Source organism: Papaver somniferum, chromosome 2 (genome assembly GCF_003573695.1).
Source record: "Papaver somniferum cultivar HN1 chromosome 2, ASM357369v1, whole genome shotgun sequence".
Taxonomy (NCBI): domain Eukaryota; kingdom Viridiplantae; phylum Streptophyta; class Magnoliopsida; order Ranunculales; family Papaveraceae; genus Papaver; species Papaver somniferum.
The window spans coordinates 190,625,574-190,697,662 of NC_039359.1; the positions used below are offsets into that span (position 1 = coordinate 190,625,574).

The window sequence follows — 72,089 nt, forward strand, 5'->3', positions numbered from 1 at the left end:
TTTGAACTTCGTATATAAGACATCGACATAATCATATATATGCTATTGTGATTATGTATGGGTATGGATGAAGATTTCGTCTTAGGAAACAATGTTTTACATTCGTTTAAAGGAAGTACATTCATAAACTTGTTTTGTAATCGAAAGGGAAATCTCTAGGCTTATTGGTATTGTTATTCATTGCAAATCTTTGGATTACCAATATGTGTGTTTAGTATAACCGCTCATAACTTGTTTATGTATTTTGTAAAACTAATCACAATATATGACTTATATATCGGTATGACTTTTATTAGTGAAACCAATCTTAAGTAATCACCTGAGATGGTATGATCGATATTTGTAATTGGTGTGATCAATTCTAGTCATTGGGAAACCGATCCTAGTACTTGGTGTGACAGATCACAAGTGAATGTGTAATCGATCCTTGTAGTAGGTTAACAAGTCTTAGTTAATTGGTGTAACCGATCCTATGACCTGTGCAACCTATCACAAGTAATACCATGAGAATGTGGTAACCGATCCTGGTACTTAGTTAACAAAGTTTTGGAAACTAATGTGACCAATCCTAGTAGCCACATGGAGGTAGAATCGAAACTTGTTTTTGGTAGAACCGTTAAACCCATAATTAGTGATTTGATACTTTATCAATCACATAGTTCTTGGAAATCAGATAAACCAATTCTAAACTTGTTTGAAAGTGTGGCAAATCGGTTCCAAGATTATGAATATGAAAAAGGATTTAGAAAGTTGAGATGTCGACATACTTTGAACATGTGCAGTAATTCTTATCTATTATTATTCAAAGATATTCCTTAATAACTAAAGGAAAATCCCAAATCGAAATAAATTGAGAATCTTTTAATTAAGGCTTTTAGTTTTATATGCTTTTAATTTCCAGCAATTAATTGCATATCTTTAGAAAATAAAAATTGGTAATGTGCATTTACTAATTGGAGATTTTCTACTGAGATTTCGGTCAATATTTGGAGAGAGCATTTCCAGGAATTATGAAAACCGATTTGGGCGTCTGTTGCATATATTTGAGAATATTCGGTTTTGGAAATTCCTTGGTATCTAAACTTCCTTGGTCTATAAATATTGAAGTTTTCATTTCGAGCAAACTCATCCTCAGAGCCAGCAAAACTACCTAATTGTGTTGTTACTGGTGGAGCCATATATTCGGAGAGGAAAGTACCCTAATTAGGAGAAATCTCTTACGACCGCTCGTTTTAAAGACTTCTTTGGGATTGGGAAGCTCTACGAGTACCGTTGGTGGGAAACTAGATAATTGCAGTTTATTATTAGTTTTCACTTGCTTTGATTGACTAACTGTTGTTGAAATTTGATTGCACTTAGTTTGTTTATGCTTGAGAATTTTCTCTTCTGATATAAGATTCACTCAAACTAGATCGAAGTATCGACGAAGATCTTTAGACTGTTTGTAGATCTAAAGACATCTTGTGATAATCCATCATTAATAGACTCCTTTCTGTGTGTGATTGATCACAAGAGATTCAAGTTGTTTGTGTGCAGGTGTTTATTGAAGATCTAAGAAGATTTGAAGACAAAGAAGATTTCTGATTTGAGTTCATAATCTTTCGTGCGCACAAAACTTGATCGGCTGGGGATCCAACTATAATCGGTTTATATCTTGATAGATTGGATTGATTAGTTGTGTAGATCGACATCAGTATTTAGTATCTTGATCAGATTCTATCATTGATTGCATAGTCTAAACAATTACTTTGGTAGTTGTTGAATAGATTGATCTAAGAACCCGACAAAGGAGTTTATTGGGATAAACGGAAGATCCTTTTGTCAAACTCATATCACGTTGTTTGAACAGAGTTGTTACCGAGCAGATTTTTTGTTCCTTTACTATTTGGAATATGAACCAAAGGAATTGTTCCACGTGCGTGACTTATTGCAAGTTGGAGGTGCGGGGATACTGAGGGAACTAGGTGAACTATAAGTTTAGTTGCTTGGTCTCAACTATACGAAGTTGGTTTAGATTTTGTATAGCGTATTAATTCTGAGAGTATTCAATTCTGGACAAGGTCCCGGGGTTTTTCTGCATTTTCGGTTTCCTCGTTAACAAAATCTTGCCGTGTCTTTTACTTTTCTATTTCCGAAATTATAATTGGTTTTATTATAATTAGAAGTAAAATACACAAGCGTTAATTCATATTTACTTGATAGAAATTCTATAGTGTTTGGTTAATTCCTAAACTATTATCAAGTAATCATACTTCGTTGTTGTATTGTCTCGATCTTTTATCCATAGACGACCACACAAAGCGTGAACCGATTAGTTGTATTGTCTCGACTCAGTCCATAGACAATCACTTTCGGAAAAAGTACTTATAGGTGGAATTTTTTTAGATTGAGGTATATTTGGGTACTCTCGTTTTTTCAATATCCTCCATAATGCTTGGTCTTAAGGTTAGCAGGAGCCTATAGTACCAACGTGGTAAGGTTAAGGTTAGATATAATCAGACCATGGCATAAAGAGAATCTCTCGTGCTCTTAAGGTTAGATTAAGTGGTTAGGATAATGTTATATATAGTTGGGCCATAGAATAATCTCTACCATCCAAAAATGAGAAGGAATCTCGACGACTTTTTGACCTAGATGCATATATCCCCTTCTTCCTTAGATTATAAGTGATACATCTTATTGGATTATTCATTTTCGAGTTATATATTATGAATATACATAAAATCATAATTAGTACCAATAATTCTCCGGCTTTATATATGAACAATATTGATACGTTCATGGGTCATCATTCCTTTGCAGTTAATATCGATGTTGTCAGGTAGTAGTCACCTTGAAAGTAGGAGGGATCAAATACACGACTATGGGAGATGATAAAGATGATTGTGATACGATGGAAAAGTATTTAACCCAGTGTCACAGAGATATGATGTCAATGGATAAATCCTCATTCATGTTCATGGTGTCTTCTAACTTAATACGGTGGAGTATGTACGTCACAGTGCATGTTTTAGGTGAAATTCAGGTAAGTTTTTACCATTAATTGTCTTCATAGTCACACATACATACTCTTCCTAAACAAATAGAAGATTTCGGTTAAGTCCGTTGTCAGAAAATTTCAGCTATAAGTCATCTTGGGACAAACTTCGTAGAATCTTCATCTGATCTCTAATTGAGATGATTAACCCCAATTCTTGAAGCCAGGATAATCTATGTTATGCAAAAAGACTCACTCGATTTGGAGTTCATATGGCTAGTCAAACATGCATGCATATTTATTATAAGGAATCCCTTGCAAATATTTTGAAGTTTTCAGATTTTATAGTCTTCCGAGTAAGAGCCATATATGTTAGCTCGTTTTTCGGATTGATGTTCCCTTTTAGTATGACATAGTAGAGACATAGGGTAACATTTTTCGTCTATAAAGTACGGAAAATGGGTCATTTGTCCAAATATTTTTAAATCACCGTTTAAATGGACGAGTAAAAAATAGTTTGGGTGAAATGGCCAAAAAAAAATAGTAAGGATGAAACTGGTTTCATCCTATCTTAAATTTAAAAAATAGCAAGGATAAAACTGGATACATCCTGTGTAAATTAAAAATAAGAAAAAATATTTGAAAATGGACACGATGAAACTGGTTACATCCTGCCTATTTTTACATTTTTGTCCATTTAAACAGTATCAAAATCTAACTGTCCATTTCACCCAGAAATTGTTGATTTTGGTCTTTTTAACCAATTTTGTGTATAAAGTAATCCCAAATTATTCACCCCTTTGTTGTCAGTTCCTTGAGTATTCGGACTGCAATGATGATGGAATAGTAGAGCTGGTGCTGGAACTCGCGCTAGAGAGAACGTAGGAGATAAGTATCCAGAGCTGAAGAAAGCCACGGAAAAAGTATTCAACAATGGGAAAGGCGTCAGTGTAAATTCCCCAGTGCTGGCAAGCCATCACCGGGACGGTGGTGCTAGAGAATCCCGTTTGGAAATTTCTGTTTGAACAATTTCTAGATGTCATGAAAACTTCATATGATGTACGATTTTAAAGATTGATTCCAGTTCTCAACGGGGAAAAACTCGTGCAGAAATTGTTATCGGGAAAAACTATGGACTTTTCAGATTATGTGTAATTCTCTGCAATGACCATATATTCTAAACGGTAACTCGAAACGACTAACATTTTGGGAAAAAGACTGTTAGAACATTGATTAATCGAACTCGCGAGTTTTGCTATTTCAAGCTTGTTGTCAATGTTAGATGCAAAACCATATCTTGGTTTCTAGTCTACTAATGTCAAGTCTCGGGTTAAGATTAGAGTATTATAGTTGAGTATCAGACATCACTGAATAACCCTCGAATATTGAATACTGAAGATCAAACAAAATAATTTGGAGAACTTCATCGATAAGTGAAGACTGAATTATTCTATTTACTCATAATATTACTATTTTATCTATATGGGACTATGTCGTATGGCTTCTAGTAGATTTAATATTGCAAATAAGAAGTTTTGAGTCAAGCTTGTCTTGTTAAACATCTCGAAGTATGATTCAAGAAATGGCTGTTCATAAGTCCTTAGCAACCTTAGTTCAAAACAATTTATTGTTCAAGTACTATTTTGTTTCAAAAGGATCATTTAGAAGCTACCCAAACAATGATATTTTATATCTATGGCGATTGAGAATATTTCAAATCATAAAAAGGGGGTTTCAGGACTAGTGACATCTGGACATAAGGTAGGTACACATACCCAGTATGCGTACCCTAGACATCTGAGTTCTGGAGCATGGGTAGATACGCATACCAAGTATGTGTACCCTGAGATTCTGAATTCGTGAATTGACGGAGGTACGCATATCAGTACACGTGCCCCAAGGGCCTGAGTTCGTGAAAATAGGCTTATTTGTAATAGGCAGAATGGTATAAAAATTCTTCGCTTAGGTTGAAGAAACTCTTAGGCTGTAAAGGGCATTATCTAAGGGAGTCAATTGCGTAGAGCCTTTCAAGGTTCAAGAAGCGTAAGAAGCATGACTGTAGCTGAATTGCTTGGAGGGTGATTTTTTCCTCAATTACATTTCAGTTCGAATTCGGATATTAGGATAGTATCTGTAGCAGCGTAATACATTTTGGTGTTCAAATTTGGACTAGGTCTCGGGGTTTTTTCTACATGTGCATTTTTCCTTGTTAACAAAACTTCTGGTGTCTTATGCTTTTCTTTTTCCGCATTATATTATTTTATCTTTGTAATAAGAATAGCACAAGTAGTATGTAATTAATATTAATGGATAGGTCCATACTAATTGTAGTCAGTTACGAAACTCGTTCTTGTCGAATTTGTATCTTGAAAGATAGATTACAAGTTTCATAATTGGAAAAATTCGGATCCTCTTTATTTGGATACGAATAGATTGATGTTGGATATTTATTTTTGAGATCGTCCGAGTACTCTTCTTTACAATTAGGTTCACGAACTTTATTGTCTTAATTATATCTACTTGCAATTGTATTAGGTTTTGTCTATACAGGTTGCTGAACGAAAAACTTGATGGTGTACTTGGTACCTTTTCCTTTTCAAAGACATATGTTAACATTTATTATGAAGGATGCATCTCCCCATTCCTTACCCCTTGATGTCAATTTTCCGAGTTTGCAGACTATGATAGAAGGCGACAACGGCGGACAGGCTGATGAAGGGCGTTGCGGATGCTAGGAAGCGATCACTGGGAGTTATCATTGGGGATCCATCACTGGTCAGCTATCGATGGGGTAAAAGAATCAGTTTCGCTACAAAACTTTTTATTCCGGAGGCCATAATGACTTTAAGCGATATCTGCTTTAAGTGCTTTGCCCAAACTTTTGAAGACAATAGACTAAGCTATCTTCTCCAGAAATAATTTCCGAATTTGGAGTTGGTTTGATTGGTAAAAGGTGGCTGAGAACACGATCTCAGAATCCAAATATTTTTCGGCTATAACATACTTTGGTGTCTTGGCCATACATATATCGTACAATATAATCCAGAATCACACACCTTTTTGTTATGTTATAGCATAGATATAAGGCCTAGTTAGTAAATTCACGTACGATTTGAGAATCATTTATTGTAGCTCAGATATAGGGCCTAGTTTATACAAATACAGTTGAAGAACTTGTGAGGAAGCATGGATCTAAATTCGTTGTGTTTTCTATTATATGCTTAGACATGCCTATTAATATAACTAAAATAAGGGTAGATTATGAGATGTTATTATTGAGAGGAAGCAAAAAGAACTTGCATCACATAATATAAGATTTATTTCTAAGGCCGGTTAAGTCACATTGATAAGAAGTTCCAAAAACCCTCTAATTGATTGTACTTCCCATCTACAACTGTCAGTTTCAGTGGAGCAAAACTGAATATGATTACGAGGAAACTCTTACAAGGAGAGGATGTAAAAAGAAGAAAGTCATCTGGGTTTCAGGGAAGAAAACTTATAGACTATAGAAGTAAGGTAGTTTGAGTGTATGAAACTTAAAACTTTCTAATAAGTCCTTGATGGCAAAGAGGCATCGTAAGTATTCTAAGGTAAATCAATCATTGTGGAACAAAATCATTGGTGAGAAAATTAGATTTTTTTTTGTAGCACACCTAATTCGGCAACGGTGGACAGAGCGGGACATAAGTAATGATATATCTAAAACTAACACCAAGGCCTTTTCAGCATTACAGGCTTCAGAGTTGACCTCTTGTAATATTCTCATATAACTTGTTCCCTTTATCGTGTACTCTTGTCTCTAAATATCGCATATTTATTCCATCCATAACCCATTTTCTTCTGAATAAGTTCCAATAATATGATTAAAAAAAATAAGCTAGTGCATTTGGCACAACACAAACCAAATATCGCAGTGACATGGCCATTTACTGGTTGTCTCCTGCTTTATGAAAAAAGGCGATAATGTTATGTATTAATTTGTTAATTAACCAACAATTGTCCTCCCTGATAGTTTCTTAAGAAAATATATATTTAGGGATAAACCGAGTAAGTGAGTATTTTAGCCTAGAAATGATAAAATTTTATGTAGTTATCCAATTTTTTGGGAGATAAATTAAAAATATTTTAGATTACTAAATCCAATTTACTTTAAAAATATTTTACCAGTTGTTCAGTTTAGTTTATTGATGACACCTTTTGAAGCAAAAAGAAGAATACGAATAAACGTCTAAATTTCTAGGATACCATTTTAAATAGTTGCACTAGCTTTTAGTAACATAATTGTTCCCCAAGAAAAAAATTCTGGCCCCGTCACTGAAAATATTGCATTCATACATTGTGATACACTGATATACGCTATAAAAATGTTAGTAGTCATTCGCTAGTGAAATGCATACGATGATATCCTTTTTATACGTTTACATCCATACTACTTATTTTGGATGCTTTAAAAAAACAATCGGGGGGTTTTCACTTAAATGTCTTTAATTATAAAAGAACATTAAAAATAATATGAGGTTAAATTAGTCAATAGAACCTTCAGAGTGAAAGAAATATATGTTTTTTTTTTATATTATACTAGGTGTTACTTCATAATGTTGCAGATGCGACAAATTAGTGCTCTTATTTCTACTAAAGTAACAAGTAATATAATGGAAATCAATTTTGTTCCCACAAAGAAAAAGAAGGTTTTAGTTGTTGAAAGTGTCACACAAATGGGATTTTGTGAGGGTTTAGAAGTAAACTTAATAACAAAGCAATTAAAAGTTAAGTTGTGAGCAACAAGGAGATATATGGTCGAAGATTCCTTCTTCATTACTAAACCGTCAATGAATTAATATACTCATCTATAATTTATCAAACACAGACTATCACTAACCGTATGATAATAACTAGCGTAGTGTTATCCTCAAAATTCTTTTAGTCACCGGATATCAAAGCGTTCGAGTATTAGATTCTATGTGTCTGAACCTCCAAAAAGTAGCACTCTAAGTGTCATTTGGTTTTTATGACTTTAGATCAATCCTGGTAGTTAAATTATTTGCACAAGGTTCACTTTCTAGTGTTGTTTTTACACACGATTACTCCAGAGGATCCCTCTACAAGGACGATAAACATATTTTTGTACCTGAATTGTTCTCAATTTTCGGTATTGACAGTGTTCGATTTTGTACTTATTATGATATTTTATGTGTTTGTAGGTATTTCTGGAGAAATAAAATTTTATGAAAAAATTGGATCGAAAAGTGATGTTTGCACCCCCGGAAACATTACTAAATGCACTTGGATAAATTGATAAAGGCACCCCATGACATGTGCTAAAAGGGCACTCATGTTGGATAGGGGGACTCCACTTTCTTCTCCGCGTAAAAATATTTTTGGCTGGAATTTTCTTCTCGTCTGCAGAATTTTCTGGAACGAATTTGGGAGAGAATTAATCGAATTTTTTGTTCGATTTGGATTTGGAATGGCATGTTAAATCGAAACAGGCTTGGTAATGTGATTTTATTCAAAGAAAAAAGAGTTTTCAACGTGATTTCCTAAAACAGGGTAGGAGAATATATCGGGTTTATGGGTTTAAATATGGAATCTCATGGAGTAAAAGTAGGGGTATTCTGTTACATTTGGTGCTATCGAGTCTTAGGAGTTTGGATTGACTCTGTTAGAGCATCTCCAATAGTGGTTGTTAAAAATCCTACGTGGAATTTTTATTAAGACCCTTGTTTAGAAGGATTTACATATAAATAAAATATAGGACCCGTAACTAATAAACTATCTCCAACAGTATAGAGGTTTAACCCTTAAAAAATCTTACGCGATGAAATCTTAACCGTTTAATCGTATTTTAATTAATTATTAAAAATCAAAAATATGAAATGGAGGTCATTGTGAAGGTCTAAATAAGAATTTCTTTAAAACCTTCAAAATTAATATTTCATCCCTCCTGTTTTTTAAGATCTATTTTTGGATATGGATTTGTTTTAAATGAAGGTTTAAAATCCTACGTGTCATTAAAAAATAAATCTTCCACCTTCTATTGGAGATGCTCTTAGAACGTGAGAAAATAATGGAAGAGAAGGAAAGTCCCAGACTTTAGGTGAAAGAAAAGTAAGATATTTTCTGGAATTTGGAGGTGTTGGTGAAGTATATAAAGGTTGCTGGGAGTCACAAAAATAATTATCCATAGTCAAAAAAGATCTGAACTAGCAGGAAGAACCGACAACTCTGAATTGTCGTTTTGAAGAGCACAAAGAACATACAATCCATAACCGTCATTTTTCTCTAGAGCTTGTAACAATAGGCTTGCAACTTTTATTTCGAATCTGGAACACTTCCGTTGTAACAGTGAATCTGCTATGCCAATACAGCATTACGAATTCTCTGCTTTATTCTTTTTTCTCCTTTTCTTTACACTTTTGAGCTATGAATATACATATTTTTAGCAAGTGTATAACATGAGGAGCTAAACCCCATTGCTGAGGCGACAAAGAAAGCTATTTTTCCAATAAAAAGTGGTATACTCTTATTTATTTAATTTTTGTAATTCTTTTATGATTATTTGCTTGGTTAAAAATTGATTTAATGATCTTTGTTAAGCAATTTTTATTTCTTTTGATCGTGCATGCTTAGCCTAGGGTTTTTGATTCTTTCTTTACAGTTGTTGTTCCGAAAATCTACTTGTTGCAATATTTTAGAATCAAATTGAATGTATGAATTGCATAATTATAATTATTGAATTAAATCACTTTGAAAATTGGTAAATAGTGGAATCTTATCCTCTGTATTCTTTTAATCTTGATTTCATTTTTGTCTGAGTTTTTGTATTTTTAGGGTTACAATTTAACTCTGAAATCAACCTTCACAAGTTCGAGTAACGAATCTTTTATTACCACTTTTCTACAACAATTAAAATCACATCAAAGATCTTACATTTTCTACCTATGTAATGAGTTATTCAACAATTACGGATATTGTAAGTTCTGCTAGCTTTAGTTATATTAATAAAAAGATCAACTTAGTTGGACACTGTCAGTCAAGCATAAATATTCATATTATTAAAAGCAAAGGATAATCATGTGAAGAACTCAAAAGATATTCATATATTAGATCAAACCAAGTTTAGAACTTAGAATTCCCACCCAATCAAGTATATGTTTATTTACTCATGGATGTAGAAACACCCATGTATTTTGGTGTAAAATTGGATTGTTGTGAAAAGAGTAAGAATAAGGTAAGATGATGAGTGTGTGAGAAACGATCTGAACCCTAAAATAAATGTAGTATTGATCTATATAATTTAGGCCTAAACCAAAAAATGGTCATTACAGTCTTGCTTCGGTCACAAATGGAGGAGAACGGTGGTCTTAGAAAGAGAAACAGAAAAAGTATTGAGACCAATGAGGTTATGTGTTTATACTAAGATGTGTTAGACTACTACGAAGAGAAATTATTTTTTTTTGTGTTAGAACCCGAGATAAAAAATCTGTAAAAATCAAAAGTCAATTATTTTTCGTAAGTCTGGGATGTTGATGAACAGGTTGAGTAGCCTATTTATAGTAGTACTGGAATACATTGATCTCGTAAGTGGCGGTAGTTGTAGAGGAGTGGAATAGTAGACAAGTAAAAATCGTGGTGAAGTCATGTCCACTCTGTAAGGGAGGCTTGCGGTTATATATCCACTACTCCATTTACTCGTTAAACTGTTAACACGATTTCCTTACTTTCCCGTCGTGAGTGTATTGCTACACCACACTTGTTATAGGCTGTCAGACCAAAACCCTAATGGATATCTCCTGAAGTGACATAATTGATGTCTCGAGTAGATCCAAGTGTCTATACTATTAGGCTTATTTACTTGTCGACATATTATTTAATTGGTCCATAAATTGACCTAGATAGAATGATGAACATCGTTCCTAGCATATTGGCGGGTCTACCATACCTCTTAGTAGTGAGTTTGGCATGCTTCGTAGAGACTCATTAATTTTAGTGAGCGAAGCATACATTGTTTGCTGAGATAAGTCAGTGGTGCTTAGTATACCATAGACATAAAGAGTATGAAAAAATTTGGTATTCGTAGTATTGTTATACTACAATGTCAGCTGGGATATCAAAAAAATTTGGGTCGTCATGTTTGGTTGGTAGACATAGGTCTAATGAGCTTATCGGGTCTAGCGAAGACCGATTAGCTATATATATACTAGGGATTATGGCACGGGAATAATTTTTATTTACAATGCATTTTTCGATGTTTCGTTATTATATGTAATACTTAATATTTGTCGGGTTTCCCTCTTTATCAAAAGTGAAGAAAAAACGATTGATATTTCCAATCTTCGGTTTAAAAATCCTTTTTTCATGTACCCATATTTGTAGTATATTTGACACTTTAACATATTCACAAATATGTTGGAGTTGTATCCTCAAGGCATGAATTTATCATAATTAATTTTCACACTCTCTTTTCCAAAACAAAAAACACTGTTATGTGTTTTATAGTTAATAAAGGTATCTTATGGATCATCTGAAATGATACTGGACTTCTGAATTTCCCTTATTTTAGTAATCGTGCAAAACCAAAAAATTGAACTATGTTAGTTATTAAAAATTTACGTCGTCTGAGTTCATTCGTCCTGGATAGTTAGGTAGCCCTTAAAAATGTCCAGATCCTTGTTGACTTCTTTTCCTTTAAGAATGTCCAAAAAGATTAAAACCAGTATGGACTCAACAATAAATATCATATTAATTCTATGTTCTTACGAATCCAATAACACAATCATATTTCTGGTACTTCAAAACTCCTATACTTTCTAAGATCTTGACCTTCCAAATGTGAGGCTATTCACTACATAAAAATGACGAAACCATGGTTAGCTAGTCAATCAAATGGTTAACCACTTAATCGTATAACAGTAGAATATGTTATCCATCATTGAATAAAATGACGTTAAAGCATTTAGTAAGGAATATTTTTGTGTGAAATGCCTTATAGAATCTCTTGGATGCAATAATTCTTACAATTAAATTTTGTTAGATCTTAACTTTTATTGACTATAATATTATGACTTATCAATTGACATTGCGTTTGCTACCTGAAATTTTAAAATCATATAAGTGTGCGCAAGAAAACCTCTTCACAAGGTAGGAAAATATCGATGCCAAATTATAGCGGTATGCATATGTATATTATCAATATCTTCTTTGCACTATATTATAGCAGTAAACATGTGTGCAAAAGAAATATATGTTCGATCATTTATAGTAGTTTGTTTTAAAACCACGGTATCGTTTTCACGGATCCACAGAAGTCTAAAATTCCAAAAATCCATAACAACAAATTAAAAATAAAATATTTAGCAATGTGATCAAAGTTTGAGAATATAATGAATAATCGTAACTCATTCAAGGATAACAATTGGTAATAGGATAGAGACTAAGAATGAAGGTTAGCTTGTGAGTATAATATAAAAAGAAAGAAAAATTATGAGCCAGATTATATCAGGGTATGTTTGACCAATCCATGTAAATTAAAAGGTGAGTATAAAACTAAACTATTTTTAAGCATCTAATTTATTACAGAGTAGAATGAAGAAATGGACATTTTTAAACATAAGAATATTAAAAGTTTTTTTTTTTTTTTTGTAAAAGTTATGTTTTGGATGGAACGACTTAAATTAGTATCATACGTTTGATATCGAGGAGGAAATTGGTAGAATAAACACCAAAAAATTATTTATCTGAAGATGATGAGTCCCATATCCGATTGGTAAGACTAAAGAATAAAGCATCTGAAAGTGCTATTGTTTTCGCTGCTGCTTTCCCTACGTTGAACGCTTTTAGGAATGCGGGAACATTGACAGAGCACGAATGAAATGAATGATTTTTAAAATATACAACTCATTATAATTTATATAAGGAACAATGTACGTAGGTGGTTAACCGTAAGATGAGTTGCTCATTCGGTATAAGATATATGATTTATAATTCTCAATATTCATTTCCACCAGCATTAAGGAACTTTGTTTGGAGTAATATGAAAATGAAGATGAAAACACAATAAGGAGAAAATAATCAGAATCACAAATGCAAGAGAGTATAACTAAAAAATAATAAGCAAAACGATTAGACTAAAAAAAGAAGTTTAAAAGGGTTCCAATTTTTCAAAGTTTAACGCACACAAAAAATATGAAATAGATAACCACGAAAAATACATGTTCGCGAAAGTGAATTACATGAAAATAACACAATCCATTGAAGAATTGAAAAACATCCCACCGTCTCCCAATTGTGCTTGTCGAAATCCTGGTGGAACATCCAAGATAAAATCATACCATGTTTGATGAAATTACCATCATTTTCCTTTTTAATCATTTGTTCTTATTGAGATTCAAAGCCATATAAAAATAAGAAAAGTAAATAAATCATGACCTGGGAGCAAGCAAAAAAATAACATTTATTTAAGACAACGCAACTAACTCGATTTGGAGAAACATAAAAAGATTAATCATACCTGCTATAATGGTTGAAGGACTATATGAGTGCATCGACTGCCATTCTTTCTACTGAGACAGCTTCTGCCACCACTGTCCATAACACCATAACATTTTTGCCATCTCCAATTCTCACCAATTCCACCAAAACCACCACTATGGCCACTTAAAATGGTATGATCAGACTCAAAACTTTTTTTAAATGGGTTCCAATTTTTCAAAGTTTAACAAACACAAAAAAAATAAAATAAAAAAAATAATAAGATAGATAACCATGGAAAATACATGTTCGGGAAAGTGAGCTTCATAAAATTAATATAATCGTTTGAATAATTAAGAGAAATCCATTTGTCTCCCAATTGTGCTTGTCGAAAGCCCAGTGGAACATCCAAAATAAAATTATACCATGTTCGATGAAATAACCATAATTTTCCATCGTTTTTTCTGATTGAGATTCAAAACCATATAAAAATAAGTAAAGTAAATAAATCATGACCTGAGAGCAAGAAACAAAAATAATATTGGTTTAAGACTATGCAACTAACTCGATTTGGAGAAACAAAATTTTTTTAATCATACCTGCTATTATGGTTGAAGGACTATATGAGTGCATCCACCACCACTCTTTCTACTGAGACAACTTCCGCCACCACTGTCCATAAACACTGTAACATTATTGCCATCTCCACTGCTCACCAACTCCACCAAAACCACCACTATGGCCATTTATATAATTGTTAGCAAATCTAAGTATTAGTTAATAAAAATATACTTATATAACTATTAATAAAGTAAATTATTTTTAACTATTTTTAATATGACATTTATTATGACATAATAAAATATTTATTGTAAATTTTGGCCGTCAGATGCATTTCTAATCCCAATCGCAACCATTAATTATGAGAAACAACCATTAATAGTTTCTATTGATATAAATTTTAGTAAAATAATTTATTATATTAATCAAGGAAAAATGTGATGGCTCGGGTTTTGGTCCTTTACATCAGAGATTAGCTACCTTGACCATCAAGGATGGTGGCTTGGGCATCTATACTATGGCATACACCCGCACCTACTGTTACCTTGCTTCTCAAAGTCAGACGATTTCAGTGCAAAAGGTGATCCTTGGTAACTTATCCTCAACAAAAAAAGGTTATGCTTATCAGTTGGCTCTTCAGAACTTCATTCAGGTATGTGGACTACCTTCTTATTATTGCTTCGATGATACTCCCCCCCCCTCCTCCATGCATTCCCTGGCAGTTACTTATTTTGATGCAATTAAGAAGCAGATCCCAAACCAATTTTCTATGACTGCAAGAGATTTCATTTTGTGGCAGTGTAACCAAGTTAAGCATGCACAAGATTATTTATTAGTTGTACCTATTAGTGGGCTTAATCAATGCCTCGGGCCGAGACAGTTTAGAGTTGTCCTTTGCTACCGCGTGGGTATCCCATTATTTGTTGAGAATGGTTTATGCTCAAGTTGTAACAAATCTATGAATATTTTTGGAGATCACGCGCTTCATTGTGCTAAGGATGTTGGAATTAAGTTTCGACATGACTCTGTACGTGATGTAACCGCTGACATTTGTTACAAAGCTAGTGTGCCTGAGCGCAAGGAAGTTTCTCTTGGGTTTCTGTCAGATGATGACAAAGACTTATGGCCTGCTGATATCCTCATTCATAACTGGGAAAAAGATCAAGATGTTTGCATGGGGGTCTCTCCTTTCACGGGTGAAGGTACTCGCTTTATCGTTCCTGTCAAAGCTATCTATAGTGCTATTTCTCGAAAACACACTAAATACTTGGACAAATGTATATCACATGGTCATGGCCTGGGTGTTCTAGATTTCTCTACCCTAGGGGAACTTGGAGAGGATACTTTATGTTTTTTCAAGCGTCTGAAGAATTGTTTAGTTAGTAATGATGCTAGTAGAGGTTTTAGTAGTTTTATTTTTCATAGATTAGGTATTGCTATTCAAAAGGGAGTTGTAACCCAGCTTGTTGCTAGGTTGCCAACCAAAAGTTTGTAATTTTTCATTTAATTGTTTCTTTCTTATAGTAATAATAATAATTATATCTTTATTTGATTTCCTATGAAACCATATTAATTAAGGGAAATAAAAATTTAATAAAATCATTCATCATAAGCAATTAATGAGAAATCAATTAATAAAACACTAATAATAAGCAATTAATGATACACCAATTAATAAAATGCTAATAGTAACATTTAAGTTGAACAAGTCACAACCGTAGATTTATCTTTTTCCTGGAGAAATCCTGACCACTCTTTATCTAGACTAACTAAGCCAAACTGTGCTATGTATTCTAGATATATATACACACATGTAAATATATATATGAAATTCATGTAAATAATAAGTATTAATTAGAATAAAATTTTAATGTCAATAATAGTTGTTAAAATTTAGTCTCCATCAACCTATGTCAAAAATGGTTTGAGCAACAAAGTAGAGATATTGAAATATAAAACCTAGGTAGCAGGACCTAAGTGGGGAGAGGTAGGTGAACCTGAACAGGAAATCCAAATTAAAGTTTAGGGAGCAAGACCAAATAAAATAAGTAGAAAGACCTATTTAAATTAGGTAGTGGGACCTATTCAAATTATATGATAAGACATAATTTGAAATGTGCGCATATACGTATTTAAAATTAGGTAGTGTTGATGCGTATCGTAACCACAACAAATTAATTAATATTTTTCTCATTAATTAACAATTAATATAGCGACAGTAAGGATCGTTCCCACGAGTAGCAAGAGGTTTTAGTTGTCTTATAATGTCACAAAAAAGGGGGGTTTTAGATTTTATAAAGTAAAAGAATAAACAAAGCAATTAAAAAGATAAAGTTGAAATCAATAAGAGAGATTAGATCAGGGAATCCTTCTTCCTTGCAAAACAATGATTCAAGTTATGTTCTTTTCCACTTTTTATTAGTCACAGATTATCACCAACCGTAGGTAAAGCAGCTAGCTCAGTACTAAACCCCTAAATTCCTAGTATCACCAGATACGGAAGTTCTCGACCACTGGATTCTATCCACCAAACCACCTAGTAGTAGCTCACTCAAGATGTAATTTAGTTAAACGCATTAAGATTTATGAATTTATTAGGTTTATATTAGTAGTTAGACTCTTAGCTCAAGGTCTATTTGATAACGTTGTTCCACACACAATTGCTCAATGTAATCCCTCCGCAAGGTCTCGTGTTTGCTACTTATGTAAAGAGTCAAGAAACGATTACTTATCCCTAACTTTCACTAGCTTTAGATCAATTAACAAATCAATTTAGTATGCATCCTAAACGACCTATCAATCAACCATGAATGTATAAAAATTCCTATTAGTAAAAACAAACGATAATCATGTGAAAACTTCAAAGTAGATTTAAAACAAAACTCAAAACATATCAAGAAATAGGAATTCATCCTCAATCAATAAAATTAGCTACTCATGCTAAGAAGTTCACACAAATAATAAAGAAAAGAGAAGTGTTGTGTGTGTAAAAGGTGTGTAAAAACTGTGTAGAGAACTTCTCTATTTATAGGCTTCAATTTCCTAGGAATCCTCTTAGGAATAGAATCCGCATTCCATAATAAAACCACTTTCCCTTTGTATCTCAACTTCCAAATCCAAGTCTTTCTCAAATCTTCCATCTTCTCTTTCCAAATCCAAGCCCAATTATTCAAACCCATGAGTCTAGATGAGTCTATAAAATTCTTCATTAAATGAGTCGCCTATGAAATGACAATATTGCCCATTTCGCACAAATTGGGTGATTTCTTCTTCTTTTCCTCCGTGCGACTCCAAAATACCTAATAACTCAAAAACATGCGTAAAATACATAATTTACAAGAAAAATAGCAGAGAAAGCATAAACAATAGATAATAAATAGAATGTATTCTACACCCTATCAAATTCCCCCACACTTAGACTTTGCTAGTCCTCGAGCAAATCAAACTAAAACTTACAATTTCAAAGCGTTCCAGCGTCCCAAGCATCCAAAGAGTTATGAGGACATAGAGTTTATGCATGCTAGTAATAAGAAGTTAGAAATACTAAAGAACATATTCTCATTCTTAAATGTTGAGTGAGAAATAACCACATTATAATGAGAGAACGCATGTTTGAGAGCGATCAATAAGCATTTCGCCTCGACTTCTGCCTCACCAAAAAGGATTTTATAAAATTGCACTCAAAGGACGTACTTTTATGGTTCTCACATGTGTGTAGGTAGGAATGAAGAGAGAATTCCTGCAACACGTTGAATTGTGGGAAGGACAACTTCCGAAATATTTTAAAAACCCACATCTTTTAACGTTTTGAAAAACCATTTTTCTGACGATCTCTAAGAAAGGAAATCAACCACTATTATCGAGGATGAGATTACTTACTCACCTTCACATCCGATTGCAATGATGATAACACCACTCTCACAACATCCAATAGAAACGTCTTCCGCTCCTCGTTTTTATCTTCTTTGTCTTCGTCTTTGGTTTCAGCTATTGATGATAAATTCTCGAACTTCGTAGATCCTTGATAATTTGTAACCTTTTTCCTTAAAATCCTTGTTGCTTGAAACTTCTTTATAAATTTTTCTTCCCCACGGCTTATTAAATAAATAAGAACCAAAAATTTCTCTTGTCATCATTTTTTTTTTCATTTTTTTTATATATGTATATATTTTTATTTTAATTTTATTTTAGAGACAAGAGAGATAAAATACAAAATAAAGTGAAAATAAAAACAAACCATGGTCGTGGGAAAAGTACTTTACCGCTTGATTCTTCACAACTTGTATTGTCTCGAAATCATAAACTTCAATAATCCTGACCTTTTTCTTTTCTTTGCTCTTGTAAATAAGTCTTCAACTTGGATATAAAATTACGCTCCTTATATGTAAGTCTTCAACATGTATATATGAAAATCCGCTCATTATATGTTGCTTTACTTGGATATGAAATTTAGTCTTTTCTTGTTCCATTGCTTGTAAACCTTGAACGTTTTCAACTTTCCTTGTAGATTTTTATGTCGCTCCCTTGTTGATGATGATGGTGTTTCTATGGATCCGTTGTTGTCGAGAGAGAGAATGGTGCTAACTGCAAATCGAACTACAAGAAGGAGGCTTTCATCTATAGACGTCACCCTCATGATTGACAAAATTAACACTCAAGAGATCAAAGAGTAGTGCTTCTATTAGTGGGAGGTTGGGTAGCTCACCATTCTACCCTGAATTAACGTACGGTGACACACACTCAAAATAAAGCTCTTTAGTTATTTATAAAGAAATCTGTTCGGTGCCTCGCATGATATAAATAGGGTAGTCTCCACTAATGATTGATCAGCAACTCTAATAATGCATTTCTCCGTGCTCCTAATCTGCATCACCGACATGATTAAATCCATTATTTAACACTCTAACAAGCAAGAAATCCGAAAATAGTTCCCTAACCCTTCCAAGTTCAGTTGTGTCGTTCAGAATTCTCTATGTAAACATACTTAGAAGTATGCTAGTGACTCTAAAATCTCTAAAAGTTGGAGGTTGTATGCAAATTTTTTTTATTTTTTATTTTTTTTAAATATGCTTAACCACCCCCCCACACTTAAACCTTACATTGTCCTCAATGTAATTGAATCATCCAAGTAAAGTCAAGGTGGGAAATCCTAGTATGATATGGAACAAGAAAAAATAAATAAACAAAACAAAAAGAAAATAAAAAGTAAAAGTAAAAGGATAAGAAATACAAAACCTATGGGTTGCCTCCCATTTAACGCTTGTTTTAAAGTCGACGGCCCGACTTGGTTTCTTGTAAGATTCACTCCCCACATACTAACAGTCTGAAAATTTGGGGATCCACCCACAGTACCTGTTTTGCAAACAATAACTCCATACAAATGTTAGCACAAGAAAATAATAATAATGTTATCGCTCGATAGAAATTTCCCCCACACTTAGTCTTGTCCACACTCGGAAGTGCATAAAGAACATAGAATTTGGGAACATCCATGTATTCCTCTTGGCAAAACTACATAGTGTTAGCATCAAGTGTTTCCAATGGTGGATATCTAGAAACAAAATCATCCAAAAATACTTTCGAAGCACATACATTCAAACCAATAAGAGGTAAAGGAGAAGAATCAATATGAAAAGAGTTTGAAAAACCTTGCACAATTTCTTGTATTACGGAATCAATCTTCATCTTTAAAAAATTCAAGTGAATTACTTACCTCTTGTATATCGTGGTCCTCTATCAAATCTTGCAACCATTCTTCGTCGTTTTCTACCTTAACCAAAGTCTCGGCATCATTAAAATCATTGGCAAGTTCAATTGGGTCTTCCACAAAATCAATGAATTTGGTTTCATCCTCTAGCATCATCTCTTCAACATTCTCATAATCGGAATCGGGCCATTCACTAAAATGATTTTCATCGGTATAAATTGTAAGATCTTGTGAGGGTATTACACCGTTTAGAACAATAGGTAAGTCACACCCAATCTCCTCTTTTTGAATAAGTGAAGGATCGTTATTATGATCCGGAGTTGGAATAACTTCCTCATTGTTGCAACGCTCATACACTACCGCGGACTCATTTCTTTCCCTAAGGAATTTTTTAAAAGCACTAATTGCATCTTCCTCAAGCTCTACCTTTTGAATAGGTGATTGATCATTATTAAGATCAAGGCTCGAGTAGGCTGCACTAGCGTCATCAAAAGTCTCCAAAGGTTGGTCCTTTTCAAGACAATCATCTTCACTTTCAGACTCACCATAATAAGAATCTTCATCGGTTTCATAACCTTTATCCAGACGTCGTTAAGTTCCATATGAATGGTCCTACTAATTTCTGCGACAAGCTCCTCCGAGGTTCCATCATCTTCCAACTTGTATAATTTCTGTGCAAGTTTCTTGACGTTCACACGCTTACCACCGTTGGCTACAATAGGTTCTTTTTCTCATGACTCTTCCCTTTGAATGGGTGAATGATCATAACTACGATCAGAGTCGGATAAGAAAAAGTGTTGCAGAAATTGGTTTGTGCGACGTTCTTTTTATCACGGTCAAGTTGGTCTAGTATTTTTCGCATATCTTGCAATTCTTTCATAATCTTCGTACAATTCGAATGAAGCCATTTAGAAGTAGACTTATCCCACCTTGGTGCTTGACTTACATACCTACTACAAGGTTGTTGATATGTATGAGAATATCCATAAGCTTTTGTAGGAAATTGATCATAGCCAAAAGATTGGTTTTGATTGTATCCTAAAGATGGTTGGAAGTTTCCATAATGTTGAGGTTGAAACCGTATTGATTGTTGTAATATGCTTGCTCTTGTCCACCGTACATGGAAAACTGGTACCTGAAATAAAAAATCTAGAAAACAAAGTTAAAAACAAAAATAAAACGAAAATAAAAACAACTAAAGCTGCTCCGATGCTCCCCGGCAGCGGTGCCAAAAGTTGATGCGTGTCGTAACCACAACAAATTAATTAATATTTTTCTCACTAATTAACAAGTAATATAGCGATAGTAAGGATCGTTCCCACGAGGAGCAAGAGGTTTTAGTTGTCGTATAATGTCACAAACAAAGGGGGGTTTTAGATTTTATAAAGTAAAAGAATAAACAAAGCAATTAAAAAGATAAAGTTGAAATCAATAAGAGAGATTAGATCAGCGAATCCTTCTTCGTTGCAAAAAAATGATTCAAGTTATGTTCTTTTCCACTTTTTATTAGTCACAGATTATCACCAACCGTAGGTAAAGCAGCTAGCTCAGTGCTAAACCCCTAAATCCCTAGTATCACCAGATACGAAAGTTCTCGACTACCGGATTCTATTCACCAAACCACCTAGTACTAGCTCACTCAAGATGTAATTTAGTTAAACGCATTAAGATTTATGAATTTATTAGGTTTATATTAGTATTTAGACTCTTAGCTCAAGGTCTACTTGCTAAAGTTGTTTCCACACACAATTTCTCAACGTAATCCCTCCGCAAGGTCTCGTATTTGCTACTTAGGTAAAGAGTCAAGAAACGATTACTTATCCCCTAACTTTTACTAGCTTTAGATCAATTAAAAAATCAATTTAGTATGCATCCTAAACGACTTATCAATCAACCATGAATGTATAAACATTCCTATTAGTAAAAACAAACGATAATCATGTGAAAACTTCAAAGTAGATTTAAAACAAAACTCAAAACATATCAAGAAGTAGGAATTCATCCTCAATCAATAAAATTAGCTACTCATGCTAAGAAGTTCACACAAAGAATAAAGAAAAGAGAAGTGTTGTGTGTGTAAAAGGTGTGTAAAAATTGTGTAGAGAACTTCTCTATTTATAGGCTTCAATTTCCTAGAAATCCTCTTAGGAATAAAATCCTCATTCCATAATAACACCACTTTCCCTTTGTATCTCAACTTCCAAATCCAAGTCTTTCTCAAATCTTCCATCTTCTCTTTCCAAATCCAATCCCAATTATTCAAACCCATAAGTCTAGATGAGTCTAGAAAATTTCTTCATTAAATGAGTCGCCTGTGAAATGACAATATTGCCCATTTCGCACAAATTGGGTGATTTCTTCTTCTTTTCCTCCGTGCGACTCCAAAATACCTAATAACTCAAAAACATGCGTAAAATACATAATTTACAAGAAAAATAGCAGAAAAAGCATAAACGATAGATAATAAATAGGATGTATTCTACACCCTATCAAGTGTAAACGGGTAAAACGGTTTACTGAGAAAAGAGTAAAGTGGTGGAGTAAGCAGATGCTAGATGAATCAAATCATCTAAACCCTTAAACAGATACACTATGCGAGAGTGCTTTGAGTTCAAGAGATCAATCTATAAGACTCTTCCTTAAACCAAGAAAGGGTTGCTCCATATTCAATTCAGTCATAATGGAAGGAAAATGGCCAATATGTTGGGAGGGAAGCTGAGAAGTGTTGATATCAATGGATTAAATCGCGGATGTGTTAAACTGAAGATGAGGAAACTCTATGTAGTAGAGGAAACTATACTACATAGTATTTATGATATCGATGTCATCTGACTGATAGGTTGAGGAAACTATATATGTAGTAGAGGTAGCTAACACATTGATCTCTTGTAAGTGCATGGTGAAGTTGCAAAGAACTGGAAGAATGGAAAAGTGGATCTCATGGTGAAACCAGTTCCGCTTTGTTAGGAAGACTTGGTGCTTTTCAGACCACTGCCGATTCACTCTTTTAACTGCCAGTGTGACTTACTCACTTTCTCATCGTGGGTGCATTGCTGCGTCGCACGTGTTGTAGGTCACCAGACCAAAACCCTGGTGAATATCCCCATGTGACATTATTGGTGTCTCGAGCATGGTTAAATCAATTTTATATATGTGTATTTATTTGGTCAATTGTTAACCTAGATGCTAATCTTAGCATAACTATGAGTCTAGCATGTTTATTGATGATGATCCTTGAGACTTGTCATATTGATGAATGAATCAAAAATGTATGCTGAGATAAGCAATGATGCTTCGTTTACCATAGTGCTAGTTGAGGCAGCAATGATACTTAGACGATCTGGATCGATAGGCATAGGTCTGTTGAGATTACTGAATAGAGCATAAACCAATCTGATAAAATTTCAAGAATTTGACTGGAAGTGGTTCGAGCAGCAAGATAGAGAAATTAAAATATTAAGAAGGACCAAAATTCTAATATTAGCAATAATTATGAAATATTTAATATCGATCTATCATATCGAAAGTGGTTCGAGCAGCAAGATAGAAAAATTATACTCCCTATGTTTCTGGAAAAGTGTTACTTTAACTTTTTCATTTTATCCTAAAAATAGGCCAAATTGAAAAAGTGAAAGTAACACTTTTTCAGAAATGTAGGGAGTAATATTAACGATGATAGCTAGACCAATATTGCTAGTCGTGGAAATATTGCTAGACAGAGTAATTAAATATTGCTATTTGGATGAATATTATTATTCGAGCAATATTTCTAGTCAGAGAAATATTAAATATTACTAGAAAGAGCAATTAATATATTGATAAAAAACATTGGTAGCAAGACCAATGTAAAATAATTAATTTAAACTATTGGTAGCTGGACCAATATAAAATGATTGGTGTTTAGACCTAGTTACAATTATGCTTCTCAGAACATCAGGTCTAATATGGTATAAGAAACAAAAAGTGATAAGAGGAGGACTAGTCGTGCAAGAGGGACCGACCAAGACGGTGGATGAGTGACCAACCAAGGTGGATGAGTGACCGTCCATCATGGTGACATGTGGTGCATGGGTCATTTCTAATTATTTTTTATTTTGTTGGTCTTCAGAGCATATTTTGGTATATTTTAGAAGAGTTTGCACTTGACTGAAAGACCTAATTTTGGTATGAAAAAGAAATAGGATTTTTTCTGTAAAGACGGAAGTTTAGAAATAATAAAATAATAGTATTTTAATATATTATGTGGTATAGAGTGAAAAAGTGGGGGTATAACAACCACACCCAATATTTCGCTTAGCAATCTGTATGGACAAACTCCAATATACTTTCTAGAGAATCAACTAGACAGTCAGACTCAATCTAGATAAAAGTATATCAAAGAGTTAATATCTTAATATCTCGATTTGATTTATACTCAAGCAAATAGAAATCTGCGAGTCTCTATCAAACACTAGAGAGATAACTTGGATGGTACCAAAGACCAATATCCAAGTGTCAATCAATTTAAATCAACAACCAAAGGTTGGATATTCTAATTGGTTGAACCTACGCACAACCTGTGATTTTTCAATTATAAAGATAAACAATAAAATGCGGAAATAGAAATAACACAAACACCAGAATTTTGCTAACAAGGAAACCGCAAATGCAGAAAAACCCCGGGACCTAGTCCAGATTGAACACACACTGTATTAAGCCGCTACAGACACTAGCCTACTTCAAACTAACTTCGGTCTGGACTGTAGTTGAACCCCAATAAATCTCACGCTGATCCAAGGTACAGTTGTGCTCCTTACGTCTCTGATCCCAGCAGGATACGACGCACTTGATTCCCTTAGCTGATCTCACCCACAACTAAGAGTTTATACGACCCAAAGTCGAAGACTTTAATAAACAAATCTGTATCACACAGAAAAGGACGGCGTTTAATCCCGCTCACCATAAAAGATTAAACCTTGCTTATATAAAGTGATCCGCGAATCTGTTAAACTCAGGCGAAAAATCGGTCCGACTCAGCCCATTAAATTCTTCGATCTACACAATTTGCTTTATTAATTCAGATTTTTCAGTTGTTTTTCGATTCATTAACAATGATTGGTGTTAATAATTCCATCTTTACTTATCATTAAATCCAATAAATATGTCTGAATCAAGAGGGAATGCATCAGGTGAGTTTTCGGGATCTACTGCAAAATCTGTTGAAATTTTAAAACCTAATGATCTTAATCATAGCTCTTATGAATTTGATACCTTCATTCCGGATGAGGACATCGATGAAAGCTTAGAGGAATGGAAATATAGTCTAATTGGGTGATTAGAGCTAGTTAAGCTCAAATTTGGGGTTGTTGAATCATCGTTGAGAAGGCAATGGAAAACTTCAGGTAAGTTTCAACTAATTCCAATTGGAAAAGGTTACTTCATTATTAAGCTTGAGAATGAATTGGATATGAACTTTATTTGGAATATATATTTGGAAGTTGAATCACAAGATATTAAACTAAGAAAATGGGAACCGAATTTCAATCCTGAAACTCAGAAAACTTCTATGGCTTATGATTGGGTCCAACTTCCTGGGCTAACCATAGAATATTGAAAGGAGAAGATTCTGATGAATATTGGAAAGTCATTGGGTAGACCAGTTAAAGTAGATGAGACAACTTTTAATAAGGAAGCAGGATACTATGCAAATATCCTGGTGGAAATGGATCTTGCAAAAGAAATTCCTAGAAAAATCTGTGTTAAATCTAAGTATGTCACATTTGATCAAGCAGTAAATATTCCTAATAGGCCAAAGTTTTGTTATCACTGCAAGATAGTAGGTCATTACACAACATAATGTAGGAATAAAAGAAGGGAGTAGGAATCATCATCTAGTGAAGTTGTGAAGCAACCTAAGCAAGCTTGGAGAGTAATGACTAAAAATAAGACAACTCCTCAAGTGGGTTTTGATATCTGTAATCGTGTTATGCCAGTGGAACCAAGCTCTATCTCTGGTGAACCAACTACTCCAGTTATACAAGTGGTAGAACCATCACAAACATATCTAATAACTCAGGTAAATTTCAAGTGTTACAGGAATTGATGATGATGAAATTTTTAATTCAAATATTGAGTTCCCATCTCTTTCAGTGGAGAAGCTACTAAGGGCAGATGTTGGTGCTCCTGCCATTAATAATACTAGCACAATTATTCCTCCAATTGGTAGACAAGCTTCAAGTAAAAATGTTCCTAAAGTTAAGCAAAAGGAAATACAAGGTATCACATTTACTACAAGAAAACAAGCTGCAAATTTGGTGATCAATGGTGGAAAAAGAGAGTTATTGAGAAGAAATTCTTCTCAACCTCAATCTTCTAAATGAAAGCAGTCTTCCGGAATCTCAGAGGCATGAGAAGAATAAGGGCCAGAGATAAACTTAGGAGTTTAGTAAAATATTTTAATCCTTCTTTAGTTATTCTTGTAGAACCAAAAGTGCACTATTCTTCAGATTTCTGCAAAAAGTTGAAGTTATCAAGAATGCATTATGAAGCAATTCACAATTCAAGAAATGGTAATAAAGGTAATATATGGATTATGTGGAGTTCTTCAATTCAGAAACCAAAAATAATACTCTCATCTGCATAATCAATAACAGTGGAAGTAGGAGATTCTTTAATAACTGGTATTCATGCTGCATCTTTAACAATAAATAGAAGAAGTTTATGGAATGATTTGGTTATAATCAGTACTTTAGATAAGCCATGGTTGGTAATGGGGGATTTAAATACTATTATGAGAGAACCCTGAAGCCTATGCTTATATCAATGTTGGAATTTAACAATTGTCTTCGTAGATGTGGTCTGATCCTAGCACCTAAAAATGGATTGCAGTTCTCATGGTGTAATAATAGAGCTGGTAAAAAGAGAATTGCTTGCAATCTAGAAAGAGTTGTTTTTAATGATAAATGGTTAGAAAAGTTCTCAAGTTGGGGGTACAAAGTTGGTAGTAGAGGTATTTCGGATCATAGTATTCTATATGGAGGCTCTGTTGACATACCAAAGCCTAAGAATACTCCATTTAGAGCATTGAAAGTTTGGAAAACTCATCCTAAATTTTTGAATATAATTACTCAGTCTTGGGAGAAACGTCTTGAAGGAAATCCTATTTTGTTTTTATGAGTAAAATGAAAAGACTAAAAATTGACTTGAAGGAATGGAACTGGGATGTATTTGGTGATGTTAATAAGAAGCTGAAGCATATTGAAGAGGAAGTAATGAGAGCTAGTATTGCATCAGATACCGATCCTTCAGATACCACCTTATTGAATAATCTAGTTATTGTAAGGGGTAAACAAGAAGTTTTACTTCAGCAACAAAGAGAGATTGTGCATCAAAAGTCAAGAGTGAGCTGGTTAAAATATGGTGCATCTAATTCAAGATATTTTCAAATCCAGATGAAACTAAGTGTTTATGGGTGAAAACTGTTTCTACTGGTTTTGGTAAATTTGGGTGTGTGTGGATGAGAAACGAATCTAAACCCTAAACAAATGCACTGCACGGGAGTGCTTTTGATTTGAGAGATCAATTTATACAATTCTGGCCTAAACCAAGAAATGGATGTTCCATACTTGCTTCGGTCACAAAGTGAAGGATATGGGGTTGATCTTAGGGAGGGAAGCGAAGAAGGTGTTGAGATTATGAAGGTGTTGGCTGTTTATGACTTGTATCAGAATGATGAACGGGCTTGCACAATGAAAGCTATCGGTTATGGTGTTTTCTGGATACTGATGACAACACTTGGTTTTTCTGTGTTTGTTCGTGTTGTTTGGAAATAGGCGAAGGACTTATTTATACAAGTCATTGAGTGCAAACCCTCATCTCGTAGGAAGTGGAGGAAGTTGAGTGATGGAGTAGTGGGGTCGTGTAGGTGATTTCACGATCACGTCTTAGCCCACTTCCCTCATCATATTAACCGTCCATGCCTCCTGACACATTCTTATATATGGGAACGTTGCACGTCGCGCGCTGTAAACCGTCAGACAATTACCCCAGTAAGTATCCCCCAGTTTGTGACATGTTTGATGTCTCGAGTAAGTGGGTTGAGTTGTGGGACCCGCAGTAAATAACACATGATGCTATTAGGTTAAATAACTAAGTTATTTAAGAAATCGATATTCATAAAATATCGTGTATATTCTATGCATGTAATGCATCGAATATAATCAATATGTATGAAGCATCACTATTTTAAAGCTTAATGGAGTAATTCGCGGATTAAGCGTCTTAAAATAGCAACATGTTCAGACATCTTCAAGGGATCGTTTGAAGGCCGCATGGGCGGGCCATCCCTTGGACGATCACTCCTTGAGGTAGAGTGATGGACGGTGATCACCAAGGTGCCTCATTGGTTGTTTAACTCTTAACCTAGGCTGTCTGACCAATCTGGAAAAGTTGGACGGACGAGATGATCTACGACACATATTTTCGACCGTTGATGGATTTTTAGGGTTTTAAAGAGGTGTGCAAAGATCACTCTTTATCTTGACCGAAATCAAGCATAGACAACGTTTTTGGTGGGACCGATCAGGCATGCGTGTAGACGGCCTTCCAATGTGCATGTCCACACCAATTTGTCTCATGAAGGATTGATCTAGGCCACTCAAGTTGACTGGAAAAGATTAGTGGCCATGATCGATTTGCGATAGAAATCTATTGTCGCAAAGGATTTGGAAGCCGCATGACAGGCCACTTTTGGGCGTGCGTTTTGAGGCGCTCGGCCATGGTTGGCCTAGGACGGTCGGTAGCATGCATAGGTGGTCCCACGGTGATCACGTTGATACTCTTGGTACCTCTTAAGTCTATATCTACACCCTCCATCCAAGCTGGCGAAGATGGATGGTCGTGATCAAACTGCGACATATATGCCATGCCGCAAACCCTAATTAGGGTTTTGGGACGGTCACGTGTGCGTGACTTTAGCTAAGTGGTTTGGCAGGCTATGCTCCTCCTTTGAGGAGACTGACCGTGTGGGGCTCACGTTGGGCCGACGGTGAACATATGTGTACTTGTCTGATGGTCCTAGGCGCGATCTAAGCTATCCAAACATGCCGACGAAGTTGGATGGTTGTTATCAATTTAAGACGCTAGTGGAATTTCCACGACTCTTTAAGCATCACGCCAGCCTCACTTCAAATAAGCGTTTACAGCTCTATGGCCAGGCCGTGAAAGAGTCGATCAGGTTGGTGAGGAGTGGGTCTGCCAATGTGTGCATTAGCGCCTCACTGATCATTCGCGGTATGATCTAAGCCATCCAACTAGGCTAGTGAAGTTGGACGGTCGTGATTATTTTAGACTGCCTTGAACAGTCTAAGCTCGTCGATCTTCTTCCAAAGCAGCACAACCACCCTATTTTAGGGATGGCGTTTGACGTGCTGGGTGGCGTTCGTGTGATGTTCGTCCAGCTAGGGCATAAGCGGGTCCGCCGGTGGTCATCACAATGATCACCTACTCCTGCTAGGGTTTGATTAGGTTGGTTAAATCATGTGGCCAACTTGTGTGGTCATGATCGTTTATGAGATTGATTTGGATAGTCCATATTTTCCTTAAGGAAATTAAATGCGTTCGATCGAGCTCAAAGCATATCGATTCGAAATTCTCTTTGTCAAAGAATGATGCAGCCTGTACGAGTATTTCGTGCATATCTCAAAATTGGCACTTGGAGATTCATGTTACTCTGCTGAGAGTGAACACACAGTCATCATGTCATGCTAATAATGAGAGCTCGGCTAGGAACAACACAGGAAACACTATGATAATCATGCATTAATTGATAATGTTATTGATAAGCACGAAAGTGCGACGCATTTTAACCCATAAATACATTAGCGAGGACTAATTATTTCTCTAATAAATTTGTTTTAGTTGATTTTGGAAGAATAAGCTCTTGTGGAAAATTGGCTCGAAAAAATGTTATTTGCACCCGAAGGACACATGTTATTCAGACTCCCAGTTTTGGTTAAGGGACACCTCAATTACTAAGGGGAATCTCAACGGATAAAGAGCACCTTCCTTACTATTTACACCCCCTTCTTCTTCACGGAATTACCAGATTTTGGCGGGAAAATGACTTTCAAAATACGAAAATGACTTCTTCGTGGATTTTGTTTTATACTAACCTGTTTTAACCAAACAGGGATGGTAAGTGACTTTGAATCGAAGAAAAAGAAGATTGCACACGAGAATATCTTGGGTTTTCGCATGCTGCCCCGAGTATAATTGAGGTTCCTGTGTGTATGGAGAGGGTTCGAATCAATCTTCCTTGTGTTTTCAGCGTGTGTTTGAAGCATGCAATATATAAAAAAAAGGGAAGATGAAGGTACGTGGAAGAGCAAAACAGAGTTTGGAGATTCTGTTGGAGTTATTGTGGAAGATATTGTTGGAGATATACACAAAGATTCTGTGATGATTTTTGGTAAGATTTTGTGTGATTTATTCGTGCAAATGGATTTAGATGAAGTTATAGCGGCAAAACAGGACTGGTAAGGTGCATAATTCCGAAGAAGGAAAGATATATTCACGATTTTTATAAAAGAGGGAAGAAATATCTCCGGGTTTATGGTTGGGTTTCTGGTGAGTTTTATACGGAACTTAAGTGCAGTTAAGAGAGGATATTCTCCTAGAATGCATATATTTATCATATCATTAGAGTTTGGGAAGTTTTCAATACAGTTAACGCATGAAGAGAAAGAATAAGGAAATAATCGACGTAAATGGCAGGGGAGTAAAAGAGAATTATTCTGAAGTTAATAGCGAGATTTAATGATTCTGTTGGGTATAAATAGGATGCCTGTGGGTCATAGAAGGGTTATGGAGAGTTAGGGGTGAAGTTCTGGTTCATAAAAGAAGTTGCAGACGAGTTCTGCATTTTCAGGGAAGAAGAAGAAGAACGGACTTCCTGAGTCAGTCGCAAAGGAAGAAGAATAATATTACGTCCACGGACTGTCCAGAGAACTGTCTTTTATAAGCAGTACTCGTTACAGTCCGTTTGGCACGCTTAATTTGAATTTGCAACAACTCTTGTAACAGTGATTTCTGTGACGCCAATATAGCGTTGCAGATTCATTGTATTACTAGTCTTCCTCAATAAAATGCCATTTGAGCTATGAAATTTATTTTTGAGTGTGTTTTTATCATGAAAATATAGACCCCTACACTGGGTCGATGGAGGAATCCGAATTTCATACATGGGTGTATTTATTTTATTGTCTATATGACTTTTGCACTAATTAAAATATAATTATGATTTCAATTAATTAGTTATCATTTTATTTGATGGGTCATACTTGCTAAAATGTTTGATGTCCCATGCTTACAATTTATAACTAATGTTTTGAGAATCTATCTTGGCAAAAATAAGAGTCCATGTTATTTTATTTATTGAGCGATAAATGTTGAAATTAAATAATTGAACCTTATGTTATGAATTCGGTGGAATCCTAATCTCAGTATCTCTCGCTTTTGCTTTTGCTTTTGCTTTTATTTATTATTTTCATTAAACCTTTAAATTTAATCTTCACAAGTCTTAGAATTCGAATTTATTACTACAACAACTTCAAAAAATCTCATCAGCTATAAATTCACAGAATACTTGGGATTGTTGCTACATGCACCATTCTAGGTGAATTTTGTATATTTATCGAATTGTTTCAAGTAAATAAATCGAGAGGTTCTCTGCGCTCATTGCTTACCAAATGGCTTTATTCTTTGCAGGATGTTAGTATATTAAAATCGGTTTTACAATTTTAGCCCTGAACTAGAATCCACCATCAACATTAAGTCGTCTGCCTAGCACGTAATGGTTGCACTATTGCGGGGTAGGCATTAGATGGTGACAGTAAAATAAATTCACATGAAAGGTTTCAGTGCATGTTACCCGGATGTAGTCCGGCCCGTTTCTTGGACTAGATGCATTTCTTATTATAGCACGATAGCTGCTTTCAAATACTCAGGTTCGATAAGCATCCGCTGATTGCTATCCCACATATGTAGCCTTTATACACGACAAGTAGAAACTCATTTTCTTCTCGGGATCCTGTTGGCTTGTGGAGTATAAAGAAGGATCTGAAACTTTCCATCGCAGAATTGTTTCCTTCTTTATTTCAGGTATAACTTTTGTCACACGACTTGATCTTTCGATTGATGATGATTGATTTTTTTTTGTTAATATAATCATAACCTCTTCCTGCAGAATCTTATGGAGGCTGCTGGTGATAACAACTCTGGTACCTCTCCGGAGAGCTTTGAAGTTGACAAACCTGAGGCTGATGCGTTCAAGGAGGTGATGGATAAAATTGATCTTCCGCTTCGCGAGGCTGATCATGTTGTACATGGCATGTCCATTCTGCATCTGCGTATCGCTCGAAAACGCGCTCAAACTCTTTTTGAATTCAATCGAAGGGGAAGAAAAACAGAGGCGTGATGAAGCGTCGCAATCACCAGTGAGCTCGAGAGCCGAGAGGTTTGCATCACGGCTAAAGAAGCGAAGGATTGAACATGAATGGCCTCCGAGTGAAGATAAGCACGATCATATGATCCAAGATGGCGTGATAATCCTCGATACGGATGAACCCGAGTGCCCAAAGGTAGTCAGCACAATTTCCAATGCTGCAGTGGCCCTTGAGGAAGATACGAAAGTTGTTCCTGCTGAGGATGCTGAAGCAGAGAAGTCGCTGATGTTGCAGAAATATCCGAGAGGGAAGTTGAGGCAGATCCGGAGGAAGAAAAAGTCGCGGCCTATGACAACGGTGTTGAAACATACTCCGGCAATGATGAAAGCATATCTCCTTGATTACTAAATCTCCCTGTTTCCCTTCTTTTTTTTGTTGGACGAGTATCTTCTCGTAATTTGTGAACACTTCCTCCTTGTACTCAGTGACAGCTTAGTTCAAGGTCTTCCTCTTTTTGTTTTCTTGTTTGAATAAGGGTTTCATATTGTTTTGATATAAATCTTCCAATATGGGTATATCAGAGTCTTCTCAGGTTCATGTGATTGCACGTTATTCTTGTGATAAAAAATAATACTATAATGAAACACTACGAACCTGCATGTGCTCCTGACATGAGGTCTGCCTGATTTTCGTCAGAGTAGACTGCTCAAAGCGCTTTCCTTCTTTTCCTCTGCACATATTATATTCCTCTAACGTTTTTTCTAGAGGATATGAAATGTTTCTTTTAGGGCTTTCTTTCTGGTTTAATCTGGTGATGATTTAGGCTGACTCAGAATTCTGTGTCATGTTTTGAGAGGCAAAGAAATTCCTAAAAGGAAATAGTACTTTGATTAAAAATTGAAACCCTAATAATTATGAATGCAAATAGTGCAATCATTTTGGAAGAATTACAAACATTGAATTAAATGGAAATTGTTGGAGGAACTACTACGGAGAACACTAGAGGAAAAAGGGTAGCACAACGCTTTTAGGTATTGTAGGGCTTGAACCATCGTGAATGAATCGTCACGCCCTCAAGTTTGTCAGCGTTGATGATCTTGCAATAACCTCCTAGGATGATGTCTTCCACCAAATACGGTTCATCTTCCTTTGTTGTTGGAAAATCAGATTGGTTAGTCATCTTCACCATCACGTTTCCAACTTGAAACGTGGTCATCTTCATCACCAAATATCTGATTTGAAATGGATTCGGGCTTGGCACGATATCCCGATTTGTGTTGTCTCTAACCGCTTCCAAGTTTTTGGCAAAACTCTTGAAAGGACCGGCGCCTACTCACATCTCTTAGTGGCGGTTAGGTTGTTGATTGAAAAGAGTCCCCGATCCTCAGAAGAAGAGGTTTTACTGTTTGTAAAAAAGGTTGATCAATGAGACTTACTTGGGTTCGGAACCTTTTAAGGTATGAGTTCTGGCTTTCTCCAGGAAGTTGCGTCACATTTTCAAGGTGTTGATACGGCAACAAATAATCTTCAGTATTTGACGGTTCATTGGAGATTCTTTCAGGTATTGAAATCGGCAAAGGACACACTCCCAGTGCTGCTTTGTTGTCGTGAATCCACGGGCATCCTAGGACCATGTCGTAATTCGGATACTCTTTCACTATGTGAAATTTATCCTGTGTTAGAGCATCACCGATTTTAACTTCAAGGTCAATGTATCCATAGGCGTCTCTGAATTCTCCTTCTGAGCTCCTGATCACGGTCGCGCTGCGAATAACTTCCTGTTTTGAAATCTTTGAGGCTTTCAAAGTCTTGACGGTGATGATGTTAAATTCGGTGGCTGCATCAATCAATATGCTGTCGAACTCGACATCTTTCAAACGAGTGACGGTCAAGAGTCCCCAGTTCCCCTTGCTGGTTGCATCTTCCAGGAATGACTGAGGTTTCGTTGTTTCCTTTTCTGGATACAAACTCCTGTCTGACACAATGCAGTTGAGGGCTGCAAATATGTCTTGACGTTGTGCTTTGGAGAAATACAGGATTTCATATAGATGCTCCATCGTAGAATATACAGTCTTGCGAGTAGAGTCCCCAGAGATCATGCAGCTCCTAATAGGAAGAGGATCCCTATGAACACCTTCGTTTCCTAACTGGAGTTCCCCTGCCTCTACCTTTTCTCTGAAAATATGCTTCAATTTGTTGCAATCCTTAGTCGGGTGATGGACGAACCTATGGTAACGACAATATTTGGGATTTGACATCTCTTCCTCGGTCGGCGGATGTCTGATAGGAGGTAGCTTGATCGCGTTATACTGAATCCATGCTTACAAGAGTTCTATGACTTCATTCATGGGAAATGGGAAGTCCGTGACAGTATCTCCGGCTTATTGCACATGAGTTTTTCTCGCTCCCTTTCGAGATGAAACTGCCTACGCTGGAGCTGCACGCTTGGGCTGCTGTTCTGTTGCTGAAGCTTTCCTTTTTCCTCCTTCGCCCACCACGCTCACAGAAGGACCAGTATTATATTGCTTGTTTATGAGACGCCTGCTTCTTCGACTCTTACGCGCATCTTCGTTTCGAAGAACTCTGGTTCTTTCCAACAATGCTGGGGCTGTTGTGGCCGAACGCTTAGCGGCTTCATGGAGCTTAGAAAATGTTTGGAAGCCCAGATTCTCTAACAAAGCACGTTATATGAGAACCATTCCGTTAATGCACAATTCCACCAACTGGCGTTCGGTGACGTTCGGATCATGACAATCCAGCGCTTGAATCCTGAATTTCTTAACGAAGTCGTTTGGATGCTCATTGTTTTGTTGAAAGATTCTCCCCAAGTCTGAGAAGGTGATCTGCTCAGACACAAAGAAATACTTCCTATAGAAGGCACTGACCATCTCACTCCAACTGGATATGTTGTTAGGTGCGATGTTGTTGTACCAGGTGTATGCTCTTCCAATAAGTGACTTTGAGAACTCTTTCAGGCGGAGAACATGATTATATTCGTTTTCCCCTAAAGATTCCGAAAATCGAGAGATATGTTCACGAGCGTTACAAGTACCATCATAAAGGGAGAACCGAGGAGAGGTGTAGCCTCTTGGAAATGGATTTCGTTGCACATCTTGAGGGTATGGAGGTTGATGCTGGTGCATGTCCATCGAATTTCCTTTACCCCGATTTTGAAGGAGTTGCTACAGGCCCTCACGCTAATGAAGTTGGATGACTGGTCCCTTTCCCCTGGGAGGTCAGGAGCAACACGATTTTCTTCGTCCATGTAGGCTCGTGCCGTTGAAGTGCCTACCCCAGGTGTATTGACTGCTCTCCTTGTTGGCTCCAGGGGCTGTCGTGACTCCTGTGGTAATCGATCAGTCAATGTCTTGTGAAAAGTGAGTACCTCTTTCTGAGTTGTAGCCATGTCCGTCTAGACTTTAGCAAGAACTTCCTGCCTTTCCATCAAATCCAAAATGGTAACATGGGGTTGTCCTGCTCTTGTTCCTCCAGCCCCTCGCCCTGATGAGGGAGTGGCAGTTGCTCTAGTGACGACCGAAGGTGTTACACTTAAATAAATGCCGGGGTTTACGGCTGCTCTGTCTCTGGTGATAGGAGGTGTCACACCCACTGGAATATCCCTTGCTCCGCTAGTGTTCGGGGTAGAGGAGACGGCTCCACGAGATTTATTGATCACATTCTACATGGCAGCTCCACTGATAGGGACATCGACACCGAGAGTGTTGTCAGCACTAGCTCCATCGGAATTGATCGTTGATCCTGACCTAAGTTCTACCATCTTGAAATTTAAACAAATTGAAATGAAACTGAAAATTGAACTTGCAACCGAGAGATTAATCTCCCACTGTGGTCGCCAATTGTTTATGGGTGAAAACTATTTCTGCTGATTTTGGTAAATTTGGGTGTGTGCGGATGAGAAACGAATCTAAACCCTGAACAAATGCGCTGCACGGAGTGCTTTTGATTCGAGATATCAATCTATACAATTCTGGCCTAAATCAAGAAATGGTCGTTCCAGACTTGCTTCGGTCACAAAGTGAAGGAGACGGGGTTGATATTAGGGAGGTAAGCGAAGAAGGTGTTGAGATTATAAAGGTGTTGGCTGTTTATGACTTGTATCAGAATGATGAATTGACTTGCACAATGACAGCTATCAGTTCTGGTGTTTTCTGGATAATGATGACAACACTTGGTTTTTCTGTGTTTGTTCGTGTTGTTTGGAAATAGGCGAAGGACCTATTTATACAAGTCATTGAGCGCAAACCCTCATCTCGTAGGAAGTGGAGGAAGTTGAGTGATGGAGTAGTGGGGTCGTGTAGGTGATTGCACGATCACGTCTTAGCCCACTTCCCTCATCATCTTAACCGTCCATGCCTCCTGACACGTTCTTATATATGGGCGCGTTGCACGCCGCACGCTGTAAACCGCCAGACCAATACCCCAGTAAGTATCCCCCAGTTTGTGACATGTTTGATGTATCGAGTAAGTGGGTCGAGTTGTGGGACCCGCAGGAAATATCACATGATGCTATTGAGTTAAATAACTAAGTTATTCAAGAAATCGATATTCATAAAATATCGTGTATATTCTATGCATGTAATGCATCTAATATAATCAATATGTATGAAGCATCGTTATTTTAAAGCTTAATAGAATAAGTCGCGGATTAAGCATCTTAAAATAGCAGCATATTCAGATATCTTCAAGGGATCATTTAAAGGCCGCATGGGCGGGCCATCCCTTGGCCGATCACTCCCTGAGGTAGAGTGACGGACGGTGATTACCAAGGTGCCTCATTGGCTGTTTAACTCTTAACCTAGGCTGTCTGACCAAGATGGCAAAGTTGGACGGACGAGATGATCTACAACACATATTTGCGTGGATTTTTAGGGTTTTAAAGAGGTGTGCAAACATCACTCTTTAGCTTGACCGAAATCAAGCATGGACAATGTTTTTGGTGGAACCGACCAGGCATGCATGTAGATGGCCTGCCGGTGTGCATGTCCGTACCACTTTGTCTCATGAAGGCTTGATCTAGGCCACTCAAAGTGACTGGCAAAGATGAGTGATCGTGATCGATTTGCGATAGAAATCTATTGCCGCAAAAGATTTGGAACCCGAGTGACATGCCACCTTAGGGCGTTCATTTCGAGGCACTCGGCCATGGTTGGCCTAGGCCGGTCGGTCACACACATAGGTGGGCCCACGGTGATCACGTTGATACTCTTGGTACCTCTTAAGTCTATATCTACACCCTCCATCCAAACTGGCGAAGATGGATGGTCGTGATCAAACTGCGACACATATGCCATGCCGCAAACCCTAATTAGGGTTTTGGGCCGGTCACGTGTGCGTAACTTTAGCTAAGCGGTTTGGCAGGCTATGCTCCTCCTTTGAGGAGACTGACCATGTGGGGCCCACGTTGGGCCAACGGTGAACATATGTGTACCTGTCTGATGGTCCTAGGCGCGATCTAAGTTATCCAAACATTACGGAGAAGTTGGATGGTTGTGATCGATTTAAGACGCTAGTGGAATTTCCACGACTCTTTAAGCATCACGCCAGCCTCACTTCGATCAAGCGTTTTCTGCTCTATGGCCAGGACGTGAGAAAGTCGATCGGATAGGTGAGGAGTGGGTCCGCCAATGTGTGCATCAGCGCCTCACTGATCATTCGTGGGATAATCTAAGACGTCCAACTAGGCTGGTGAAGTTGGACGGTCGTGATGATTTTAAGACTTCCTTGAACAGTCTAAGCTCGTCGAGCTTCTTCCAAAGCAGCGCAACCACCCTATTTTAGGGCTGGCATCTGACGTGCTGGGTGGAGTTCGTGTGATGTTCGACCGGCTAGGGCATAAGCGGGTCCGCCGGTGGTCATCACTATGATCGCCTACTCCTGCTAGGGTTCGATTAGGCTGGTTAAATCATGTGGCCAACTTGTGTGGCCATGATCGTTTTTGAGACTGATTTAGATAGTCCAGAATTTCCTTAAGGAAATTAAATGCGTTCGATCGAGCTGAAAGCGTATCGATTCGAAATTCTCTGCTGAGAGTGAACCCTCAGTCGTCATGTCATGCTAATAATGAGAGCTCGGCTAGGAACAACACATGAAACACTAGGCTAATCATGCATTAATTGATAATGCTATAAATTCACAGAATACTTGGGATTGTTGCTACATGCACCATTCTAGGTGAATTTTGTATATTTACCGAATTATTTAAAATAAATAAAGCGAGAGGTTCTCTGCGCTCATTGCTTACCAAATGGCTTTATCCTTTGTAAGATGTCAGCATATTAAAATCGGTTGTACAATTTTAGCCCTGAACTAAAACCCACCATCAACACTAACACAAGCTCAAAGTATGATAACATAACTTGAAAATGATGCATGAATTATTCTCACTGATCAAAAAGAGATTGCAAATGAGTTGGTGAATCACTATGAAGCAAAATTCAAATATCAGGATATTAATTTAGATGAGAGTATTTTTACAAGTATTCCAAATGTTCTTACTAGAGAAGACAATAACATGATAAATGTTATTCCCTCTGATGAAGAATTTAAAGTTGCAGTCTTTGATTTAAATCCTGAACGTGCTCCAAGTCCAGATGGTTTTGCAGGATGGTTTTATAGATTCTCATGGGAAGTAATTGGTCTTGAATTCATTAAGGCAGTTCAGTTTTGCTGGAGCATAGGTTTCGTTCAAATGGATTAAACATTAACTTCTTAAAGTTACTCCCAAAATTGAGTAACGCAAAAAAAAGCTAAGAAATTCAGACCAATTGGTTGTCATGTACCAAGGTAATTTGACAGGATAAATACTTGATTCAGAGAACCAAGTTTCTCTGGTTCGACACAACCTTAAATCGTTAAACGATTTATTTTGATTAAAATTGGATTCAGGTTTCGTTACAGATTTCAATAGCTTATAAAGCCCTCACTCACTACCTAGCATCCAACGGCTACACAGCCTCCAGGTGGTTACATTTGCCCACACCCTTACAATTTATAAAGACACTCACTAATAAGCTAACTAGTACTCTTAACTACTAAATACTAATATTACTAAAGACAGATACATGAACGATAAGGAGCACTCTCTCACACATAATAGGTACATGACATTCCCTTCCCCTTCGAAACATCCTTGTCCTCAAGGATGAGTGGTCAGTCGGCACTTCAGTTACACAAGGTTGTTTTGGAGCATGGTGGTGCAGCTACGAAGATGTCAAGCCATTGTTGTATTTTCCACTATCTCCTTTATATGTTGATGAATCACATGCAAGAGACCAAAATCGATGTGAGAGAGAAAATGAGACACCCTTGGTAACTGAAAACTCTTGTATAAATTCTTGGATAAGAAGTGTTGCTCCCTTGTCAGCTAAAGTAAAATTATAATTCTCAAAGTATTTTCCACGTGGTAGTACTCCCTTGACCTGTACAGTGCCTGATACCCTTTTTATAAGTTGCCGAAGCTCCGGTGCGACTAGTATCATTCCCAAAGATATAACAAGGAGCAAAATACCAGGCAGGGAAAAAATGTGCAGATAACTACTAAGGAACTTCCTGACTTTTTCGAAAGAATCGAAAGCACAAGAATAAGTCTCTATGACATCTCAATATTCAGATCTCTGCTATCATTACTATCCCCATGAATACTCAGCAGTACACAATAAGGAGCATGACAATATACTGCAATCAAGATGAAAAGTGTCCAACGACAGTCCGTTGTCGGCACCACGTGCAGGGGAACAAATAAATCAGGTGCCTTCTCAGTGAGCTGTACTTTTAGTACTTTATCAAACACTAACCTACTACAAATAATACCAATACCATTTCCTATGCTGCAGAAAGCAATGGACACCAATCTGAATTTCCAGCGCTTGTACCCTACATGCAACATTATAGCAAGAATCATTGCAACTTCCGCAACAAACTCCACAGAATCACCATCACCAGGCCAAGGATGCGACAATGGAGGAACTGCATCATGAAAGTTCACTTGATATAACCCATGAGAGCACACAGTTGGAGTATTGAATGGAAGTGGCACTTCATCAAACAACTGTCAAACACTACGAGTGTCTCCATTTGCAGCCAACAAATAAACATTTGAAAAATCAAGTAATGAAATCAAATAGTACCCAGACTCCAAAATATGCTCATACACATAGTCAGAATCGTATTCAGCCATCCATTTTGACATAAGAAACACAGTGACCCTCAAAGCAATTTTAACCGCACAACACTCACATGTAGTAGTAAAAGAGAAATACCCTTGACTAGTAGACAACTTGCCGCGATCATATATCCAGCGAGTAGACTGAATGAGAACTACTACTTGGTCACTCGAAGTATCCATGTGATTAAGTATTTGATAAATTTTGAACAAGAGAAAACAAATGTTGGAAGGTGTAAGCAACAATATCGAAGTATAAACATGAATTCCAACAAGAAACTTTAGATGCAGCAGAAAAATTGTCGCTCCCCACATCTCAGGACTTCGAGTAAACATTATGAACTTCACCCATTACCAACCACCATTATCACCAGGTATAGCCAACACAACAAAGTCCTTAATCCACACGTTTATTCGATGCACACACTTAGAATCGAGTGTAGGAAAACAAGAAGCCCATATAATAAAGTTTATCTCCTTCCCACGATCAAACACACTATGGATAGAATCAAAAACAAGAGAAAGACATACAACAACAAATCATTTGTGCTTTACCACACTAAAAGATGATAACCCTTTAAATTCTTTACCACGATCAAATACTTTATCCGCAGAATTGAAAGAATGGTAAGAAATTAATCCAGTAGGAAGTTGGTTGAAAAAAAAATTGTGCTCAAAACAAACAATATCCATTAAAAGCATATTAACAAACAACTGCCAGGTGAAACTGGAAACACTACCATTAGTCATCATACCAGTAATTTTATCTCGAAACCATGAATCTGACCAGTACCCATTCTTGGGATTCAGCTTATACACATAATTTCTATCAAATTCATCCAATAAAATTGAACATACGTTTAGTGCAAAAGAACATGAAGTATTTGAATTAAAACCAATTCATAAATTCCACCTAAGTAAGAAAAACTTTTAATGAGTTTGAAATCCTTTCCTGGATCAACTATGCTTCGAGAAGAATTGAGAATAATGGAAGAGTGCTCACCCAATTTGATCTGGTTCTTCCTGTCGAACTCATTTACGGCATTATCTGGGAACTGCTGGACTTTTCCGATTGGGACTCCAGTTGACCTGAAATTGAGAGAACCATATTCTTTGTTGACAACGGAAGGAATTGAGGTATCCACAGTGAAAAATTCTTCGTATAAATAAGAAGGAATCAAATATTATTCTAAATCAGTAATTGGATCCTCTTTTTCATCAAAGAAAAATGAAAAGAAATCGAGAGAATCAACGGTGAATTCTTCAGCCACACACATCTCATCAGTCTCATGAGTTTTTTTATCTCCTTTGGTTGAATCTTCTGGTTGAGGATCTACCGTTGTCTCAGATTGTTCTTCAGTTGAAGGAGGAAGTAGGGTCTGTAAGGCTTTGAAGATACGATCGAAATTATCATTCGTTTTAGCCTCAGCAGTAACTTCTTCTGCAGTGAGAACATTCAATTGTTCACGAATTTCTTGTATTGCAATTGAATTTTCCTGAGCAATGGTATGAACACTGCTAACGGTATGTTTCTCACCGATTGTCATGATTTAGGTCCCAGAATGAAGTCTGATACCAATTGTCATGTACCAAGGTACAATGACATGATAAATACTTGATTCATAGAACCAAGTTTCTCTGGTTCGAAGAACACAGCCTTAAATCATTAAACGATTGATTTTGACCAAAATTGGATTCAGGTTTCGTTACAGATTTCAATAGATTATAAATCCCTCACTCACTACCTAGCATCCAACGACTACACAGCCTCCAGGTGGTTACATCTACCCATACCCTTACAATTTATAAAGACACCCACTAATAAGCTAACTAGTACTAACTAGCACTCTTAACTACTAAACACTAATATTACTAAAGACAGATACATGAACGATAAGGGGCACTCTATCACACATAATAGGTACATGATATTGGCCTTATGAATTTCAGTTTCAAAGTTTTTACCAAAATTTGGGCTACAAGGTTGGAGAAGGTGATAAATAAAACAATGTCCCCTCAGCAAGGAGCCTTTATAAAAGGAAGAACAATTCAAGAATAAGTTGCTCTTGCATCTGAGATGATAAATGAAATTGAAATAAAAAGGAAAGGTGGAAATTTTGGTTTAAAGCTTGAGCATATGATTCCCTTATCTAAAAATTCGTGTTTCATGCATTACACAGTTTTGGTTTATCAGATAAAGGATTACACTGGATGCAAGTCATGTTACAATCTACAAGAGTATCAGTGTTAGTCAATAGAGGGCCTGAAGGTTACTTTAAAGTTGGTAGAGGCTTAAGACAAGGTGAACTACTGTCACCCGTCCTTTTTGTTATTGATGAAGATATTCTTAGCAGAAATATTACAAAAATGATTCAAGATGGCAGTTTGAAAGCTATAGTGAATAGAGGAGGTGTGCAACCTTCACACATTTTCTTTGCAGATAACATCTTTCTATTTTGTAATGGTGAAAAAAGGAATGTTAGAAAGATAATGAATCTTCTTAAAAAGTATCAAGGTGCATCAGCGCAACAAGTTAACTTGGAGAAAAGTAAGTGCTTCATGGGTGGTACTTGCCAAAATAGAAGAGTGCAAATTTCTGAAGAATGTAATGTTGTTTTGGCTGATTTCCCAGACAAGTATTTGGGGGTAATGTTGATGCAAGGAAATGTTAAAACTCAACATGTTTTGAGTGTGGTGGATATGATGCAAGATAGATTGGCTGGTTGGAAAGGTAAGGTATTATCTTTTCAAGAAAGACTCATTCTGGTAAAATTTGTTCTGAGTAGTTTTCCAATATATTCAATGTCAATGTACAAGTGTCCTAAGAGGGTAATAAGGGAGTATGAAAGAATAGTTAGAAATTTCTTATGGTCATGTGACCCTGCAACAAAAAAAAAATGATAACCCTGGAATGGAATAAGACTTGTTCTCCAATAAGTGAAGGTGGTCTTGGTTTGAGAAGACTTGAGATCATCAATAAAGCTCTTTTAATGAAGCTACTGTGGAGAATTCAAAATGGTAATGAAGATTGGTCAAAAAAATTTCAAGTTAAGTACAAAAATAAAAGGGTGAATGGATTACTTATTACAAGAAGTCATCAATTTGGCCAGGAATAAAGTGGATGATAGGGGAAGTGGAGGAAAACACTAGATGGATTGTTGGTGATGGAAGTAATATCTCTTCTTGGAAGGATAAATGGGTGATGAAGAAAACATTGCAAGAATTATACCCTGACAATGCTTATATGCTACAGTTTCCAAATATGAGAGTGTCAGACTTTATACTTGATGGTGAATGGATTGTGCCAACTGAGCTCATGGAAATGATTAATATAAGTGATTTACCAGTAGTGAGTGAAATAGGAGACAAGAGAATATGGACTGGAACTATCACAAGACATTTTACAGTAGCTTCAGCAGTGGAAGTCATGAGACATAAATTTCCTCCTCTTCATTGGACAAAAAAGGTATGGTACAAATCTATTCATCCTAGTATTTCTAGTAATATTTGGAAACTAGGAAGAAATATTTGTGCAACTGATGATAATGAGAAGAAGAGAAAGTTCCACATAGTATCAAGATGCATATTGTGCAGGAAAAGGGAGGAAACAAAAGACCATATGCTTTGGTATTGTGATTATAGTGAGATCATTTGGAGCTGGCTTGGTGGAATTTTTAACTTTAAAAATACAAGATCTTTTGATGATATATTTCAACTGGCAAAAAACAAGAGTCCAGCTATCAAAGAAATATGGTTGTTGAGTGCATTTGTCACTATGAAGGAACTCTGGTTCTTGAGAAATGATTGCGCTTATGGTAATGGAAAATGTAATCTCAATGATACTAAGAAGAGGATAATGAAAGCCATATCTGACTGTGATATAAGAATGAAAGCACATATGTGGAATAGTCAATATGATCTTCAAGTACTCAAAAGATTTGGATTAAAGACCTGAAGGGTGAAGAACTTGATAATCAAAGAAATCTACTTCCAATTACCAAGTCAGGGTAAAATATTACTATGCGGTGATGGTGCATCTAGAGGAAATCCAGGTATGGCTGGTTATGGGATAGTTGGGAGAACTCACACAGGTGAATTTGTGGTTGCAATTTCAATAGGAATTGGCATATCTACAAGTTTTTATGCAGAAGTCTTGACTATAATAATTGCAGGGGAATGGGCAGTACAGAATGGATTCCAAGAACTTGTCTTCATAACAGATTCACAAGTAGTAAAAAATGCCTTCCAGAGTGAGAGACTGCCTTGGTTTGCAATAATAAGATGGGAAAATATATGTGCAGTTTTGTTATCCTGGAGCTTCAATCATAGTTACGGAGAAGTTAACTTCTCAGCTGACAACATGGCAAAAAAGGGTGCTTCTCTTGGTAGATGAGAAAAAAGAGTATATGGTAGTAAACCATCATTCTTTGGATGTCTGGAAAGCCCAGACCAAGTTTATTTTAGATTTTGTTAAAAACCATAATGGGCTTCTTTTTAACTCTTTTTTCTTTTACATTTCTTGAGTTGTAATTTTTGAACTCCTTTGGTTATTAATAAAATTTTATTGTTAAGCAAAACAAAAAAATGTATCACACCGAAAAGTCTATAGTAATAGATAAATCTGTCTCCCACAGAAATAACTACGAGTTTTGTTCCGTATTTTGATAAATCAAGGCGAACAGGAACCAATTGATAAACCAGACTTATATTCCCGACGAACAACTTAGTATTATCAATCACCTCACAATAATCTTAATCGACACGGCGAATGAAGATATTGTGGAATCACAAACGATGAGATGAAGATGTTTGTGATTACTTTTATATCTTACCCATCGGAGATATTGATCTCAAGACAATCTTTGCGATTGTACTCGTATGATATAATATGCAAGATCAGATCACACAACTACGAGAAAGTAGTATCGGTCTGGCTTCACAATCCCAATGAAGTCTTTAAGTCGTTAACCTGGTTTAGAAGAAGAATCCAAAGGTTAAAGGAGAATCGACTCTAGTTATGCAACTAGTATCACACATAAGGTGTGGGGATTATGTTTCCCAGTTTCTAGAGTTCTCCTTTATATAGTCTTTCAAATCAGGGTTTGCAATCAATGTTATCTTGGTAACAAAGCATTCAATATTCACCGTTATATGAAAACCTGATTTAGATTCAAGCTAATATCTTTCAACCGTTAGATAGAAAAACCTAGCTTGTTACACACAAATGAAATGTACGATTTTATGTTTGTGTAACCGCACCCAAACATGTACATTTGTTGGTTCAATAGTAGTTAACCAAATGGTTAGCCATATGAGCACTTTCATATCAACCAATATCTTCTTCACCATAACTAGTTCAAATGACTCAAATAAACTAGTTAGAGAGTTTTTCAATTGCAAGGAAATATTATGTAACTACACAAGACACAATTGAAGCAAAAACGATTTGATTCACTTGAATCGGTTTATGAACTTTATAGGCACGGTTTGCAAACTGGCATTCCTTAGTTTATATAAACATGAGTTCACAAAAAATCGTCTTTAGATATAACCTAACTCAAGTTCGGGGACTCGGTTCGCGGACTTAAGTTCCCGGAAGGAGTTCTCAAATTCCAACAGATTTTCTCGGGTCGAGAACTTCCGCCAGTTCGCGGACTGGGTACGCGGACTGAGTTCACGGCTCTTGTTCCGGTTCTCTTGATTAACAAAGTTCGTAAACTTCGGTTTAAGGAATAAGGACTTATACATATATGTGTTTCCACAACAATGCTTATATCCAACAATGTTTATATAATCCAAACTCTCATTTAAATCATTGAAACAATCTTCTATCGTTAGACATAAAGAATCGACTATCGTCATCAAAGCCATTTTCAAAGTGATTGAAACATAACATGACTTTCGTCACTAGGTAAAGATAAGTTTGGACAAAGAGAAAGCTTACCAACACATATTTCGAGAAATTGATAGGCGAGATAAACTCGGCTCGAAATAGCAAATGTGTATAACGACTTTTGTCCCAAGATAGGAGATAGAGTAGATAGACTTTTGAGTGATAGATAAGTTCAAGTCTCCATATACCTTTTAGTCGATGAAGATCCACCAGTTCGTTGAGCATTCCTTCGTCTTGTATGATGATCGCCATGGAGTTCTTGAGCTCAACTACACTTTCTATCCTAGTCCGACACATTATCTATAGTAGACTAGAAATCAAGACTTATAGTTTTGATCATTAACATTGGCAAACATGCTTGAGATAGCAACGCATGCGACGTTGACCGAGCAATGCTCTAACAATCTCCCCTTTTGTCAATTTTAGTGACAAAACTATTAATACATATGCAATAGAAAAATAAATACATAAACTTTTGTAGCTCCTATTCCACATGCCTAATCTTCAACATTACTTGAAATCTTCGTCACTTCCAAGTACTCCAATGATCCCAAAGGTTGTAAGTTCAGCATCATCGTTGTTGAAAATTCGTAGCTATAACAATGAGAAAACAAAGTTCTCGATCATTGTTATACAATGTCATAATATCAATACACAATATCAAAGTTCAATTGTATCAAAACTTTGACAACAATACTATGGTGATATTATCACTACCTCTTAGTGAATACTCCATCTCACATGGAAAACACTTCCCCTTACATAATGATCCGAAAACCATATGTATTTGTAGTGTGAACTACATATTAATTCTCCTCCTTTTTGTCAATAAAATTGGCAAAGGTACAAGAACGGGATCCTAATGAAATTTCCGAAAGAGACATTTCATGAAAAAAAAAGGAAGCACATATCAACTTGTTTAGATGCAATCATAAAGCCGAAGCTAAATGCTTTCATCAAGGAGTTTATAAAGATACAAGATAACCCTTATAATATTCCACAGCCGCACTCCCCACAAAGATTTGGCAATTAAGCACAAGTTCAAAAGAACTCTCCCACATTTGATGTCATTCGCGAAAGAACAATGATAGGTGTCTAAAACACCTTAATATTTATCTATTGTTTATGCTTTCTTTGCTTAGTTTTCTTGTAAAATATGTATCTTATGTGTGTTTTTGAGCGTTTAAGTACTTTGGAGTCATTTGGAACAAAAAAGGAAGAAACATGGCAAAAGTGTCATTTGAAGTGCAACTGTTGTTGGAGACGAACTATTTCTCATTATTTGCTTATATTTCTTTATCTCTATCTGAAAAGCATGTCGGCTTTAGTGATGCAAATTCTGTCTGAAAAGCATGACATCTTTACTGATGTAAAGACATTGAAGAGAAGAAGTGGATTTGAGAAGTAAGAGATGGACGATGTTGGTAGAAGAATTCGAGAAAGAAGAAAGCGTTCATCTGGAGCAAGGAATGCAGAATAGTCGTTGTACAGGCATGCGTTATTGGAAGTACGATGGAGAAAAATGAGGTGTTATTCTTTGGGAGATCTCTTAGGGTGCCTAGAGTCATCTGGGGTACCCCTTAGCCAATTCACCTGAGTAGCTGTATCACTCCAGTTTCTCTTACCCTAAAGTTCAGAGAAGAGTTTATCACTTCTCATTATTTCCTACAATACCTGAAATTGAGAGGAGAAAAGGCGGCTGCTGGCAGAAAAGAAATTCGACGTAGTTGGTAGATTATGGTGTTGATTTTCATGGGTTTCAAATGAATCTGAAGTTAATGAAGAGTTGGATTCGTTGTTGAAGATGAAGATGATATGTTGGAGATAGAGAAAGAGATCTGAAGCCAGGCGAGAATTAGATGGAGGAATCGAAAATCTGTTAATGTTTGAATTGAAATTGATTTAGCAGATGGCTGTGGAGAGATTTTGGGAAAGCTTCAGTTGCAGATGGGGATCTGTATTGAGTTAACAAGATCGATGGAGATGTGGAAATTGGAGATGGTGGTTATGATTGCATATTTAGGAGCTCGAGATGAACAAGGAAAATGGGTATTTCATTTACATTATTGTATTTGAATTCTGAGATGAATTTAAGGTTCATGAAGTTCTGGTTTGTTCTTGGGTTGAAATTCAGGTGGTACTGAAATGGATGGGAAGATTAATAAAGAGTTGTTGTTTCCTAAATGGGTTTGATGGATTGAAGTTGCAGCTATTGCATGCATGAAGCTACAGATGTTGTTGGTCTAGAATGCAACTGTCAGTGATTGAGATGGTTTCTGCCATCGATGGCGGTGAATGAAAGATGATGAAGTGAAGCAGTTGAAGCTTAAATGTGCCAGGAGTTGAAATGAATAGGCAAATGGCTCAATGGATTGATGTTGTTTATGTGAAACTGAGAATTGTGAAGGATGCAATTGTGTTGGGAGATTGCAGGTGGAAGTGACGATTTTCAAGGGGCATACTGAGATTGGAGGTATGGCAGTGAAGATGGTGGTACAAATACAGATGATTACAACGGAATTGTGGTGCTATATTGCTGGTGCACAAGAGGTGGAATTATAAGATAACGTTGCTATTGGCTGATACAGTGGAGAACAAGATGATTGCAGTAGCATGAGTACATGAAGTTACAGCTGCAGTTAAAGCTGGTTGTGTGCAGTGAGGCCATGGAAGATTGCGAAGTAGCTGAGTTAGTATGGCAGTGGCTTGAGCAAGTGATGAATCTGAGAGGTTGAAGTCAAAGTTGCAGGTGAATGAAGAGAAAAAAGGTGCAGTGACTTGAGAAGGATTTGTATGAATGCAGTTACAAAGATGGTGGTCTTGTGGCAACAGTGAACGGGAGATGGAGCTGCAGGTCAAGATGGTGATGTGTAATCTGTGGATGCAGGGTCGAAACTCAAGGGAATGGTAGAAGTATGAAGCTGATGGAGTTAATGAACTGAATTATGTTAGTGTGGTGGAATTGTAGTTGTTGCTAAAGCAGTGAAGGATATGACTTAGTTTTAAGTGGCAGTTGTGGAGAATGAAGTTGCTTTTGTGATGCACAATGGTTGGGAATTGCAGAATAAGCTTGTGCAGCTGGTGAATAATATTACAACGGAAGCTACAGATGGTGAAGTTTGATATTGAGTGTTGCAGATGCTGAGAAAGATATTGAACAGCAGGAAAAGCTAAAATGGAGTGATGCAAATGAGAGTGTTGCCATGGGACTGAAGCTGCAATGCTGTTGGTGGTTCTCTGCTGAGAGTATATGCAGTAGTCAGGTGCAGCTGTAATGTGTTGGTGGTGCCAGTTTGAGAAGCATTAGCAATACCAGATGATTTTGAAGCTACAGCTGGAATGAACAAGGGATTTATGAGCTCAAATACAACAAAGGAATGAATGTGTTGCTACCCTATATGACAGAGACGGTGTTATGAATTTATTACAGAGAATCTGAGCTGAATAAACGAGTGAAAATGCAGTTATATATGTATCCTAGGATTGAGCAGGGAAGAAGAAGTAAAATGGCCTGGAATGAACCATATTACAAGAAGAATTCTGCAGGAATCAGTTAACACTGAGTTGCCTCAGTGAGTTAGCCCGAGCTGACTCAGATGGACTTGTACCTGGGCTTAGCTAGTGGGTTCAGAGACATTAGCAGCGGGTTAACCTGTAACGAGAAGGGAGAGTATATAAAAGATCCGAGACATCTCCCTGCCTATATCTAATCTTCTTCCTCTACTATTATTCTAGGGTTACAACATGATAGATTTCCTTTTTCTTCTTGTTATGAACTCCATGATTATGAGTAGTTAATTTATCTTTGGTTAAGGAATAAGTTGGATTTCCAAACATGGGTTGTGTTCAATAAATTAGTTTTTTCTCCATATTTATCGTTTATGATTCACCATTAATATTTTTACATGATTTGAATGCTTGTTTAGTCGAGTCGCGAATCGATTGAGTTTACTTTCAGCTTTATTGCTAGATTAGAGTTTATTATATGCAAAAGTGATAAATTTCTAATTACAAGTAGCATATTTGTGAATATTTCTTGTAGTGATACATCCTAGTAGTCACAAGTGGATCATAACCTTTGTTAAATCGGATTAGTGCTTTTACACGTTCGATTGCTTTGATTGGCCTGATTTCATAGAACTTAATGCATCTAGGGAATTAAACTTGATTAGTGCTTTTACACGTTAGGTTGTTCTCTATGATAGAATTCATATTCGCATCTTTTAATGTGTTTGTTGATGACAAGAGGAGATTTGTGGGATATACTTGCGATCAAGGTATCCTAGGGCCTTTAATAAAAGTTGAGATTAAAATATCATTTCTAGTTATTGTGTCGGAAACATGTTTGTGATTGAAGACGAAATCCTTAACCAATATCTTCACATATTTGCGTGTTTGCTTTGCTTTGTTTGTTTTTAGTATAATTTACTTTACATAAAAATAAGAAAAAAAACCCCTTGCTTTACATAAGAAACTGAAACATGTGGACAACCTAGTCCTCTATGTGGGAACGATCCTTTCTTGTCCTTGCTATATTATATATTTTGAGTAGTGAGAAAGTAACTTATTTTTGACGCATACGACAACGATTAAACAACAAGAGCGATCTTAATTGCGAAAGAAAAGATGGATTTCTTTGGACATAACAAATCACATACAAGTATGAATTTGAATCCAAAAATACTTAATTAAATTAACCAAAAGAGAACCTATGATTAATTTAATCGGAAATTCTCAACATGAGTGAACTTATGGAGACTCAAAAATACTCAATTAGATTAATCATAAGAGAACCCATAATTAATCTAATCGGAATACACAACCAAATTAACCACAAATAGTAATCAATTTAATTGGTCATGCTCGACATAAAGTACCTCACGGAGCAACAACTAAGCTAATCATAAGAAAATAATCAAATCAGTCGATAGTGCTCAACATATGGCACCTTACGGAACAACACGGAATATACAAAGAAGATTATGGATCAGGGAAGATCAATACTACGCAATGCACAAGGATTCATTCTATTTTCTATCACTATTTGCACAATGACATACAATGGACATAATCCTTGTAAACAAAAGATTTTAACCTATCTTCCATCATTGATTGACATAATAGGCTTAACTTTTGTATTTGTCAAAAGTCCATTCATTCTTTTATCAATACGTGAATATCGACTTATGAAAGACTTTACTTTTGACAAAGTATGGGACAATCATAGTTCATGGACGCAAACATACATATCCCATAACACATTGCAATATATAAAACCATAAATATTAATACTGCAAAAATCATCTTCTAAACAATTTTTTTAGAATTTAAACAAATAAACCTAAAAACATGAAGATGAAAACATTGGACATAGATATGTGTAATCACAATAATGGATATTCCAAACTCTAGTTATTCTTCTAAAGAAAACAAGAAAATAGAAGACTTACTAGGCAATGAGACTTTTGAAGAATTCTTTATCGTCCCCGAACTCCTTGTCGTCAACAGCTATTACGACATAAGGTTCATGAATATAGGAGTTAATATCAATAAACCTTCTTGACTGATGTTGAACCAGGGCCTTCTGAATCTCATGAGTCATATACACAAAATCCTTTATTTTTTGAATATCCTTCATCACTTCAAGAACGTCAGAAAACTTCTGAGAATTTGAAGGAATGGCTCTTAGCTTCCTCACATTCCTTCTCTTTCTTTTCAAGGTAGGAGATAATGGATATTTCTCTTTTTCCTTCATGATTGATTGCTTAATGATCATATTAACATCCTTTCCATCAGAAGACATCATGCTTGGAGTATCCATAGTTGTATGGGTTTGTGAGAGTAATTCACAATTTAAACTCAACAAGTAGTCTTGAGATAAAAGGAGGTTAAAGAGAAGGGAAAAGGAATGTAGGGTTACGCAACCTTTTAACAGGTTCGTGCATGCACAACTCTGAACCCTAGAGAGAGTAGAATTGTCGAAAATAACCCTTTATTTTATTGATAGACAGGGAAGAACAAAACTAAGAAAAGAGAAAACACTTTTCCTAAAGCCTGAGAGGTACAAAACCTTTTCTATTTTTATCAGGAGCATGGGACAAGATTTACAAACAACACAATCAAGTAGTGTTGCGGTGAACAACAATTTGTCCACCATGTTCCTTTTGAGAGGAATCCTCAGACTTTTGTCTATCAACACGACTCGACCATACTTTCTTCTCTAATGGTATTCGTTTATCCTTGGAAAAGAACTTCTTAGACGAAGATAAAATCCTACATACCTCAGCAGTCTTCCGAGCGAGTTTAAGCTTATTTGCTAATTGATTTGCTCTTCGTTGAAGTTTGTTGACGTGCCTCAATTGGTGTTTGTACTTGTAACCCTTTGAAAGTTCATGAACTTTTAGAGTACAATACGAGCACGTCAAACTAGGATAAAAGTCAGGATTCTGAGATGTGCACGCAGCTAGACACATAGTGGAACCTGCAACATTACATATAGAGTTTTCAAAGAACGGGTCAATATTTTCTTCCAGATTAGTTGGGTTTTCTTATGAAAGAATATTGAGATTGATGTATGTATTGCTACAGTTATCAAAATCAATATTTTCACCGAGAAATGCAACACTTGATTTCTCGCCTTCATTAGACTCATAGCTATCAGACATTTCATCAAGAGTCGCAGCAAGACCTTTGTTCCCAGTGTATTTTCTACGATTTGGGCACTCGTTTGGAAAATGACTAAATCCTTTACACTTAAATCACTGAGGCATATCCTCGTCATCATTTTCATCAATATACCTGTTTTTAGGAGGAACACGATTATGAGGTTTGACTGATGCCTTAGGCTTATCTCTGGGAAACCTTTTACTTCTCTTTAGCAGAAGATCCCTAAACTGTCTTGTGATCATCGAGACCGATTTGTCAAGATCTCCATCTGATGAATCTTTCTCAGAGTGATCGTCTTCAGAGATATAAACTTTTTTTACTTTTATCAATTAATTGAGTGTCCTTTAGTTCTTTGAACACAACATCCTTAGATTTGGATGAATGCTCATGATCAAAGATCTTAAGCTTCCCAACCAGTGTATTTCTGGAGATATTATCTAGGTTATTTCCCTCAACGATGGCATGCTTCTTAGAGTCGTATCTAGATGGCAGCGATCTGAGAATTTTCATCACAATGTCCTTTTCAGGAATAATCTTACCCAGTACAAAAGATGCATTAACAATTTCAGACACTTTATGATTAAACTCATCAAATGAATCTTTATCTGCCATACGAAGGTTTTCCCAATCGGAATTAAGTTTTTGAAGCCTAGCTTCCTTTTCACTGGAATTTCCTTCGAATACGGTTTCTAAGATATCCCACGCATCTTTAGACCTAGTGCAATTTGACACATGGTGCTGAAGATTTAGGGTAATGGCATGTATAATGGCATTAAAACCGTCGGAATTTTGCTTTGCAGTATTTATGTCGGCAGGGGTGTATTCACCAATGTCCTTGGGAACGTTTACATCTCCAACTGCCACAACGGGAGCATTATAGCCATTAACTACATATACCCATGATTGAAAATCACGTGCTTGAAGAAAAGCTCGCATAACAATTTTCCACCATAAGTAATTAGAGACATCGAAGACTGGTGGTACGTTAATACAGATAACACCTCTGTCCATAGAGTCAGATCGCTACAAGCACAGACTTGTAAGGTCTTGAACGTGTTTGCCTGCTCTGATACCAATTGAAAAAGCGGGGGTACAACAACCACACCCAATATTTCGCTTAGCAATCTGTATGGACAAACTCCAATATACTTTCTGGAGAATCAACTAGACAGTCAGACTCAATCTAGATAAAAGTATATCAAAGGAGTTAATATCCCAATCTCTCGATTTGATCTATACTCAAGCAAATAGAAATCTGCGAGTCTTTACCAAATACTAGAGAGATAACTTGGATGGTACCAAAGACCAATATACAAGTGTCAATCAATTTAAATCAACATCCAAAGGTCGGATATACTAATTGATTGAACTAACGCAGAACCTGTGATAGTTCAATTATATAACAAAATATAATGCGAAATAGAAATAACACAGACACCAGAATTTTATTAACGAGGAAACCGCATATGCAGAAAAACCCCGGGACCTAGTCCAGATTAAACACACACTGTATTAAGCCGCTACAGACACTATCCTACTACAAAATAACTTCGGTCTGGACTGTAGTTGAACCCCAATCAATCTCACACTAATCCAAGGTACAGTTGCGCTCCTTGCGTCTCTGATCCTAGCAGGATACTGCGCACTTGATTCCCTTAGCTGATCTCACCCACAACTAAGAGTTTCTACGACCCAAAGTCGAAGACTTTAATAAACAAATCTGTATCACACAGAAAAGTATACAATAATAGATAAATCCGTCTCCCACAGAAATACCTATGAGTTTTGTTCCGTCTTTTGATCAATCAAGGTGAACAAAAACCAATTTATAACCCGGACTTATATTCCCGAAGAACAACCTAGTATTATCAATCACCTCACAATAATCTTAATCGACGCGGCGAAAGAAGATATTGTGGAATCAAAAACGATGAGACGAAGATGTTTGTGACTACTTTTATATCTTGCCTATCGGAGATATAAATCTCAAGCCAATCTTTGCGATTGTACTCGGACGATATAAACAACAAGATCAGATCACACAACTACGAGAAAGTAGTATCGGTCTGGCTTCACAATCCCAATGAAGTCTTTTAGTCGTTAACCTGGTTTTAGAGAAGAAACCAAAGGTTAAAGGAGAATCGACTCTAGATTACACAACTAGTATCACATGTAAGGTGTGGGGATTAGGTTTCCCAGTTGCTAGAGTTCTCCCTTATATAGTCTTTCAAATCAGGGTTTGCAATCAATGTTAGATTGGTAACAAAGCATTCAATATTCACCATTAGATGAAAAACCTGATTAGATTCAAGCTAATAACTTTCCACCATTAGATCGAAAACCTAGCTTGTTACACACAAATGAAATGCACGTTTCTAGGTTTGTGTAACCGTACCCAAACAATGTACATTTGTTGGTTCAACAATAGTTAACCAAATGGTTATCCATATGATCACTTTCATATAAACCATATTCTTCTTCACCATAACTAGTTCAAATGACTCAAATGAACTAGTTAGAGAGTTGTTCAATTGCAAGGAAATCTTATGTAACTACACAAGATACAATTGAAACAAAAACGATTTGATTCACTCGAAACGGTTCATGAACTTTATAGCCACGGTTTGCAATTTCATTCCTTAGTTTATATAAACACGAGTTCACAAACAATCTCATTTAGATTTAACCAACTTAAGTTTGCGGACTGGGTTCGCGGACTTAAGTTCCCGGAAGGAGTTCCCAAACTCCAGCATATTTTCTCGGGTCGAGAACTTCTGCCAGTTCGCAGACTAAGTTCGCGGACTGGGTTCACGGATCTTGTTCCGGTTCTCTTGATCAACAAAGTTCGCAAACTTCGGTTCAAGGAATAAGGACTTATACATATATGTGTTTCCACAACAATGCTTATATCCAACAATGGTTATATAATCTAAAATCTCATTTGAATCATTGAAACATTCTTCTATAATGTTATAATAGTCGTTAGACATAGAAAATCGACTATCGTCATCAAAGCCATTTTCAAAGTGATTGAAACATAGCATGACTTTCGTCACTGGTTAAAGATAAGTTTGGCAAAACCTAAAGCTTACCAACACATATTTCGAGAAATAAATAGGCGAGATAAACTCGGCTCGAAATAGCAAATGTGTATAATCAAAGTCTATATAGCACAACGACTTTTGTCTCAAGATAAGAGATAGAGTAGATAGACTTTTGAGTGGTAGATAAGTTCAAGTCTCCACATACCTTTTAGTCGATGAAGATCCACCAGTTCCTTGAGAAGTCCTTCGTCTTGTATGATGATCGTCATGGAGTTCTTGAGATCAACTACACTTTCTATCCTAGTCCTAGACATTAGCTATAGTAGACTAGAAATCAAGACTTATAGTTTTGATCACTAACATTGACAAACATGTTTGAGATAGCAACGCATGCGAGGTTGACCGAGCAATGCTCAAACATAAAGATCAAATGGTAGTGGATCATTCAGTTGTATATTATATGTTCTTTGAAGCAACATTTGGTAACATATGGAAGAAATACCAAATTTTGGTTGAAAGAGGAAACCCTGGGTAAAAGAAATAATAATAAATAAATAAATGGAAAGATGGGGGACTGGCTGACTGGCCGAGGCTGGTCCCGCCAAATTATTATTATTTATTCCTTGTTCTTTCATTAATTCTCTATAAACCATATTATGCTCTTCAGGGCATTATTGATATGTACATCCACGTTATTTTGTTGGGCTAACCGTTATTAGCCCATATGTCCAAAAGGCGAATATTTACCATTAATTTATAGAATTCTTTTGAGAAAATATATAAACTAAAGTGGTGATATATTTTGGTGAAGATATAATATTTTATAGGAATTTAATTGGTGAATATAGCACTAGAATTAATTAATTAGTCGCTCTATACTAGTAGGCAATCTATCCAGGAGCATTATATTGATTTCGATAACGAGGTACGAGATAATAGAAACACCATACTAGTTCTGAATATATATTCTGTATGATTTTGAAACATCTGGGAAGTGTCACAAGAAGCACCAGTAGTGTTTCAAAATCTCAACAAAGTGAGTTTTGAATATAGAAGCAAATGATGAGTCGTACAATATAAATAATATGATATATTGAATATTGAGAACTCAGTCGGACGAGACTCTAATATTGGCATATATATATATATATATATATATATATATATATATATGCTTTAAAGAGGTTACATGATTAGTCAGAGATACCTGTAACAAGGATTTTATTTCATATCTCTTGCGAAAGATAAATATGAATTTCATGCTTGATGTTGGGTCAGATACATAAAAAAATTGATATTTCTACAGCTGAATAGAAGCAACTTTATGATTTTCGCCTTCGTTAAAAATCGATCAATAGGTAGCAAGACCTAGTCAAAATAGGTGGAGAGACTAATTAAAAAAAAAAAGGTATCAAGACCTAACTTAGGAAGAGGGACCGACCAGAGGGAGTTAGAAGGACCGACAAAATGGAGTAAAGACACCGACCAGCCAAGGGAGGTAGAGGGACCAACTGGCCAAGAGAGGTGGCGTGAGCGGAAAAGTTTTTATTTCTTTTTGGTCTTTCTGGCAAGAAATAAGTAAAAAGACCTAGGTAAAAGAGTAAAAATAAAAACAAAATAAAACCAAAAAAGAGAGGAGGAGACCGGCATCCGTCTGTGTCAGCGTAGTGTCCGATCGGCATTGATCCGGCACGTTTCCATCTTTCTTTCTTTCTTTTTTTTTAATATTTTTCTTATTTCTTCCTTCTGATTCTCCTTTCACCTTTCTCTTTCTAGCATAGTCTTAAGACCCTTTGTATCTATCCATACTCGCATTATTTTCTTGGAGAAGTTCGACATTAGCCTATATATCTAAAAGGACAAATACGTAAGTAGGTTTACATAATTCAGCCGAGAAAAGGTATAAATCGATTTAATGATTTATTTTGATTAGTATGAGATAATTACTAGGAATTCACTTCTAGAATATAGCGTCGGGATGTTGTAAATCACTATACACTAGTAGGCAATCCATTTAGGAACATTATATTTATTTGAGAACAGGGTGAAGGAAAGTAATGACATAATACTGAATTCTAGATGTATGTTCTGCATAATCAGAGAATCTTTGGGAAGTGTTGTAACAAACACCAGTAGTGTTTCAATGCTCCAGCAAAGTGAGTTTCTAATATAGAAATAGGTACTGAATTGCGGTGCAACTGTTTTATATACATATACATATTTAAAATATTGAAAGCTCACTGCGTGAGGCTCTAATATTGTATAAACATGCATATTTTAGAAAAACTTCCGAATTAGCCTAGAATGCCTAGAGTTATTAGTAGAGTTTATAATTCTCTTGAGAATATTAAAATATAAAAAATTTATATTTATGATGTCGGACCGTAATATACAAAGTGCAGATGTTTTTAAGTTTCTAGTAATGGATAGAGGTGATTTTACTCTTTTCTCCTTTGTCAAAAATCCATCATTAACATCATGATTTACATAAAACATAACTGCAAATAGGATTATGAAATCGCTCAGAAACCCTAACTTCTTGTCCATGTGTTATAGATCTCCTCCAGGACTTTCAAAGTAGTGTAAAAGATTTGTTGTTAGGGTTACAGAAGTCTTCGTATATTGTCTTCACAAAATTTAGATGTTAGAGTCCCGATAGGACCATGTTTCCTTGATTTATAAGTCTGAAACGTGTCAAAGAAGTATATCTCTTTGAGCTAGAATCAACAACTCAAATCCTACTTTTCCATCAATTTTTATAGCTTAAAAACAACTTTTTTTATGTCTCCAAAGTGCAAAGAATCAGTGGGCACAATCCCTTCAAAGTGCCTATTCTTGGTGGTCCAAAAACATGAGTTTTTCAGAGTAGAAATATGCCCACAATCGGCGGGTAAAATCCTCCTGAAATGATGATTATGGAATTCGGCAGCTTGTTCTCGTTTTGCTAATAACTTGCTTGTCCGACTTTGGAACAACCTCATTTTTTTTTTGCCCTGGGTTCGATTCTTAATTCTTTATATAATATAAGGATAAGAATTCATTCGAATAATTCCTAATCACTCTTGAATTCTACATATTCTTTTCTTCTTTATGTAACATTTTCTTCCACTTTTGTTGGCCACAAGTACTTAGATACTCGGAGTACTTCACTTCTTAGCCCCTTTGTAGCCACTTTTACTATTTTGAAATGATTCTCCTAATTAATAAAAATAAAATAGAAAACATGGTTAATACAAGGTAATATGCAAGAATACACAAATATTAGTATGGATTTGACACTAAAATCATGAAATTAGGTATTTCCAAATTTACCCACATTTGACTTTTGCTACTCCTCGAGCAAAGTACCTAGCTAAACTAACCTAATTCACTTTTATAGGAATCACAGTTACAATTAACATGTACAACAATAATTTAAACCCCTAAATTCCCCTAATGGACGAGTTATAGTCTCGTGAGGGTTTACAGAAGATATATCTACAAAATCTACTACAACTTCTAAGTATTCCAAATCTGCAAGTATTCAAAGATCTATAAAGAAATAAAGTTTCTCCACCTAATGTCAAGAAGTTAAAAACACCAAAAATAAAATAAAAAATAAAAACGCTTAGTCGACGAGATCGAGAGTGTGTATTGTATTAAACCAATGTCGTTCATACAGTCTTCTTACGATGGAAACATCATCGAAAGTAACTGATAAGCATTGCCTCGAATTCTGCCTCACCAACCAGTTATTCATAAAATTAAGCACTTAGGCCAAGCACCATGGTAGCGGATATCCCTTATTTGAAGCGTAGCGAAATGCATCCAAAAGTTATCCCATTATGGGAAAAAAACATCCCTTGGTTGAACAACACGAAAACATAGTTTCCGTGTAAACAGTGCAAAACGGATTTAGTAAAAAAAATGAGTTTCTATAAAATAAAAACAGTTAAAACAAGAAATAGTAGCGTCAAATAGTGAAAACCATATTGGATACTCGATATCCGTTGAATATTGCACGGATATTTGGTTTTCATAAAGTAGAAAATCCCACGGAAACTCATTTTTCGTGTGATTTCTCTGCGCTATAAAGCTCATCAGATGTGATCAACTTTAAAATTCAGCTAAGGGATATCACTACAATTAACATACACGGAAGACCATGATAATTGGATTTCGATATAATTAAGCTATAGCGAAGCGAAATCGCTCATCATAATGTTTGGCCTTATCATTACTTGTTTACGACATGTTTAACTCAAAAAATACATGCAACACAGGTGCCTCTACTAGTTAAAATAAAGTTGAATATAATAAGAATCCTATTAGCATTTATCTTTACCTGCCCTTGGTTTTACTACATATTATCAAACCATATCTGAAATATATAGAGCCCAAACCGAATACTTCTGCCAAATTTCTCTTATAAAGTGGCACACACAGTGTTTGTGCTAGTGACCTAGTATATCTTTTTCTTTTTCTTTTTGTCAATCAACAATTTCAATTTATTCATATCAAAATCGTGATTACATGATCGCTTACGAGAATAACAAAAACATCAAAATACAAGATAATCAAAACCCTAATACAAATAAAGATATTAATTACAAGTAAATGGCGAAGAAAAAGAGCCATAAACCACAACGATATCCAATTTCTATATATGTAATAGGGAAGAATGATGGTATAATCCAGAATCGATTCCGACCATTTAATATGATTTTCTTCTTCTTCAATAAAAGATGCTCCTAAAAGAAAGGAGTAATTTTCCCATAATCTTGTAGATCCAAACATACATGGATGCCCTAAATCCCTTTGATTGAATATGGATCCAAAGCAATACCGTGTTGATCACATCGATGTTTTTGAATCGAGAATAACAAGCCACAAACCATCAAGGTTTGAATAAATCACCCTCAAAACGAAGAGAAAATCGCCCCAAATGGTGAAGAAAATTCGCTCCAAATAGCGAAGAAATATGTCGAATGACATAAAAACTAATAGAAAAATTAGTTTTATTCAGAATATACCCACTAAAACTTAAAAAGAGAAGAACTCTTGCTCAGATCTAATCCAAAAAGGACTAAATCTGAGCAAAATGTTAATGGAGGCTAGGTTTTTTTTTTTCTTTGAGAGAAGGGGAAAGGAGAGGAAAGAGAAGGTGAGGATACATTATGTTACTTTTGGGGTTTAGAAAAATTGAATTTCTCTGAAATAAGTTGGATTGTAAAATTCTATTAGAGAACGGCCTGTTAGCTTCTTTTTCTTTTTTGAAGCATTGTCTGCTAGCCAGTTTTTCTTTCAATTTTTTTTTTCCTTTTTTTTATGAGACTTTTTGTTTCTGTAATTACATTTAAAAGAAAAGAAAAGAAAATAAAAAGAATCTCATAAATATGGAAGAATGAAGATAAGAGTTGTCATTTATCAGGAACAGGACCATGAGAGACACTCAGGTGGTGGCGGTGGAACACTGGAACGAAGACGCGTATGATCAAGAAGTCGCACAAGGATGAGGTTTTCAGTTTAATATGATGATGATGAAGTTCCAAGGAGAAGAAAACAGAATGATGGACAAGTCATATTCATTAAGGAATTACTCAGATGGATATAAAGATAAATGGGTCAATTTTGAAAGAGGGGATGAGGCATCCATGAAGGAAGAATTTTAGATTGTTGACCTATAAGTTCTAGCTAGAGTTGCCATATAGTGGATACCCATACCTTGATTCCTCATGAATATGTATGTAGAAAACCAATCATCTAAATTTTGATCCTGTTACTACTAGCAATGCAAGAAAAGCAATTTCATAAATAAATGAAGCGTGTTTTTATTATCGTGCTAATCTTGAACAAACCTTGTAACAGTTGTGTCGTACATATGTAGTAGTTCCTATATATATAGTCCCTAGTTACATCTAAAACATGGAAACAGATACCTTTTTTTATTAGGTCTATTTAGTCCTAGAATCAATATATATATATGCAGAGGAAGGATCCATAGACACTCTTAGATAGACAAGGTCAGATTAGATTTGTTCCATTTTCTCCGCAAAACCCAAACGACAATGATATTTAAGTATAATATTTTGATGATATGTTTCTCTTATAAGACTCTACATTCCTATAGAAAATGAATGTAATTCGAGATATCAAACCTCACCATCTATTGATCTTAATTTCAACCATTAACTTTGAACGACTGATATTCAAAGGGGTAGATGGTCGTTTTATACATCTCGAATTGTGTTTATTTTTTGTAAAAATGTAGAGTTTTAGAAGAGGAACATATCATCCAAATATTACACTTAAATTCATTGTCGTTTGAGTTTGGCGGATAAAATGGTAAAATTCTTATCTGACCTTGTCCATCTAACAGTGTCCATGGATCCTACCTCGTGTATATATATATACACCATTTTCAGGACCACCCAGTTTTCTAGCTAACTCTTCGCATGGACTGTTGAAGATCCCTTTCTCATCGTATCATAAAGTGTTCATCCACCACTAAAGAAAGAAGAAGAGAAAATATGAGATTCTTAGTCTTTTGTCTTTCTCTATCAAACCCTTTTCCATTTCAATGCATCAGTAGTAGAACCCAACCTTGAATTCTTTACCTAGAGGGTCTCAATCTTGTAGGTCATTTAACCCATTATTTACTAACCGGAAATCTGCGTAAGATTCCTGTGTGGCCCGGTACGAATACACATATATTCTAAAGAATGTTCATGCAGTTGCACTACAGCCCATACAGATCAACTTTGTGATCTCTCCAATACTCGTCCCTACCTGTTAGAATCTCTGGTTTATCTTCTATTGCAAACAATTCCAAAATGTGTCCATTTCGAGCTTAGCCTGACCACATGGTTGGAACAGCAAGATAACAAAGCCTTAGCAAGTGGCATAATTGTTTGTAAATTTTGTACGTTGACATTACCTGGATGGAAATGGCCCATCCTTAGACATGCAGTGACTAGTAAGTTTTCTTACAATAAAGTTTTGGACCCTGTTGAATGTGATGTTTCTCTATGAGTTCAAACAAAATTGATTCCAAATTTTTATTTTTAGAGAAACTGAGTCAATTGACCAAATATTTTTAAAACATGGTCCTAATAGACGAGTATAAATTAGTATGGGTGAAAGGGACACAAAAAAATAGCAAGAATGAATTTGGATTCATCCTGGCTTAAACTTAAAAAATAACGAGGGTAAAACCGGATGCATCATGATGTAAATTAAAAATAAGAAAAAATATTTGAAAATGGGTAAGATGAAATTGTTTATATCCTGATTATTTTTACATTCTCGTCCATTTAAACAATATCAAATTTCACATGTCTTTTTCACCCAGGACTTGTCGATATTGGGTTGATTGACCAATTTTATATTATTTTTACTAGTCAGAATAATGTAAGCATGATTTTTGCAATGATCATCAAGTGAAACAAAAACATGATAAGGTCTTGTTTGCTATAATGCTATTTTATTAGCTTCAAGATCAACTAAGCTAGAATCTCACTGACAAATGACATGAAACTACACATATGGCATATGAATGATGAGAACCGAATCCAACAGTTTACTATTGAAACCTATTATAGGGGCTCCAAACATTGGGTTTTGAAGGCTCACAAGATGACAAAATCGGGTTATGAAATAGTAATCAACAAAACCCCATATTCAACTATTTTTTGTAATGTCCAAAATACCCTCCATGAGTTATAAAATTAAATTTATTATCTTCTCCTTCTCTTTTCATTCATAAATCATGATGAAGATGATGATAACAATTTCATCATGATGAAGATGATGATCATATACAAAAAACTAAATCTATTATCTTCTCATTCTCTTTTCATTTATAAATCATGATGAAGATGATGATCATAAAAAAAAACCCTATCATTCTTCTTTCTCTCTTCTTCTTCTCCATCGCGATGAAGATGACGATCACAAAAGAAAAAACTAAGAAAACCCATCACTTAATTTTGCTTTTGAAAACCCCCAAATTCGAACCGTAAGCTAACCTATAGTGAGGAAACTTCAATCGAACCAACCGTAGGTAGAAGTTACGGTATGGAAGTATGATTTTTTCAAACCGTAGGATTTTTGAACCCATAATATACGGTTTGGAAGTTAAGAACTCCAAATCGTAGAAGACTTACGGTTGGAAAACCAAACCGTAGGCATTGTGTAGGTTGGGAAATCAAACCGTAGGAATTTTCTACGGTTGGGAAACCAAACCTTAGGCATTGTCTATGGTTGGGAAAATTTATACCTCCAAACCGTAGACAGTTCTGAAACTGTTTTTTCAAAAACCTAATTCAATCGATTTCGCCTATCCATGCATTAAAACCAATGAAATGAGATGGTTTTTTTTATTTTTACCTCATTGAAGTCATTGCGCGTGGATTAACTGGTGTTAATCGATGATGAATTATTTTGAGAATTGACGATCAATCGAAGAAATAAGCGATGGAGGTGATGGGGAACAAGAAAATGGAAGAGTTAAAAGGATAGGAATGAAAACAAATTAGTTTTAGGTTTCAATATTTAAAAGGTTAAGGGTGTTTTAGTATTTTTCTTATGAATTAGGTCCCCTTATATTCATTGTACGATATTTGAATCCTTAGGAGCCCTCAAAACTCTTTTCTTGGAGCCCTTATAATAGGTTTCTTACTGTTGGCATGCATAAGTGCATGGTGCAGTATGAGGCCGATACGGGAAAATCTAATCCAACAAGTCATTAAGAAATGTATACATTTTCCGCATATCCTCTCTAGTTGCATCCAAGATTCGTCGTGTGGTGAAATCTCAACGTAAGTTCGGAATTCGACTAAAAATGCCTTGTATGATCCATTTCATCATTGGAAAAACAAACTCATGAAAAGTTTTGCGGGAAGAATCAGATGTACAACTTAACATGCAGGGCTTACCTGAGGATATTAGTGTGTTAACATTAATTCCCACTTGTTTGCAGGTAAAAATGGTTTACTGGTTTTTTGGGCAAAAGTAATGGAGTAGGTAAGTGCTTGATGAAGAAAATCGTTTACACCTTTAAACAAATATACTGCACGGGAGTACTTTGAGTTCAAGAGACTAACCTGTAGGACTCAGTTCTAAACCAAGAATAATGGTCGTACCAGATTTAATTCGGTCACAAGGAATGCGAAGGGTCGGTCTGTCTAGAGGGAAGCTGAAAATGTGTGGAGATCAATAGAAATTAATAAATTGATGATGTGATGTGTTGAACTTCTTTGAAGATGATTTCTTTGCGTAAGACGAGAGAAAGTTTTTGTAAGTTCTTGATAATTGACTGTTGGTTTTCCTAAGTCGAATTAGGTTATCAAGTCAATGGTTGAGAAACCTATTTATTGCAGAAGTATTAATCACTTGATCTCCTGTAAGTGGTGACGGTTGAAGGAAATTGAAGAATAGGGAATTGGGTAATCGTGTGTAAACCAGTTTCACTTTGTATGAGAGACTTTGTTGATTAACCATCCACTACTCAATTTACTCCTTCAACTTCCAGCACAACTTAATCATATCCATCACAACTTACTCAGATTTCTCATTGTGAATGTACTGCATATCGAACGTGTTGTAAGCCACCAAACCAAAACCCTAGTGAATATCCCTCAATGTGACATGAGTTGATGTCTCATGTGAAAGTCTTCCTTGTTAACATATATTTTGCGGTCAACAGTTGACCCAGTTAGACCATAAATCTTAACTGGTGAATTGAACGTAGTTCGTAATTCGAGGTTATGATGGACGAAGTATGAATTGTTCGCTGGAACAGAAACATATTTTGTGGACCATAGACGTTGAGTATGATGGGTCACTGATGATTGTGGCATATCATTGTGTTAGCTGAAGCAGCAGTGACAGTCGACTGATAAACATAGGTTTAATCAGATTGTTGGATCGATCATAAACCATTATGTTGATGTGTCAAGCATTTGTCAGGAAGTCGTATAGAGATTATCATTGTTGAATGATAATAGAAGGTTCATCTCGATCCACATGTCATGAGGGAGTCGAATAACAAGCAGAGAGATTGTAATATTAAAATAATGGTCGAACCAGGTTGGTGGATCAATTGAGTGTTGGTTGATGGACTAATGAAATACTAATAGATGGATCAATATTCATAATTATCATCGAATATTGATAGTTGAATCAATATTTCTTTGTGGAGCAACTGCTAGTTAAATCAATAATATACGAATTAAAATATTAATAAAATACTGAAAGCTGGATCGGATATTAAATTATTAAGTAAAATATTAATTGTTGGATCAATATAAAAATTATTGGTGTTTGAACCTGTTCAGAATTATGCTTTGCGGAGCATTAGGTTCATGTATACATGAAAATAATTAATCCTACAAAGAGGTGTCCCCTTAGCTTACTAAGGGTTCCTCTTAAGAATAAGGAACTTGGGGACTAGGCCTAACCCATTGGGATGGGGCAGTTCTAGTCCATCCAAGACCATGTCAAGTTGGATGGGTTTTAACCCAAGAGGAAAGCCTCTTAAGATTTAGTATTAACTTAAGGAAAGGGAAATGTTAGTTTAGCAATATGTTAATTTTATGACCACTTATTCATAAGATCGTCATTATAAAAGGAAAAAAGGGCACACTTATTGGGATCATCATTAAACCACTGTTACTATCCATAAGTTCATTGGGAGTACTTTCTGTGATTAGGGCTAGTTCCTCCTTCCCACTTTCTACCCATCAACATTGCGACCACAGTGGGAGGTTCTTAGCTTCTTTTCCAGCATGATACTCCCAGGTGAGAGCCAAGAGATACCAGTGGGCGGAGCACTTCCTATCTCAGACCATGTTTCTGTGAAAGACGTGCAAGTAGAAAGTGATGAAGAAATACGTTTCCAAGCGGTAGTCACTACGCCTATTGTACAAGGTACATGAGCGTCTCAAAATAAAGAAGAAATGTTTAAAGGAAAAGTTGCGGCTGAAAAGAGCGAGCATGAGATGTCTGAAATACAAGAGGAGCTAGACGCATCTATTAAGAAGCAGCAGGAGCTACGCGGATGTCTTAAGCGAGCAAGAGAACAGAACGGGACAACTAATAAAGAAGTCAGTATGAGAGGTACCGTTCCGGATATGACGTAAGACGCGATTTCAAAATACTTGGAAGATAATTACCGAGTGACAAGGCACGAAGCTTATGACTCGCTGGAACCCCCATATTCGGCAGAAGTTACTGATTACCTATACCCTGAGGATTGCACATCACCAAAGTTTAAAACATATGGAGGAAAAGGAAATGCGCGAGAGCATGTCAGTCGATTCATATCAGCAATGAATTCATACGCTCAGGATGAAAGCATGTGTATGAGAGAATTCCCAAAATCACTCACAGATAACGCTTTTACCTGGTACGATAACTTGAAACCTGGCAACATTAGTTCGTGGTCCGCTATGGTGCAACTCTTTTTGAAAAAGTTCTATTCCGCGAAAAGAAGAGTCACAACAATAGATTTAGGAAGATGTACCCAGCGGGTAGGGGAAGGAATCAGAAAGTATATCACTCGCTTCCGGGATTTCACACTAGAATGTCATGAGGACATCCCAGAAGAGCGATTAGTGGAGATCTGCATCCGAGGAATGGATGCCATATTTAGATTAAACTTGACGAACTTCAAATTCCAAACTTTTGTAGAGGTTGAGGAAGCTGAGGCCCGGATCTCAGATTGTGCGGACGTTATGAATACTGGGGCAAGCGGTCATACTTGATAATTGAAATGTTAACACTGCATCCGCACCAGCTTTTAATGATCAAGGAAGCGACAAAGGAAAAGGAGGGGATGCTTTTGGTTCTTATCGTGGTGGACAGTCTGGTAGAAGAGGAGGAGGAAGATTAATCCTCCACCACTGCTACCATGCAACAATGAATAGATAATAGGGCTTATGGAGCAATGGGTGGCGAATAAAGAAGAAACCATACCGCCCGTACCCACAAAGCCTACCATGGCATATAAGATGCACGAGCGATATTGCCATTATCACAGGAGATTTCATCATCCGACTGTGGAGTGTTTCTCCTTACGCTATATTGTGTAAAGGAAACGAGCTAGAGGCGAGTTGGAGATAGGAGAGAAAAGCATCAAAAGCGACCCGCTTCCTCAACATCAAGTTATGATGATTTCACACGAGCCTACGGAGGGAGAAGCTTGGAGACCTTGGGAGGAGGTGGAAGAAGAAGAAGCATGCGAAGTTTCCGAGATGGACGTCTTCCCAGATACTAATGGAATTGGTAGAAAATTCGCTCAAACTTTTTTGGCTCAACCGTTCTTTGATTCCCTCGATTTAAGTGAAAACCAGATCCGCGAAGCATCCAAGGCTATCACGGAAATCGCATCAGGAAAAGTGTATAACCCAATACTCAGAGAATCTATCACCTTTACAGATGAAGATATATGCTACCGGCAGAGCACCTTCGTCCTCCATATCTTACAGGTTTCATTAATAAACAACCTCTCAAGCGAGCTTTTGTAGATGGCGGAGCTTCCCTAAACTTAATTTCACTATACACATTGGAGTCCTTAGAGGTGTCAAAGACATCAATTAAGATGTGCTGGACGACTGTAAGAGGATTTGGAGGATAGACTCAGACAGCGATCGGGATAGTGCATCTGATGATGAAAATCGAGCCCATTAGAGCACTCACTCCTTTCTATGTACTTGAGGATGACACTACTTTCCATGTGCTACTAGGGCGAGGATGGATTCTGAATCACAAGGTAGTAGTGTCGACGTATCACCAATGTGTCAAAACCAACATCGGAGGAAAGCAATTCTGGATCCCAGTCACAGGAAACCCGTTCGGACCGGAGGAAGATTACATGGCAGAGGCGGTCTTCTATACACAGCCAGTTACGGATCAGGAAGAACATCCGGAGCATCTAACACCCCTCCCAAAATGGGAAGAATTCCAATCTGGAGAGCAAACAAAAGGGAAGGATAAGTCAGTCTTTAGTCCATAGCGAATGGGACCTATCACAGGAAATAATAGAGCTATAGCCGAGACATAGAATATTCAGTTCAAACGTTTCTCACGGCCATAGGGAGGACATGTTTATCTCTTATATCAATTACCCGAGGAAGCCTCCAACTGTCAACATGACTGCGCTATATCATCAGGGGATGAAGAAATGATGGAGGCGACCCCAGTAATTGAGGATTTATAGGAAAAGGTAGAGCCTCTTGTCTCGGAAGATTAAATAATAGACAATTTTCCTGAGGAAAAGAAAAAAATCGATCCAACCCTCAACGGGTTAGAAGAAGTAAACCTCGGCTCAGAAGACGAACCCCGTTGTGTACGCATCAGTAAACACCTGAACGTGGAAAAGAAGTCCCGGATGATTAAGCTACTTCGTGAATACCGAGATGTGTTCGCATTTACATATGACGAAATGCCAGGTCTCGATAGCAGTTTGATCGCGCACAACCTCAACGTCTCACCCGAGTACAAGCCAGTCAAGCAACGAAGCCGTAACTTCCCGGAAAAAATATAATTGGCGATCAAGGAAGAGGTGGAGAAGTTGCTGAAATCCAAATTCATTAAACCAATCCAACAGCCCATGTGGCTGGCTAATATCGTACCAGTAGCAAAGAAGAATGGAAAGGTATGATGCTTTGTCGACTATCGAGATTTGAATCGAGCATGACCTACAGACGACTTCCTAGTGCCAAACGTCGATATAATGGTGAATAACACGTGCGGATATGGTATGTTTTCTTTCATGGATGGGTTCAGCGGATACAATCAAGTCAAGATGTCTGCAGAAGATGCGCATAAGACAGCCTTCGAAACCCCGTAGGGTAATTTCTATTATGATGTGATGTCGTTTGGGTTAAAGAACGCGGGGGAAACCTACCAACAGGCAATGGTGCTTATCTTCCACGATATGATGCATCGAATTATGGAAGTTTACATAGACGACGTGGTGATAAAATCCCGAGCACGGGAAGACCATCTCGACCACTTAAGGCGTGTTTTCAACAGATGTAGAAAGTATCACTTAAAAATGTATCATCTCAAATGCGCCTTCGGAGTCACTTATGGAAAATTCTTAGGGTTCGTTGTTACAGACAAAGGGATACATATTCATCCGGACAAGGTTGAAGCGATAACCACTATGAGGTCACACGCAAATGTAAAAGAGTTACAAACTTTTATAGGAAGGGTGTCTTACGTCCGGAGATTCATCCCTGGGCTGGCACAACTACTGTCCGAATTCACACCGCTATTGAAGAAAATAGGCAATTCGAATGGGGAGATGATCAAGAGCGAGCCTTTCAGAATCTCAAAGAATATCTAATAAGCACATGGGTCCTACACCCCCCTGTAAAAGGCGAACCCCTCTACCTATACACAACATTCACTAATATGACGATCGGAGCACTGTTGTCTCAAGACCTCGGCAACGACTAGTAATGCCCGATTCACTATATCCGCAGAGGGTTTAGAGACACGGAGTTCAGATATTCTAAAGCAGAGCAAGCATGCTTAGCACTCATATATTCCACAAAAAAATTACGATCTTATCTGCTCGCTCATGAAACCATAGTGGTAGCAACCGCTAATCCGATCGCTTATCTGGCAACAAAACCAGTGTTATCCGGCAGGACAGCCCGCTGGCTACTACAACTATCTGAATTTGAGCTAAATTTTCAGCGGTCTAAAGGAGTACGCGGGCAAGCATTTGTAGATTTGTTGGCCCCATTCCCAGGTATGGATATGACGGAAATAAGCGATGAAATACCTGGAGAAGTTGCAGAGGTCGAGGAGGAAAACCGCTGGACAATGTTCTTTGATGGTTCATCATACGGCTCTTATGGAGGAGCGAGGATAGTATTTGAAACACCCAAAAGAGAATTGTTATCTTCGCTTTCAAGCTAGACTTTGAATGTAGAAATAACATGGCAGAGTATGCAGCATTGATTCCCGGATTACGAATGGATGAAGAGCTCAACTTAGGGGAAATCGACATCAAGGGATACTCGAAGATAGTCACAAACCAAGTACCGAGTGACTTTCAGGTAAAATAGGCGCACTTTTCACCATACCGAGCGGAAGCCCAAGAAATGATAGCGAGAAGAGGAAGCACCGTTATTGAGCATACTGTAAGATCCACTAACAAACATGCGGACGCGTTAGTTACCTTAACGGAAAAGCTACAATTGAATGAAGCCGACAAAGGAACCGTAGTGGTGAAAAGAAGAGCATTAACCAGCACGTGGAAAGAAGACGCAACGTTCGAATTGAAAGATGATTGGAGAACAGCATATATCGAAGATTTAACTAGAGAAGCGGATGATCAGTTATTGCCCATTAAAGTGCAAAAAAAATTTGTTGTAGTCCGAGGAGCACTATACTTTCGAACGTCCGGAGGTGCTTTATTCCGGTGTGTAGGAAATGTAGAAGTGCAAGAAATACTGAATCGCATTCATGAAGAGTCATGCGGACAGATAGGAGGAATCCCGTTATACTTCCGATTGCAGAGGATGGGCGTATACTGGCCGAACATGGCAGTCCAAGCAGCAGTAGTCCAGGATAAATGTGAAGATTGTCAGGCGCCCCCACAACAAACAGAAGTGTGTAGTGTGGAAGTAGAGGACTGGAGGAAACCTTACATAGATTTCCTCCACCATAAACTGAAAAGGCGAGGGTACCCAAATATACCACAAGCTAAAACTTTTCCTACCTATAAGTCATTTCTCCGAAAGTGATTGTCTATGGACTGAGTCGAGACAATACAACTAATCGGTTCACACTTCGTGTGATCGTCTATGGATACGAGATTGAGACAATACAACAACGAAGTATGTTACTTGATAAAAAGGTTCGGACTTAACCAAACACAATAAGATTCACTTATCAAGTAAATATGAATTAACGTTTGTGCTATTTACTTTAATTATAATAAAACAATTATAATGCGGAAATATAAAGTAAATGACACAACAAGATTTTGTTAACGAGGAAACCGCAAATGCAGAAAAACCTCGGGACCTTGTCCAGAATTGAATACTCTCAGGATTAAGACGCTACACAAAATTACACCTAACTTCGTATAATTGAGACCAAACAACTAAACCTATATAGTTCACCTAGTTCTGTCTGTATTCCCACGCCTCCAACTTATAAATAAGT

General features: G+C 36.5%; 2 protein-coding genes across 2 annotated transcripts; one reads left to right on the forward strand and one right to left on the reverse strand.

Moving 5' to 3' along the window:
* Positions 1–39,079: 39,079 nt before the first annotated feature.
* Positions 39,080–41,977, reverse strand: LOC113350062. The gene is made up of 3 exons (XM_026594131.1): positions 41,595–41,977; positions 41,323–41,408; positions 39,080–40,123 (listed from the first exon to the last, which is right to left on the reverse strand). Exons 1-3 carry the CDS (start codon positions 41,864–41,866, stop codon positions 39,747–39,749), a joined length of 735 nt encoding a protein of 244 aa, XP_026449916.1. The 5' UTR covers positions 41,867–41,977; the 3' UTR covers positions 39,080–39,746.
* Positions 41,978–42,539: 562 nt separating this feature from the next.
* Positions 42,540–44,274, forward strand: LOC113352525. Its single transcript, XM_026596336.1, has 2 exons — positions 42,540–43,050; positions 43,430–44,274. The coding sequence occupies exons 1-2, from the start codon at positions 42,540–42,542 to the stop codon at positions 44,272–44,274; spliced, it is 1,356 nt and encodes a 451-aa protein (XP_026452121.1).
* The last annotated feature ends 27,815 nt before the right edge of the window (positions 44,275–72,089 follow it).

Excerpts from the sequence above, each read along its gene's own strand:
- LOC113352525 (XM_026596336.1), top strand. The coding sequence starts at position 42,540 with ATGTTACAATCTACAAGAGTATCAGTGTTAGTCAATAGAGGGCCTGAA. Across the intron at positions 43,051-43,429 it reads TAGATTGGCTGGTTGGAAAG|GAATAAAGTGGATGATAGGG; the intron begins GTAAGGTATTAT and ends CAATTTGGCCAG.
- LOC113350062 (XM_026594131.1), bottom strand. The coding sequence starts at position 41,866 with ATGACAATCGGTGAGAAACATACCGTTAGCAGTGTTCATACCATTGCT. Across the intron at positions 41,409-41,594 it reads ACTCATGAGACTGATGAGAT|GTCAACTGGAGTCCCAATCG; the intron begins GTGTGTGGCTGA and ends TCTCAATTTCAG. Across the intron at positions 40,124-41,322 it reads GAAGAACCAGATCAAATTGG|TTCCTCCATTGTCGCATCCT; the intron begins GTGAGCACTCTT and ends TTCATGATGCAG.